This window comes from Solanum dulcamara, chromosome 4 (genome assembly GCF_947179165.1).
Source record: "Solanum dulcamara chromosome 4, daSolDulc1.2, whole genome shotgun sequence".
Taxonomy (NCBI): Eukaryota; Viridiplantae; Streptophyta; class Magnoliopsida; order Solanales; family Solanaceae; genus Solanum; species Solanum dulcamara.
In genome coordinates, this window is record NC_077240.1 from 23,783,323 (window position 1) to 23,845,000 (window position 61,678).

At 34.0% G+C, this 61,678-nt stretch overlaps 4 protein-coding genes and 2 pseudogenes across 4 annotated transcripts; 3 read left to right on the top strand and 3 right to left on the bottom strand.

Moving 5' to 3' along the window:
• Window positions 1–12,402: 12,402 nt before the first annotated feature.
• On the top strand, window positions 12,403–33,688 carry LOC129887027 (abscisic-aldehyde oxidase-like). The gene is made up of 10 exons (XM_055961966.1): window positions 12,403–12,553; window positions 25,163–26,827; window positions 29,136–29,395; window positions 29,499–29,708; window positions 30,104–30,322; window positions 30,461–31,423; window positions 31,935–32,030; window positions 32,435–32,533; window positions 32,653–32,842; window positions 33,204–33,688. Exons 1-10 carry the CDS (start codon window positions 12,403–12,405, stop codon window positions 33,425–33,427), a joined length of 4,077 nt encoding a protein of 1,358 aa, XP_055817941.1. The 3' UTR covers window positions 33,428–33,688.
• A 2,755-nt stretch (window positions 33,689–36,443) lies between these two features.
• LOC129887028 (F-box protein FBW2-like) lies at window positions 36,444–41,468 on the top strand. The gene is made up of 2 exons (XM_055961967.1): window positions 36,444–37,036; window positions 40,673–41,468. Exons 1-2 carry the CDS (start codon window positions 36,666–36,668, stop codon window positions 41,226–41,228), a joined length of 927 nt encoding a protein of 308 aa, XP_055817942.1. The 5' UTR covers window positions 36,444–36,665; the 3' UTR covers window positions 41,229–41,468.
• A 3,936-nt stretch (window positions 41,469–45,404) lies between these two features.
• Window positions 45,405–47,842, top strand: LOC129887029 (protein IQ-DOMAIN 11). The gene is made up of 5 exons (XM_055961968.1): window positions 45,405–45,766; window positions 45,887–46,249; window positions 46,330–46,548; window positions 46,933–47,064; window positions 47,152–47,842. Exons 1-5 carry the CDS (start codon window positions 45,692–45,694, stop codon window positions 47,752–47,754), a joined length of 1,392 nt encoding a protein of 463 aa, XP_055817943.1. The 5' UTR covers window positions 45,405–45,691; the 3' UTR covers window positions 47,755–47,842.
• A 613-nt stretch (window positions 47,843–48,455) lies between these two features.
• LOC129884871 (germin-like protein subfamily 1 member 17) lies at window positions 48,456–49,225 on the bottom strand. The gene is made up of 2 exons (XM_055959144.1): window positions 49,099–49,225; window positions 48,456–49,006 (listed from the first exon to the last, which is right to left on the bottom strand). The coding sequence occupies exons 1-2, from the start codon at window positions 49,223–49,225 to the stop codon at window positions 48,456–48,458; spliced, it is 678 nt and encodes a 225-aa protein (XP_055815119.1).
• A 5,896-nt stretch (window positions 49,226–55,121) lies between these two features.
• On the bottom strand, window positions 55,122–55,989 carry LOC129884872 (germin-like protein subfamily 1 member 7; annotated as a pseudogene).
• Window positions 55,990–57,873: 1,884 nt separating this feature from the next.
• LOC129884120 (putative germin-like protein 2-1) lies at window positions 57,874–58,783 on the bottom strand (annotated as a pseudogene).
• Window positions 58,784–61,678: the final 2,895 nt, after the last annotated feature.

The following is a 61,678-nucleotide window of genomic DNA, read 5'->3' on the forward strand; positions in this document are numbered from 1 at the left end:
TTTGGCGCTGCTGTCATTGAGGTAAGCTTAGTTTCTGGAGAATAATTGGATTGGGGGACACCTTTAAAACTTAATTTAGGAAATAGCCACTAATTTTTTTTGATTTATTTTTTAGAGTTAGGGTTAGAAAAGGTAAAAAAAATGGAGTTGGCTTGTGGGGTCATGGACCTATTTAATATTTTACAAACTTAGGTTGTGGGGTCATGGGCTCTTTAATATTTTAAAAACTTTGGTTGTGGGGTCATGAACTTCTTTAACATTACAAAAAATTAGGGAGAAAATACAAGTTTATAAAAATACAACAAAATCCTTTTTTATATTTATTAAATATTCCACCCTATTTTAAAATTCATTTAATAATTCAACAACTTTCCCTTCTCTCCTCAACCTCCCTTCTTCCCCATTTTCTTGAGTGTCTCAAGAAGTTGAAACGTACCTTTTTTCTCCAATCTTCTTCCCCAAGTTGAAACTTCATCTTCTTGTGCTCAGGTACGTTTATTCTTCTTCCTCGAACAGTTTTAGCTCCATTTTATTATTTTTTTTGTTGCGTAATAGCATTGTGAATTTTGGGTTTTTGTGAAAAATTTGATTGATCTTGATTAAATTCTTCAAAACCTGATATATTTTTAGTTTATGTTTTTTATTCCGCATCTTTAATTGCGTTTTGCTTTGGATAATGGCTAGAATTTTTTTAATTTTTATAATTATATTGCCTATTGATTTTGATTTTTTTTCTACATTGTGGTAGACTTTAATGGTGTTCTTGTTGTTGTCTTTTGCATTCTCCACTTTGTAGAATCACTGCTATTTGTTTTGCATATTTGTTTAGAGTACTTCTCTATTTCTGTTAATAGACTAGTGATCGATAGAATAATAACAAATTTATTTTTGCTAGTGGATTGTAAAGTATGGCTAAAGATAGAAAAATCATTAAAGGATCTGCTTCTATTGCTTGTAGCAGTAAGAAATGTAAAAAGCTGTCAAGAATAATAAAAAGTTGCATGAGATTTCATTCTGTGTGAACGATAAGCCATCTTGTTTTGACTTAAACAAATTTACTTTGATTATGCGGCTGAATTGTTCAGCATACCCCAATGAATAAAAAATGAGCAAAGTACTTCAAAATGGTGAAAGTTTTTATTTCAACGTGATCAAGAACAAGAACATCACTATTGAAAGGTTGATAAGCTTGATCAATGTAATCGATTGAGAAAGGAGCAAAAGTTGAAATGTCCTTTAGTTTGGTTCCTGCGCTTGATGTTGTTGGCAAATGAATCATAGAAAAAGGTGGATTCAAACCACATCAAGATGGCGGATGATTTAGATTTAAGCTATTTGAAAAAGAAGATTGATTTGAGCAAGAAGAAAAAACTTTTAATAATAAAAATAATGCATCGTACAACTTTTCCTGAAAATTTCCGGTACTTATTATCTACCATCTTATCGATTTATTATAGATTCTTATCTATTTTTGCAGTAATACATAAACTCTATAAATTTATTTATTCTTCTATTGATTGCAGATTTGGATATATGAGGTTTTTCCTCATCATGGAAAGTACACCGAAAAGTCACTGAATTTTACTTTGCGCTTTCCTCATTTACTTAGATGGCACACATTGAAGAGTGACAACATAACGAAAAGCGTCTTATTTAAGTATAGAGGGAACAATACAATGGTAAAAACTGTTTATTATTATATAATAATATTTTATAACTAGATTGTGTACCCATACCTTACCCCTACTGTTCGTGAGATAAAACAGTCCTACATGAAAACATTTAAGTCATACACAAACGAAGTTAAGAACACGTTCAGTGATGCATTGAAGGTGGAGTTCAAAGGCGTGGACATCCTCTTCATCAGTAGAGATCATTGATGACAATGAAGATTTGGATGGTCACAATCATGTGTAAAGTCCAGCACATGCTTGTGCATGCTGATTTTAGTGGATAGATGGAATTGTGTTGTGTTACTGCATTTTCTTATTGTTTATGACTTGTATTAGAGAAGGCCTTCTTAATTATTTATAGACTGCTATCATTGAGAACTATCAATTGAAGTTGATGTTTACTATTATAGGTTGCATTGTGTTCTAATTTATTTATTGTCGTAGTTTATACAGATCGATGGTAAATATTATAGAAGTAATTCTCTATTATTCATGGACTGCACCCATGACTGATTTAAGAAATCATACATCTATTTATTCAGTCCTACTATCTTTCTGTTACACCTTTTCAAAATCAACCTTTGTTTTAGTTGATCCTTCTTGATTTCGATTTTTTTAATCAATTTTTTCAAGTGATTTCTTAGCTCTTCGGCTTCTTTGAACAATGTCATGAGCAAATTTCTATTTTTTTTATAAAAATGTTTTTTGAAACCTTTGTAGTATTTAAAATTTGGCAATGATTTAAAAATTTGATGTCGATGGACTGCTTGTCGGTGATTCATCATCTACAAGCCACTTAAAAAAAGAGCATCCGTCATTATTCTAGACCAAAATAAAATAAAATAATTAGATAAATTTGCTTAGATAAATATTATATTGAGGATCAATGATTGAATCTACTGTAAATCTTAGACTACACGCTTTGTCAATAATATATTGTATGAGTTTATAGCCCTTACTAGCATATTGTCAGAAAAGAAAATAATTAATTAATAAAAAATAAATTAATGAAATTACACAACTAAATGAGCTTAAACAAGTCATATGATCAAATAAAAGTACACATAAATTGAAGACAACGATCAGAGATGTGTGACGATGAGTAGTAGTTGTATAATCAACATTCTCAGAGTAATGTTTATCGAAGTACAAGTATGTTTTGTGAGGATTTCATTTGTTCAACCACAACTTATCCTCATACATTTTTGATCACTTTTTTCAATTTACATGCACTCTTATATGATCATATGACTTGTTTAAACTCATTTAATTGTGTAATTTTTAATAATTTTTTTTATTAATTAATTATTCTCTTTTTAAATTTTACTAGTTATGGTCTATGCATATGTATCTTAATCTAGTAAGTTTATTATGAATGAAGGTCCTAGTATAGGCTAGACTATAACAAGTCGAGGACCAAACTAAGCATAGTCTAAGACCTTCATCCATAATTATTAAAATTTACACAACTAAATGAGGTTAAATAAGTCATACGATCATATAAGAGTCCATGTAAATTGAGATAGTGGTAAACGATGTATGAGGATGAATTGTGGTTGAATAAATGAAATTCTCACAAAATATATTTGTGTTTTGGTAAAAATTACTCTAAAGATGTTGATTGGTTAACCACTACTCATCCTCACACATCTCTGATCACCGTCCTTAATTTACGTGGACTCTTATATAATCATATGACTTGTTTAAGATCATTTACTTTTTTAAATTTCAATAATTTATTTATTTATCAATTAATTGTTATTATTATTGATAATATGCTAGTAAGGGATATAAACTCATACCGTAGATTATTGATAAAGCATGTAGTCTAGAATTTATCGTGAATTTAATCGATGGTCCTCAATATAATATAATTTATTTAAATTTTTTTTGTTATTGAAATTGACACAACTAAATGAGCTTAAACAAGTCATATGATAATCTACGTAAATTGGAGACAACGATCAAAGAGGTGTCAGGATGAGTAGTAGTTATACAATCTATATCCTCAGAGTAATGTCTACCAAAACACAAGTATGTTTTGTGAGGATTTCATTTGTTCAACCACAACTCATTCTCATACATCATTGATTACTATCCCAATTTACGTGGACTCTTATATGATCATATGACTTGTTTACCTCATTTAGTTGTGTAAATTTTAATAATTTATTTTTTAAAATTCTACTAATTATGGTTCATACATATGTATCCTAATCTAGTAAGTTTATTATGGATGAAGGTCTTACCATAGGCTAGACTATAGCAAGTCGAAGACCAAACTAAGCATAGTCTAGCCTAGGCTAAGATCTTCATCCATAATAAACTTACTAGATTAGAATACATATGTATAGACCATAACTATTAGAGTTTGAAAAAAAGAACAGTTAATTAATAAGAAAATAAATTATTGAAATTTACCCAATTAAATGAGCTTTAAAAAGTCATATAATTATATAGGAGTCCACGTAAATTGAAAACAGTGATTAAAAAATGTATGAGGAGGAATTGTGGTTGAACAAAGGAAATCAAAGATGTATGAGGATGAATTGTGGTTGAACAAGTGAAATCCTCAAAGTATATTTGTGTTTTGGTCAACATACTTTGAGGATGTTGATTGTATAACCATTGCACCAATCCGTACAATGAAATCCATAGATTATATAGACTATCTAGCATGGATAATGGGCTCACTCAAGCGTATACCCTATAAATCATTTGATTTGTTTAGTATAAATTCATCTAATCGATGTTAGACCAGATTCATTAGCTATGACAATATATGAATTGCCAACAAAACTGCAAAATTCAAAAACAATAAAATGACAACAATACGTAGGAAACTGAAATGGATTCTATTCATTTGTTCATTACTATATATTTAACATAATATCGACATCGGAGAAGGTGGGGTTGGGTAGTTGTAACACCCCTCAAAATTTTTCGCTAAGATTTGAACATTTCTTCACGTGTGGGTAGACTCGAACTGGAGGACTTGTAATTCTACACATGAGTTAGGATTAATTCCTAAGTATTTGAAGTGTGTTAGATGTGTTTAGGGGTCATAAGGGATCTCTAACACCAAGTCGAGTCCAAAGAACTCCAATTGATTAAGTTTTCGGACGAGTTAGTTTAAGGGTCAACTTCAAACGACCATATCTCCTATTATATAAAGAACTGGGTGGACCACAACCTACCAAATTAAAGGTCTTTGAGTCTTCTTTCCAACGCCACCAATATTTCAATTTTTGGAGTTCGGAGTCAAAAGTTATGGCCATTTTACTACGAACTAGCAGTGCAGGAATATTCAGGCCTGGGCGAAATATAGGCTTGGCGCCCCAGTGGCGCGACGCGCCACTATAGCGCCAGAAAACAGCCTCAGTAGTTTGATCCTTGGCGCGACGCGCCACTATTAGATGTGCAGGGTTTTAGGCCTATTTTGGCTTGGCGCTGCAGTGGCGCGACGCGCCACTATAGCGCCAGCAAGACTTTTGCCCAATTTTTTCAGATTTTTGAAGAGGGGCAACTTGGACTTTTTCCCTAATTATATATACCTATCCTTGGATGTTTTGGGACCATATTTTCAGCCCCACTCTCTCTCTAAAAGCCCTAGGAGCTTCTCTCTCTCTCTTCTTCTTCTTCCCCAAATCCATCTCCAACAAAGGGTGCCTTCAAGAGTTTCAAGGATTCAAGTCTTCCATTGAAGACCTAACATCAAGTTCATTCGAAGTCTTCAAACAAGGTATGTAAGGCTAACCTAAAATATGGATTGAGTTCTTCCATATGCCCATAGATGTGTTGGTTAGGAGTTGTGGAAAAATTGCACCTTCTAGAAAGGTTTTCTTGAAAGTTTTCCCTAAACTATGGAGTGTTTTTAGATACAAATGGTTGATTGATGATTTTAATGACTTGAGTTACTAAATAGTATTTTCCATATTATTAACTACAAATGTATCTTTGTAAATAGATTTATAGATATTGACGATATTCTTGAGTTGAAGTTTTGTTGAGAGTATGAGTTCATGTTTCATTCACATGTACCCAAGATGAGATTTCTTTGGTCATAATTTGTCTTGAGTTAAGGTGGATAGTTGTGTGTATATATATGTGTTGATTGGAATGAAAAGAATGAATTGATTAGTTAAGAATGTCCCTTTGCTTCTATAAAATGAACATAGGACAAAAATAAGGATTTTTGGGAGTAGATGTTTGATGATTGATGTGATGATGATACTTGACAATGATGTGATGATAATGTTTGATGATGATGTAAATGATAATATATGATGATGATGTTTTGGTGACGATGTGAGTGATGATGTGAATGGTGCTTATTTAATATATGTAGAATGGTTGACGAAGAGGTATATTGATGAGGATGTTATTTGATGAAGTGGATTAGAGTCTAATGTGATTTTGTGGTATGTGATGTGCATAATTTGAGTTGATTGGAGTCTTAGGAATATTTTGAAAATAAATGATCTTTTGAGGAGGAGCCTTAAATAAATTATTTATGAACCTTTTTGCATAAGCTATTTATACACTACTTTGAGTCTAAAGAACTATTAGTTTCATCTTTGATTTAGAAAGGAGTTTAAGTATGAGTTGAGTATGAAGAGCCTTTGAATGAGTTGAGTATCTTTACATTAAAGTATTTATTTTGAGTTTGAGTTGAGGAGTTGAAATTATATTTTGATGTACATAACATTTTCTACATTCATTGAGTCGAGATTGTATAAATTTTTAAAGGGAAGAGTTTGATGATTTGAAATGAGTCGATTTGAAAGAAGGTCCAATGAGACTTGTCATTATGAGTTAATTGAGTTGAAATGAGAACAGAGTTGATGAGGTGGCAATGTTCCACATGAAACTAGCCGTGAGGGCTTGTTTGAGATGATTGAAGGAGTTTTATGAGCATGGAGTCATGGGAGGAGTATCGAGCACCGAATTGAGCAAGAGTACAGTCCATACTCGAACCCAATACCTGTGTTGCCAAACATAGGGGGGATTGAACCGTTAAGTCGGATGCTTCCCCGAGAGATATGTCCTAACATTATAGGACTTGGTTGGATTGGATCCATGAGGTTCGTCGTTCATGCCCTGGCAAGGTATGAACGGGCGTGGCAACGACGTCGTTTCGTTGTACCTTCACTGGCTCATAAGTGTTGGTTGTCGGTTAAGAGAAACTCCCATTTAGGTCTTGATAGTACTCTGAGTCAGTTGAGTTGAGTGAGTCGCTATATGCTTATGAGTTAGTCCGGTCTACACTATTTCTTGTTAGACTTAGGACACTTGAGTGAGTTGTTGCATATTTACCGAGTTGAGTCCTTTGAGCTGCTTGTATTAGTTGAATGTTGAGTAGATTGTATACGGTTGGATTGGAGTAGATGAATATGTGATTGGAATGAATGGAATGGTATGTGACTAGATTGGATTTGATTATTGAGTTAATTGTTGAGTTGAGTGTATATAATCGGATTGTACATGATTGAAAGGGATCGAATTGTAAATGAGTTGATTGAACGGTATTGTGTATGATTGGATTGGACTATATGGTATATGATTGATCTTTGTCTAAAAATGTATTATTACTTTAGACTTATGACGCCTTGTTGAGTCTCTCTTATCTTTTCAATTTGAGATATTTGGACCGCTGCTATTCTTCCTTGAGGTATGTTCCATTCTGCCATTTTACATACCAGTACATTCCATGTACTGACGTCATTTGGCCTGCATCGTTTCATGATGCAGAGACAGGTTTAAGAGACCGTCAATAGGAGCATCATTGGGGATCTATTCGCACTCAGCGTAGTGGTGAGTCCTCCCCTACATTCGGAGGACACCGTCTGTGTATTCTTGCATTGAGTTAGCCCTTTTCATTTTGATTTGAGGTAGCCATGAACATGTCATTGGCACCAATTAGATAGTAGTGATAGAGGCTTCATAGACTAGATAGTGATGAGTCGACTGAGTTATTCTTGTCAAACTATTTTTAAATGACAAATATTTTAGTTGATCTGTCGGCCCATGGCCTTTATTCTTTGAATTGAATGGATGATTTGAGTTGCCCGCTAAATTATTCTTTACTTTTAAACTTTCCGCTGAATGAATGAATGAACGGATGTGTGATTAGGCTATGTGGTTCGCTTGGGAGCCAGAAATGGTTTCTGAGTGCCGGTTACGTCTAGGGTACCCTCCCGGGGCGTGACAGTAGTGATTCCGATCCACACACCTGTTGCTCTTCTTGAAACAATTCAGGATCTTCCACTTCCATTGGATGATCTTTCATATCCATTGGATGATCATTCAAATTCATGGAATGATCACTCAAACTATCATCCTCAACTGAATCATTGTTATTGATTATCGGGTGTGGTGATTGGGGTATCAGAGGCCCTACGACGATATTTATCCTCAATATAGGCCTAGAGCTATCGGCAACGGCATTCAATATGTACAGAGACATTTGTCTGTCATTCTTTATGAATGTGGGATATATTTTTTCCCTCATTCATTAGATAGCTAATTACAACGTTGCTTGACAAGCTAATTCTCCGCTCTCAATTACACTTCAAACCATGTCGTCGTATGAAACATTGCGATGCAACGGAAGGAGCGTTGTCACCTTACTAGATGATTTCCAATTCCAACATTTGGGAGTCTCCTCCCACACACTCATATAATCACCACCAACAATAATTACTTCAGCTACTGCAATTATAGACCATAATGATCGATCCTAAATTACAGTGTTAGTCTATAATAGATCGATGACTGGTAAACTCCGTACAAAAATATTAATAAATAAAATTTGGTGTAATCGATGCTCTGCTAGTTCTAGAATGAAGACATTTATTTGTAGGGATTTTAAACTACGAAAATCTATCCATTAATGAGGTATTGAGTTGATTTTTCAAGCTATTCAAGCTAGTAAAAATAGTGGAAATATTTTTTGTAAAATTTTTATAAAATGAAATAAAAATGGAGGCAATGAGCAAGAATGGAGATTTTCAATTGTGAGGAGGGAGATTTCGTCGGAAAAGTCGTCGGAATCGAGAAAAATAGGTAAAAAATGACTGAAAACGGGAGCTTTTTTGGGTGGGTTCTTGGACAATTTTTTTTTTGGTTATTTCATAAATCTGAAAATAAATGAGGGAAAAAATTAAAAATTTGTTGGATGAGAAGGAAGGGACCAAAAGTGTACTATTAAAGACTTGAGAGTTGATCTTGTATATTTTGAAAATTAAATGGCTGATGTCATAATTCGTGTCTATAGAGCAAATTTTTTAAGACTTATGTCTAAATGTCCAATTAAGTTTTGAGAGTGACTATTCCTAGTTTCTGTCGCTTTTTCTGGTTTTCTCATCTATGTTAACGTTCCCTGCTTCAGTCTGCTATTTCAAAGTGGACTCCCCATTTAGTAGATAGAGAAGATCATCAAAATTTCGCGAGCCGCTGGCAAATGTATTCCAATTTCAAAAGCTCAGATCTTATTGAGAATGCTCAGCCTTGATGAGGACTTCAACCTCCATTCTCTTTAGCAAAATATTTTGGTTCTCATATATTTCACCATGAAGACACATTGAAAGTGAATCGTATTGAATGATTATCAATTTTCAAGATATACGAGTGCACAGCACTTGGTCAGGAACTCTGATTATGGACAATTTTGCAGTCAATATCTTCATATGGCTTAGTAACCAATAAAGCTCTTTTTGCAGGATTGCAGGTGGAGATTGATATGGGACAGGTTTATTCCCTTCATCATGGATTTTAGATTTCGTAATTAGAATTCGTTATATGATTGAGAGGTGCATCATGCGTTCGAGCTGTTATTCGAACTTCACAACTATTTAATTCTTGATCACAAGATTGTTCTAAATAGTGGGAATCATTTTTTTCAATTCGTTGCAGATTGAAAGGGCTTTCGTTCAAGGAATCCGATTTTTCATGAACGAAGAACATCTTACAAAGGAAGACGGGTTACAAGATTTACAAATCTCTTTTATTTTTCAAAAAATTGTCCTGTTAATTCCCCCCTCTCCCCCCATATTTTGAACAATAGGTATTATTCTCTTTTATCATAAATAACTTTTTTAGATACTTATTTTATCTTTGCATTATCAACTGTTTTTTTGAACTTCTTCAAAATCATGATATATATATATTTTTAAATCGATGTTACAAATTTTCTATAGAAAAAGATAAGGAAAATGGTTAAAAATATCTCTCTACTTTCATTTATTAGCTACTTTGTCCCTAGTTATACTATATATAAGATCAAATATGCCCCTGTCATGACCGAAGTATGCAATAATGCCCCTATTTTGGATGAAATCCCCCAAATTAAATGCATTTCACCTCTTTAAAATTTGATATGAATTATATAATTCAGTGAATCAGATCGAATCGGGTTAAAAGATGAGATTGGATTATTTAGAAAAAATCAAGTTAAAATATGGGATTGGGTTATCATCCCAAAATCTAAAATGATAAGTCTTTACCAAATATAAATTTATTGGTCACATTTTACATTAAAAACAAATGAAATCATGATTTGGGATCCCAAAATCATATTTTTTTTTGGAGAATTTGAGATATGAGATTATGATCTTAAATCGCATGTTCAAACATTAGTAATTTGAAATTTCGATTATGATATGAAATTGCATGTCAATGCATGCTTAGAATTAAAGAGTTGCCAAGAAGAGAGACATTTGTTTTGAAATATACTAAAAAGAAAATTATAATTGGACAAACAAATTGAACCATATGAAGTATTTACTTAGAGTTCGTATTTACTTAGAGTTGTGGACCCTTTTGGTGTTTGGATTTAATCAGAAGGTTATTTTGCCATTATTTTATGTGATGGTGTTTATTTACGGGATATAAAAAAGTTTAAGAAAGAAAGACTTACTTTGAAAAATTGTGTCTTAAACAACATGTCATGATGTTTTTGTAGCTATCAAATCACGTTATTAAAAATAAAGTAAAAAAAAATAAAGATTATATTTCTTCTTGAAATTAACTAAAAAGAAAAAAGTGTACCCCAAATAATCATAAAATGGAATGGAGAGAATAGTATTTTCGTAGTTTAGAGTATTTAGTGTATCAAGATTTCCGAGAAATTAAAGCAAATCTCAAGTTTCTTTTTCTCTGTGATGTTGCTTGGACATTCTAATAAATTTTTCGAGAAATTAAAGCCAACTATAAGTTTCTTTCTCTATGTCATGTTGTTTGAATATTCTAAAAATAATTTGATAATATTTTTAGCCATGATAATCACACCAAAATATCTTTAGTTGAGATATATTAGTAGAAAATTCAAAATTCTCTTTTTAAAAGCATACAAACAAATTGTAATTGAAACGTATGGTGTTGTTATTTTCCTCAAACACATGCCTTACGTGGCAGTTGCTTAATGCTACTACGTCCTCAATATATAATTTTTTGGGAAAAAGTCTTTTAAGTAGTAAAATTATTTCTCCATTCCCCTTCAAAGAATGGACTCCATGATGAAACCTCACGAGTATTTACAATTTAATCAATTATTAATATACTACCTTCCATTAAAAAGAATGATTTAATTTGACTTGACACGAAATTTAAGAAAGTTAAAAAGACGTTTAAATTTTGTAGTTCTAAATTTAAGTTATATCAAATATATCAAAATGTCCTTTAATATTGTGACCTTAAACATGTCATGTGGAAAACAAAAATTAAAGTATTGTCAAAAAAGAAAAAGAATCAATTCTTTTTAAAACAGACTAAGAGCCCGTTTGGATTGACTTATAAGTTGCTTATAAACTGTTTTCAATTTTTTTGAGTGTTTAACTGATCAATTTAAAGTCATTTTGTGCTTAAGATAAACATCAATAAATAATTGGATTTGTTTGGATAGATTTATTTTAAGCAGTTTATAAGTTGAAAATAGTTTATAAGTCAAAAAAAATAAGTTGGACTGCACCTACTTTTTTTTTTAACTTATAAACAATTTTCAACTTATAAGTTATTTAAAATAAGTCCATCCAAACCGACTCTAAAAAGAAAAATATATCATTCTAATTGAAATGAATGAAGTATTACGTACTTTGTTTGTTGACTATATTGTGCATGTAGCACACACTTTTGTGTAAAAGCAAGTATTTTTGGACACCCAATTCAATTCAAGATTCTTGCTTTTTCAGCTCTCAAATTTTTCAGCTGACAAATTAGAAAGAAAAAAAAGTAGAAAAGGACAAGATTTTGATAAAGGGTCTGTGTCAACTTAACTGCTTTGAGTGTTTCAGCTAGCCAAAGAGTCTTGATTTAACAAGCTTTTGTGTTAAAAAAGCAAGTATTTGGATAACCAATTCAATTCAAGATTCTTGCTTTTTCTTCGAGTCCTCAAATTTTTCAGCTCAGAAATTATATACATATATTTGTGTGTAAAAGCAAGCATATTAGTCACCCAAATCAATTCAAGATTCTTGCTTTTTCTTCCAGCTATGATATTATTCAGCTGACAAATTAGCAAAAAAGAGTAGAAAAAGACAAGATTTTGATCAAGTGTCTGTGTCAATTTAACTGCTTGAGTGTTTCAGTTAGCCAAGAGTCTTGATTTAAAAAGCTTTTAAATTATTTTGTTAAAAAGTAAGTATTTGGACACCCAATTCAATTCAATTCAAGATTCTTGCTTTTTCTTTCTGTCCTGTTATTTTTCAGCTCAGAAAGTAGATATGTTATATTGATGGAGGAAAGACAGAAAAAAGGGAGTTCATTGATTTTTGCAGTTAATGGACAGAGGTTTGAGTTGCCATGTATCGATCCTTCTATAACTTTGCTTCATTTCTTGCGCTCTCAGACTTGTTTCAAGAGTCCTAAACTTGGTTGTGGTGAAGGTAATTCTTCTTTTCTTATACCACTGTTACATGTATAAGTACTATACTATGTGTTTCTTTAATAACTCGAGAGTCGGGGCGGGTACTTCACCTTAATTTCATGGTATAATACATAAATATAATCCTTAACTTTGCCCGGTAATTATGATCTCTAACTTTACTAATGCACAAGTAGGTACTTTAACTATCTAAAACTTGAACAAATAGACACATTTGTCCTATGTGGCATCCTACATGATAATTTTATTTCCTACGTGGCATCCTATGTGTATTGTGTCACATAGGGCACGTATGTCTACTTATTCAATTTTATACAAGTTTAAGTGTCTATTTGTGTACACCCAAAGTTGAAGGGTATAAATGTGAAATGAGGCTAAGTTAACGGACAAATTTATGTATTATGCATAATTTCATTGGTACCAGCTACTCCTGATTGATGATTTTGACGGATCGCCTAATATTTTTGCCTTTGATGGATTAGAATTTGAGATCTCATGATCCTCAATCGACGACTCGGAGTATGTTGGAAATAAACCAAGAGTAGGAATCCTAAGTCTTTTAGGATTAGTTATTTGATATTTATTTAATTCATGTCTAGTTATAATTTATTTGTCCTAGTTCATATAGGAATATGTTTTCTACTTCTAGTTTAATTTGGTTTGTTGGTATTATAAATATGGGTGCCTTATTACATATTTTCAATATAGTGAGATATAAAAGTTTTGAGTTATTAAGTAAAGTCTCCTATCTCTTCTTTCTAGCTTAATAAATTTCTTCTATATAACCTTTGTTGGGTCTTTTACTTGCACATCTATTATTCCACTATGTGGTTTTATTTCCTTCAAATTGGTGTCAGAGCTTGTGTAAGATCCTATTAAAGTCTCGTGTGAGATTCGACATATACAAAGAATATGGATATTCCATATTTAATCGATTGTCCCGATTTTATATTTGATGGCAAAAATAATTTTGAGAATTGGTATCAATAGATGAAGAATTTTTTCAATATTGTTGGACTATGGTCCATTATTGATAATGGGTCCGAGGAAGCCCCCGAAGAAATAACATTGACTGGTGAGGCAGTTATACAATTAGAGAACAATAGACAATTGGATTATAAGACCCGCTTCTACCTTTACATCCAGTTAGAATTGCATGTATATAATAAATATTTGCATGAAAGATCAACAAAGGCGGCTTGGACAATTTTAGTAAAAGCACATCGACGTGCTACAAACGTGAAGAGAGAAAAACTTCAAGAGCTTTGGAGACAGTTTGAGTTGGCTCAAATGAAACCAACAGAATCAATCAAAGATTTTTTTACGAGAATTAAAGAAATTGTCGATGGTCTAAGGATCAATGGAGAAGTATTAAAAAAAGTTAAAGTTATTAAAAAGATATTAAATTCTCTAAGTTTAGAGTTTCAAACTAAAAAGACAGATAACGAGTCTACTCATAATCTGAATACCTTGAGACTTGGTGATCTAGAAGATGAATTAGTGATATATGAGATGTATCTTAATCAACAGATAGAGTGATAGTGGATGAGGTATTGCAAAGAAAGGATGATCAATCAAAAGAAAGAGAAGAGTCATCAAATTTGTCAGAAATAAATAAAGAATCATCGAATCTGACTTATGAAGAAGATCAGAATTTGAAAATTGTGGAGAAAAGAAGTGAGGTTAATTTTTTTTTACTATGGTATAAATATTCTTGGTTGCAAAAAAGACTCCAACAATGATCAATCTAATAAGCCAATAATTTTTGGAATAACTAAAAGGATAATTTGGTTGAAACTGGTGCTATTTTGATAGAGGCTAATGATTTAAGCCATGAGATATGTAATAGACATGATTGATCTATAAGAGGTGAATCTATTGAAGAAGAAATAGAAATACTCACTATTATCTCACAAGAAAAATTATTTGACGCTTTTGAAGATAAAACTAGCAATAAAAGAAGCAAAAGTATTCACCAAGAGCAAGGTTTTAATGATCTATCCAAAATTGAAGTAGAAACAATTAGAGCTCTAGATCCGCAATTGAATTGCATGATTATGGATATTAAGGATACAATCAACTTTGAGTCATCATTCAAAATTGTAGATTATGAAAAGTATGAAAAATTATGTTTTGACGATATTATTGTACTACATATAAAAAGGCAAATTGAAGATGAAAAGGCACGCAAGATCAAGTACAACTCAAGTGGAGAAGTAGATGATTTTAAGGCAAGAATGTTCATTCAAGAATACAAGAAAAGAAAAAAATATGATGATGATATTTCAAAAAAGTTTGATATGAAAAAAGCCAAATTGACTTTAGGTCCTGTTGAAGAGAAATTGAAGTTTACTAAAGATGACACACATGATTTTGTTGATGCTAAATATTTAAAAAAATTGGTAGGGAGTCTAAGATACTTGACTTCTACAAGGCATGCTATTACTTATGGAGTTGGATTAATTAGCAGATTTATGAAATCTCCGCGTCAATCTCACTTGCAAGCAGCTAAGAGAATTTTGAGATATATCAAGGTACACACTGTAATGGCTTATTTTATTCAAAGACTAATGATAATAGTCTTGTCGAATTCACTTATAGTGATTGGGCTGGTTATGATGACGAAAAAGTACTTCTGGCTATACATTTTATTTAGGATATGGCGTATTTTCTTGGTCTTCAATGAAGCAACAAGTTGTTGCTTTGTCAACTGCTGAAGCAGAGTATATGGTTGCAACAAATAGTGCTATTCAAGCATTATGGTTGAGAAAGATGCTTGAATTTCTTCAACACAAGCAAGATAGTTCTACAAAGATATTTTGTGATAGTAAATTTGCAATTGAGTTAACAAAACTTCAGTTTTTCATGGCCGTAGCAAACACATTGACATCAAATGGCACTTCATTCGTTATTTGGTTCAAGATAAAGAGATAGTAGTTGAATATTGCAAGACTGAAGAACAAGTTGCTGATATTTTCACAAAGCCATTAAAATTGGAGTTGTTCATAAAGTTGAAGAAGATGCTAGGCATGGTCTCATTTGAAGATCTTGGTTTAAGGGAGGGTATGTTGGAAATAAACCAAGAGTAGGAATCCTAAGTTGTTTAGGATTAGTCATTTGATATTTTTTTAATTCATGTCTAGTTAGAATTTATTTATCCTAGTTCATATAGAAATAGATTCTCTAGTTCTAGTTTAATTTGATTTGTTGGTATTATAAATAGGGGTGCCTCATTACATATTTTCAATATAGTGAGATACAAGAGTGTTGAGTTATTAAGTAAAGTCTCCTATCTCTTCTCTCTAGCTTAATAAATTTCTTCTATATAACCTTTGTTAGATTTTTTACTTGCACATATATTGTTCTGTTGTTGTGCCTGGGCTCATACATTAGGGTGATCAAGGAAATGTACGAGGGAGCCAAAACCAGGGTAAGGACAGTAGGAGGGGACTCAGAGCACTTCCTAGTGGTGATGGGGTTGCATCAAGGATCAGCTCTTAGTCCTTTTTTATTTGCCTTGGTGATAGATGGATTGACGCGACAAATTCAAGGTGCGGTGCCATGGTGTATGCTTTTCACGGATGACATAGTCCTGATCGATGAGACTCGCCGCGGAGTTAACGCTAAGCTGGAGGATTGGAGACATACCTTGGAGTCTAAAGGGTTTAAGTTGAGTAGGACAAAGACAGAGTACTTAGAGTGCAAGTTCAGTGAGACACCTCAGGAGGTTGGCGTTGAAGTTAGGCTTGGTGCTCAGGCCATCCAAAAGAGAAGTAGTTGCAAGTATCTTGGGTCTATCATGCAAGGCAGCGGGGAGATTGACGATGATGTCACACATCGTATTGGGGTAGGGTGGATGAAATGGAGGCTCGCTTCCGGAGTGCTATGTGACAAGAATGTGCCACCAAAACTTAAGGGCAAGTTCTACAAAGTGGTGGTTAGACCGGCTATGCTGTATGGGGCGGAGTGTTGGCCAGTTAAGACTTCTCACATTCAAAAGATGAAAGTTGCTGAGATGAGAATGCTGAGATGGATGTGTGGGCACACCAGGAGCGACAGGATTAGAAATGAGGCTATTCGGGACAAGGTAGGAGTGGCCTCGGTGGAAGACAAGATGCGGGAAATGCGACTGAGATGGTATGGACATGTGAAGAGGAGAGACACAGATGCCCCAGTGCGGAGGTGTGAGAGGCTAGCCATGGATGGTTACAGAAGAGGTAGGGGTAGGCCGAAGAAGTATTGGGGAGAGGTGATTATACAGGACATGGCGCAGTTACAGCTTACGGAGGACATGACCTTAGATAGGAGGGTGTGGAGGACCCACATTAGGGTAGAAGGCTAGTTCATAGTCTCGTTATTTTTCTCTATTTATAGGTGTAGTAGTGCATTACGATCTCTTGCGCTTTGACTTCTGATTTCTGTTATTTCTGTTATTATTTATTACTTTCTATTCTTTAATTACTCAATTGTACCTGTGACGTTTTCATTATTTATTTAATCGTTATTTGTTATTAGTATTTAGTTATTTGTATTTATTTGTTAGCTATTCGTTATTTGCTTGTTGTTTTTCTCATAAAGCTTTTAATTTTCTATTCTTATCTAACATTTTTTTTTATGCATTTATGCTTTTACTGAGCCGAGGGTCTCCAGGAAACAGCCGTCCTACCTTGGTAGGAGTAAGGTCTGCGTACATTCTACCCTCCCCAGACCCCATGTTGTGGGATTTCACTGGGTTGTTGTTGTTGTTGTTGTTGTTGTTGTTATTGTTGTTGTTGTGCCTGGGCTGAGAGCAGTAGAGCACTAATAAGAAAAGAAAAATCTGCATATTAAGAAATTGATTTAGGTAACATATAAAGAGTGCAACTTAAAGTAAAGCTCAGTTTTTAAAAAAAAAATAGGAAAAAGGCATTGATTATCCCTCTAAACTTGTCCCGAAAAATTGAATATATATTGAATACATGATTAAATTAGCATGATAATTTATTACACACCTTTATTAAATGAATGCAAGATAGTCAAAAACGCGTTTTGAACGCGTAGTCAACAAAACGCGTTTTGAACGCGTAGTCAAAAAGGGAACAAAACGCGTTTTGAACGCGTAGTCAAAAAGGGAGGTGCAATACGCGGATTTTACACATGTCTAGTTTCTTATAAATAGAGGACCTCTTGCCCTCATTTATCCCATCCCAGAAAGAGAGAGTAAGAATACAAAGAGAGTTATACACCAAGATAAATATTATAGTCCTGAGTGTCCTCTTTAGTAGTTGTTCCTTTTACAAGAGAGAAGTGTTAATTGTTGTTTTCTCCTTGTATTTGAGAGCAGTGTACTCCATATTTTAATAATAAAATCCTTCTACCCCGTGGTTTTTCCCCTCTATCAGTTAGAGGGGTTTCCACATAAAATTCTCGTGTCCAATTTATTTTCATATTTATTGTCATATCAAACTTTAGTTGTGGTGCTTCCTCCCCCAACAATTCTTCCTGCCACATTAGCACTACATTAACTCTATGTCAGAAATTATTTTTATATCTTTTTTGTTTTCTTTTTTTTATTAATTAACTTTTCTTTTGTTAACTATATTTTACACTAATTAATCTCTAATTAATTATTAAAATTTTGTAATAATTATATCTTCTTCATCATTAAATCTTACCCACTCCATCTCCCATCTCACCGAAAAAATCATGTTCGGTCACCTCCATTATCATTTTTTGTTCTTCACCACCACCATATCACCTTCAATTCTTCTTCTTCTCCACCTATCACCAAATATCACCACCACTATTATCAATATCATTTTTTTCTTGTTCACCACCTTTAATTTTCTCTTTTTTGTCACCGGCCACCCAAACATCACCAAACTCATAAAGTTGCCATCACCATCAAACTCAAAAATTGATTTACAACCAAAATTTCTTTAATAAAGCCAAAAAATAAAAAAAGATAGAAACAATCAACCGAAATCACCTAATTATAACTTAAGAATTTATTTATGATATCAAAAATGTTTTTTCAGCTTATTCCTTTAGTAAAAATTTTCATATTTGATGTTATCGTTCAATTATAATTTCAAAAGATTACTATTTTCTAATAATTAAACTTAATATTTTCTAATAATTAAACTTTTCTAGATAAAATTTAATTATTCACTAACAAATCTATGAAATTAACCTAAATGCGAATAGAAAAAAAGTTGCACGAAATGAAGAATAGTACTTGCTTGTATTGAACTAATGGTGTAAGTTAGAAACATGTGGCTGATGTCAACCTTTATGATGATAGCCTGAGGCAACTAATCGAAAATTTGAGTTGTAAATAATTTTGATGAAAAATAAAGAATGAAAAAGAAGTGGGTGGGATGCGAAGAAGAGGAGGTGTGGAGATGGGGGTGGGGTTGGAAAGAGGATTCTAATTTATTTTTTTATTTTTAATTTTTTATCTACGAGCTTATTTTTTATTTTTATTTTATTTGTTTGCCACATTAGTTTTAAAGAGAAATAAATTTACTTTTAAATAATAATGATGTATAATAAATTGTTATGATAATTTAAACATGTATATATCTTTTCGGGATAAGTTTAACGGGAACATATATTTTTGTCTTTCAAAAATAGATTTTTTAATTATCCTCCCCTCTTTAGCTATCCATCATCATACCCCAACTCCACCCCTCTTCAGTTCCCCATCGAAATAACATCCATTATCTTCAGTTCCGCTTTAGTTCTCCATTTCCAAATTTTGGGTAGTTTCTTCAATGAAAATTTTGGATCAAGTTTTATGAGATTTATTTTATTTAAGAGAATTGTTCTATCAATTCTCTTCTCTTCTAATGTATTTTACAAATGCCTTAGAATATGAGAAAACAAGTGAGAGATGTAATGTGAGGTGTGTTACAAATGAATCAAGAGCTACCTATTTATAGGAATCAATTCTTGCTCTTGATGTCATCCATCACATCACAATCTTGTTCTTAATATCATCCATGACATCACATTGTGTCAAGATATCAAAGTTTATCAAACTTTCACCTACCAAGTTGCTACATTAATTTATCTAGAATCTTGTCAATTTTAACAAATCTGCACCTTGGCAAGATTCTCCATTTTCAACTTTCTCTTAACAACTTTTGATTTTGTCTTCAACCTCAACTCTTTCAATCTCCACCATGGTTTGCATTCTAAGCATGTGTATGAACAACTCCGACCAAATCTTCTAAGATTACTAGGCAATCCTGTTGTAAGAAACAAGAAGAATTAAGCCTTTGTTGAACACACTAGCTCCACCTAGCAGTTGTTCTCCCAGAGTTGCATCAGTTGATGCATACTCCCGTCAAGTCCTTGCACTGTGCAAACTTAGCAAGCGGGATTATCTTGGTCAACATGTCTACAACATTATCGTCTGTGATAACCTTCTCGACCTTGATAGCTCCCTCTTCAATGACATCTAGAATGAAATGGAATCTGACATCAATATATTTGGTGCACTCATGAAATCTCTGATTTTAATAAAATGAATAGCACTTTGACTATCACATCATAAAGTTGATTCCAGTTGAACCAAACTCAATTTTGCCACCAAACCTTTCAACCAGATAGCTTCTTTTACTGCCTCTGTTGCTACTATATATTCTGCCTCTATTGTAGACAGAGCAACAATTGCTGTAAAGTCGATTTCCAACTGACGGCACTGCCAACGAGAGTAAAGATGTATCTGGTTGTGGATCTTCTTCTATCAAGATCCCCTACATAGTCAGAATCCACAGAATCAAAAACTGAAATACCTTCACTTTTCCAAAAGGTTAGGCCAACATCAGAAGCTCCTTTGAGATATCTCAATATCCATTTAATAGCTTCCCAATGCTGTTTTCCTGGATTGGCCATGTACCTTCTTATCACACTTAAAGATTGAGCAATATCTGGACGTGTGCACACCATAGCATACATAATGCTACCAACTTCGCTAGCATAAGGAACCTTTGACATATGCTCTACCTCATCCATAGACTGAGGCATTTGGAACCCTAAAAGCTTAAAATGAGAAGCTAACAGTGTACTTACAGACTTGCTCATATGAATATTGAATCTCTTAAGAAACTTTTCGATGTACCTATTATGAGAAAGATGTACTACACCATCTTCTCTTGAAATCTCCATTCCAAGAATTTTCTTTGCAGCTTCCAAATCCTTTATGTCAAATTCCTTGCTCAATAGTTTCTTCAAAATATTCATCTCTATGATGTTGTTAGCAACAATAAGCATATCATCAACATACAATAATAGATAAATCATAGAGTTGCCAGACATCTTCTTGTGATACACACAACTATCAAATGCACTCCTCGAGAATCCATGTATAGTCATGTATGCATCAAACCTCTTGTACCATTGTCTAGGGGATTGTTTCAAACCATACAAAGACTTCTTCAGTTGGCATACATGATCTTCTTTTCTCTCAGCTAGGAAACCTTCAGGCTGATCCATATAGATTGTCTCTTCTAGATCACCATGTAAGAAAGCAACTTTGACATCAAGTTGTTGAAGCTCCAAATCATATTGTTCAACCAATTTTAGTAGCACTAGAATTGAGCTATGTTTCAAGATTGGAGAAAAGATTTCATTATAGTCAATTCCCTCATTCTGACTGAAACCTTTTGCAACCAATCTCGCCTTGAACCTTGCATCTTCCACTTCTGGAATACCTTTTTTCTTTCTGTAGACCCATTTGCATCTAACTGTTCTCTTCCTATTTGGCCTTTTAACTAAGACCCATGTCTCATTTTTTGTGAAGAGACTCCATCTCTTCCATCATAGCTAACCACCATTGTGCAGCATCCTTGCAAGAGGTTGCTTCAACATACGAGGAGGGATCGAGATCTTTAATCTCTTCTTCTGCAACTATGAACGCATATGCAATTAGATTTTCTTTCTCTATAAGACGTATCGGTTTTCATATCTGACTTTTGTCCCTTCCCTTCTCAATTGGTAACCTTGACATCATGTTCTTCAAGATCTGCATCTTTTGACTCATCAACTTGAGTCACTTGATCCTTTTCCTTGGTAAGCTCTATTGGTAGCTCCACCTCCTCGTTGTTCTTGTTTCTTGATAATTCTACAGAAACTTTATGAAGATCAAGTATAGAGGATTCATCAAAGATAACATCTCTACTAACTACAAATTTGAGTAAAGACAAACACCAAAGTTTGTACCCTTTTACTCCATCTACATACACTACGAATATGGCCTTTTAGCCCTAGGTTCAAGCTTTCCTTCATTAACATGATAATAAGCTAGAAACCCATATATTCGCAGGTATGAATAATTAGAGGGTTCACCTGACCATACCTCATTCGGAGTCTTAAAGTCAATCATTGATGCTGGAGATTAATTGACAATATGAGAAGCAGTGTGAACTACTTTAGCCCAAAACACTTTGGACATTTTGGCTTGTAAGAGCATACAGTGAGCCTTCTCAACAAGAGCTTTGTTAATCCTCTCAGCAACTCCATTCTGCTGTGGTGTGTGCCTAAACATTTTATGTGTTGCGATCCCATGAACCTTGCAGAAATTATTGAACTCTTCACTGAAAAACTCCAAGCTATTGTATGTGCGAAGATACTTGATTTTTCTCTCCATTTGATTCTCAACTAAAATCTTTCATTCTTTAAATGCTTAAAAATCTCAACTAAAATCTTTCATTCTTTAAATGCTTCAAAAGAATCATTTTTTTCCTTCAAGAAACCCACCCAAACCTTTCGTAAAAAATCATCAATGAATGCGAGAAGATACCTCTTTCATCCCTTCGATGGAAGCTGGGAGGGACCCCATAAATCTGAAATAGATGTAGTCTAGTACTCCTCCCGTCTTGTGCTTGCCGGTGCTGAAACTGACTTCTTCTGCTTCCCTAGGACCCATTTCTCACAAAATTCAAGTGTGCTGATCTTCTCACTATTCAAAGGTTTCATTTGCTTAACATCTCCAGTCCTCATGCACTTATATGGCCCAACATCATGTGCCATAATCTTGTTTTGTCATCATAAGATAATTGCTGCACTGTAGATGCATTAACAAAGCCAACAACGGTGCTTTCTGCTAATGTGTAGAGGCCATCCTCCAGCTTGGCCTTCAACATGACTAAAGAATCTTTAGCCACCTTCATTGTACCTTCTTCGCTCATGTACTTGTAGCCTTGTTTATCTATAGTATCCAGGGAGATCAAATTCTTCTTTAGATTAGGAACATGACAGACTTTTGTAATAGTCTTCACGATTCCAACATGGTAGCGAACCCGAATTGAACCAATGCCAACTATTTTACAAGTTGCATTATTTCCCATTACTACAGTTCCTCCACTTGTCTCATAGCTGCTGAACCAATCTCTTCGGAATGATATATGCAGAGTACAACCTGAGTCTAACACCCATTTGTTGTCATAGACTCCACTATTGCATGGTGTTGCTAGTACATATTTATCATCAGAATTATGTACCTACTCAATAATGGATGCACTCGTTTTTTTTTTAGATTTTGACATAGGACAATCTCGTTCAAAGTGTCCTTTCTTGTGACATCTCCAACACTCCGCATTCTTCTTAATCACATGAGTCTCTGATCTATGCTTTGATTTTCTCTTTCCCTGTTGGCTAGTACGACCTCTCACAAAGAGCCCACCAGTTTCATCATCTTTGTCTCCTTCAAAATGCCTCCGCACATCACAAGAGTTAAGTTTTTACCGCACTTGCTCAAGAGTGATAGGCGCCTTTCTATACATCATTGAATTATCAATATCACGATATTTTGAAGTCAATGAAAATAGCAAAGAACATGCAAGCATCTCCTCATCGTTCTTAATTCTGGCAATCTATAAGTCCATCAAAAGTTTATTGAATGCATATAGATGGTTTTGCAACAAAGTACCTGACTCCATCTTAAATATGTGAAGACGTCGTTGTAACAACATCCCCGCTGTAATCGACCAGTCTTGGTAAAGCCCTTCCAGCCTTTCCCATAATTGTTTGGCCGTCTCCTCGGTACTTGTACTTACTTCACAAAGTACGTTAGGTGCAAGGGATAGTTGAATTACACTTAATGCATCTCCTTTAATTTTTTCCTTGTCGAAAATCGATGTAGTATCGGAGTACTTTCCGTTAATAATATGGATTGAACCTTCCCTCCGCAGTAACGCCATTATTTGGATTTTCTAGATATTAAAGTTGTTGCACCCACTAAATCTATCAATTTTAAATTTCATGGAACTCATTGTTTTTACTTGTTCTTCCTCTTCTACTACAAAGTATTTGAAAATACAGAAAACCAAAGTAATCCTTTTCTGATGTGTTAGTTTAGACTGTGTTGCAAACACAGAGCATACTCAGATAGAACCTTAGCTCTGATATCAATTGTTAGCGTAATCGTGAAAATATAAAGAATAAGGAAGAACAACAATATTTAATGTGGTTCGGATCAGAATGATCCTACGTCCACCAAAGAACAACTGTCTTTATATTAACAAAGAAAGGGGAGAGATCTCAAATACATCTAAGAGAATTGTTCTATCAATTCTCTTCTCTTCTAATGTATTTTATAAATACCTTAGAATATGAGAAGACAAGTGAGAGATGTGATGAGAGGTGTGTTACAAATGAATCAAGAGCTACCTATTTATAGGAATAAATTCTCGCTCTTGAAGATGACGTCAAATTCTTGTTCTTGATGTCATCCATGACATCACATTGTGTCAAGATGTCAAAGTGTAGCAAACTTTCACCTACCAAGTTGCTATATTAATTTATCTAGAATCTTGTCAATTTTAACAGTTATAATTTTCACGGTGATTGCTATAAGTTTTAATGGTTGAAATAGTGGGTTTAGTGGTTATGTGGTTGTGTAGTGATGGTAATGAAGGAGAAAGAATCAAATTACATTTGATGTTTATTGACATGGCGCTGACATGATGTGGAGGTGAGTGTAAAACATCTCTTATCCATCATGTGAGTGGTTATATAAGTCTTAGAGTGTGTTAAAGGTAAGTTATGTCATTGTGATTTCACCTATTTCAAGTGGTACTTTGCCTTCTCCTTTTTCTTATTCAGTTTTGATGACTTATCAGGAATTCTTTTTAGTTTTTTGGCTCCTGTGCATAACTAAATTCTACTCCCAAGTGTTTTGTGACCACCGAAGGATATGATGGGACAGTAAGGGTTTTAAAATCTTCAAATAGAGGTCTCGGGTTCAAGTCTTAAATGTAGGGTCATCTTTAGTACAGAGCGCTGTAATGGATTGGTCAGGCCATTGGATTCTGGTTTCTTGAAGGTTTCAGGCAATGAAATCTTTCAAATAAAAAATGAATGGTTTCTCTTAATTTGCGGTTGCAAGCTTTTTATTTTCTTTTTTAATATGAAGTAAATGGCTTTTTTTGTTTCATAGTGAACTACTTTATGAAATTCATTTTCTTATTTCTTCTGGTTAATTGGGAGTTGAAACAATTAGTTCTCAATACTCGAACCTGAGATGTAATAATCATTTTCCTTGTTTGCTGTGTTTAGACTAATGTATTTATGTAGCAAATTCTCAATTTAGGTTCAGAAAGAAAACTTATTTGTATGGTTACAGGTGGTTGTGGGGCTTGTGTCGTTCTGGTATCGAAGTATGATCCTGAGCTCAAAAAGGTTGAAGATTTTAGCGTGAGTTCGTGCCTTACACTTATTTGCAGTTTACATGGTTGTTCAATTACTACAAGTGAAGGCCTTGGGAACACCAGAGATGGATTCCACTCTATTCATGAAAGATTTGCCGGTTTCCATGCTTCTCAATGTGGCTTTTGCACTCCTGGAATGTGTATGTCATTTTTCTCTGCTCTTGTCAACGCCGATAAAGGAAACAAGCCAGATCCTCCACCGGGATTCTCTAGGATTAGTTCATCCGAAGCTGAAAAGTCCATTGCAGGGAACCTTTGTCGGTGCACTGGATACCGGCCCATTGCTGATGCCTGCAAGACTTTTGCTGCTGATATTGACATAGAGGATTTGGGGTTCAATTCTTTTTGGAAAAAGGGAGATTCCAAGGAAATGAAAGTAAGTAAATTACCTCCCTATGATCCAACCAAGAATGTTAGTACATATCCCAAGTTCTTGAAAAGTGAATCCACCATGATTTTGGACTCCTCAAGGTACCCTTGGTACAGTCCTGTTTCCATTGAGGAGCTACGGAGCTTGTTAAACTCCAATGTGACGGAAAATGGTGCAAGCTTTAAACTTGTCGTTGGTAATACCGGCACTGGTTATTATAAGGAAACTCAACGATATGATCATTACGTTGATCTCAGGCATGTCCCTGAACTCTCAATCATCAAAAGAGATCAGACGGGCATTGAAGTTGGAGCAACGGTGACTATCTCTACATTCATTTCATTCTTGAAAGAGGAAAGTAAAATCAATTTTGGTTCATATGGGAAGTTAGTGTCCGATAAACTGGCTTACCACTTGGAGAAGATTGCTTCGCCATTTGTTAGAAACTCTGCTAGTGTGGGAGGAAATTTGGTTATGGCACAGAAGAATGGTTTTCCTTCAGATATTGCTACATTATTTCTCGGGCTTTGTGCTACTGTTACCTTGATAACTTGTCATGGACTTGAAAAGCTCACATGGGAGGACTTATTATCGAGACCACCACTAGACTCGAGGATTGTGCTTCTAAGTATTTCGATCCCATTTAAGAAAGATCAAAATTCTAAATTTTTGTTTGAAACCTATCGTGCTGCTCCACGACCTCATGGAAATGCATTGGCATATGTAAATGCTGCTTTCCAGGCTGATGTTTCTCTCTGCCAGAACGGCTTCCTGATAAACAATATTCAGTTGGCATTTGGTGCTTATGGCACAAAATATGCAACAAGGGCTAAAAAGGTAGAGGAATATCTAACCGGGAAAATGTTAAACGTACATGTTTTATATGAAGCACTTAAATTAGTCAAACTATCAGTGATACCAGAAGATGGCACTTTGCACCCTGAGTACAGATCAAGCTTGGCTGTCAGTTATGTTTTTGAGTTTCTTTATCCCTTCACTGATGCTCATTCTGCTATTTCTGGTTGTTTACTCAATGGAATTAATGACATCTCGGTCAAGGAAGTTTTCAAAAGTAGTAAAGATGGTTGCATCAGTCAGGGGCGAAAACAAACACTACTATCTTCTGCTAAGCAGGTTGTTGAATCAAGTACTGAGTACTATCCAGTAGGTGAACCAATGAAGAAGGTCGGAGCTTCCATGCAAGCTTCTGGTTTGTTTCTCCTTTTAATATTTTATATCATTTTGTGCTCTGTACCCTTTTTTCCGGCTTTGACACTGATGACTTTTCTGAGATACAAGTAGTTATGGACAAAGTATACTTATTAAAATGACTACGAGTGTTACAATGATTAAATTTATAGTTAATTCAGTTTTAAATAGGGAAGTCCGGTGCACAAAGCATCCCGTTTCACGCAAAGATGCTTGTGATCGGTACACATATGGAAACTTGTCCCTTCCCAAGTCTTTTTGTTTCTTCAGGGATCCTCTGGACATTCCATTTTTATGATATGTGATTTATATTACTACGTTGCTCGGATTGTTCAAAGTATCATTGGATGTGTGTAGGATCCTCCAAAATCTATGCATTTTTTGAGGATCCAACACGCATGTGACAATATTTTTGGGGGGTTCAAGAAACATAGTATATTTTGTGAAATTGATAGCTGACTTTTCTGATGTATCTTGGGTTTTGATGATTTAACAAACAATTGTACAATGAATGATGCAAAGAGAGACATGGGAGAAAAGAGGTGCATACTGATAGGGGGAATATACGAGAAGTGACAATAATCGAAAAGAGGGAACAAACTTGATATAGTTTTTCATCATCAAAAAGGGAAAAAATGTTATACTTGTGTTTTGATGATTTAACAAACTATGAGATCTGGTAGAGGGACCTGGTTCCATGAGTAACGTCGGCCCAAGACAGGAAGTGGAAGTCAGCTGTAAAGCTCCAAAAGCTGCAGAGGTAAGTGGGCTCATCAGCAGAGGTGCACATGTGTGTTTGATGAGTGAACACATTATGGGACCTGGTTCTATGAGTAACGTTTGTCCGGAATAAGAAAGTGGACTACAATTATAAAACTGCAAAAGCTGCAGAGGTAAGTGGGCACAGCAGTAGAGGTGCACATTGGGTTTGATGAGTGAACAAACTACGGGACCTGGTCCTATGAGTTATATCTGTCCAAAACAAAAAGGTGGACTATAGCTGTAAAGCTGCAAAAAGTTGTAGTGGGTATGGACACGGCAGCAGAGGAGCAGAAAGGTCAGCAGACCTCAGGCCATGCGTAGCTCCCATGTTTTTTTGTCTCTCTTATTAAGAGAACATTATGAAAAAAAAAACATTAGTTTTTGCACATCAAGAATATACAAGCAATTATTTTCTCTCAAGGAAGAACAACTTCCTCAAAGCAGCAAGGGACTTGATCGAGCTTCTTTTGAAGAATAATTTTTAGGTTGTTGCTTTGTTGTAATGTTGTGTCTTATGTGCTAAATATTGTAAGATCAGTTCCTATGCTATAAAGGAACATTGATCATTTCATATTACACTTCTTGTCATCGAGTTCATAGCTAGAGTTAGCTTTGAAGGGTGTGTTTAAAGTCTATGTCAATTAGAATTAGTTGGGGTAGTGGGCAATAGAGGTATTGCTTAGTTGGTGGCTAAAGTTAGCCGTGGTGTATTGTTGAAGTCTGCACTAACTAGAGTTAGTTTGTGCAGTGGGCAATAGAAGTATTGCTTAGGCTCAAAGTCTTCTAATAGCGGTATTGCAAGCCAAGGGGTGGAGAGGGTTAGTGTCTAGTTACAATAAGTTGTAATAGACTACTTTGTTCTTGCATCTTAGTGACATTGGTAGTGAAACCCTGTGGGACAGGTCCTAGTTTTTCCTCCCTTGAGCAAGGGGGTTTTCCACGTAAACATTGTGTATCATTTTACCTTTTGTACCTAACTTGAGCATTCTGACTGTGTCAAGGGACCTGGTCCCCTAACTCGTGTGGTGGACGTTTATTTCATCAATTTGAATTGAAAATACACAAGTAAAGAAACAAGAAGGAAGGAAGGAAAATCTATCTAGGAGATATGAGATAGAAGTTTACTGTGTTGCAGAAGAATAGTGTTATAGTAGGCTGATTGTTACCATTCTACTGTAGTTAAATAGAGTTACGGTAGGCTGATGGTTACCATTCTTTGAATTTAATACATTTTCAGCTGAACTTGTATTTTGGTTGTAAATTTCCTCATCAGTCTTTTTTCCTCCCTTGTCATTTATTTTCCATTTGAGACGATTCTTGCGCTTTTGTTTAGAAGTTCTTTTTTCTCTGAAAATGGTTCAGTATTTTTCTAGACTAGTTTTTTTGGTCATTTCTTCTCCTTTGTTGCCATCGTTACCATGTATTCCTTCCACCATGCTTTTATTTTACCAACACAAAATAGTTAATCTTCATATTATTTTAAATGATAAATTTGTGTCTGCGACATTCTGAACTTCAAATGCACTGCTTTATATACTATTGTCCAGGTGAAGCTGTTTATATAGATGACATTCCTTCACCGCCAAACTGCCTGCATGGAGCATTTATATACAGTACGAAACCATTAGCAGGTGTAAAGGGAATCCAGCTTGAGTCTAATCAATTAACAGATGGAGTCACTGCTGTTATTACTTCTAAAGATATCCCAAGTGGAGGGGCAAATGTAGGAGTCATTACAATGTTTGATCCTGAGCCCTTATTTGCAGATGATCTTGTCCGATGTGCTGGTGACAGAATTGCAGTTGTGGTGAGCACTTAAAGTTTCCTTCTGCTGGAACTGTGTTCTATGACATATTAATTTCTCATGCACTTCAATACAGAGGAATTTTGAACTATTTCTAATGACACAGGTTGCTGACAGTCAGAGGTCTGCTGATGTGGCTGCAAGAACGGCCCTAGTTGAATACGACACTGCAAATATAGATTCTCCCATTTTAACCGTTGAGGATGCTGTTGAAAAATCTAGCTTTATCGAAATCCCGCCATTTCTATATCCAAAACAGGTTGGTGATTTCGCGAAAGGAATGGCTGAAGCTGATCACAAGATTCTCTCCACTGAGGTACTTTCTATTTCTCTACTGTTCACGTTTGTTTCAATGGTTTCCCTTGTTGTAGAATCTCTCTCTTAATAACTTAGGATTTAAGATGAGACGATCACACACCTAAACATGGTATCAGAACGCATGTCCTAGGTTCTAATCTCACCGCCACCCATTATTAAAAAGAATTTCCACATGCTTGGCTCATAAAATTAAAAAAATCAAGTCAGAGCATGAGGGGGCATGTCGAAGATATAATTAAGTAAATAAAAGTGTTCTCAAGCTGTTAGATGAGATGGTCACACACTTCAACATCCCAAATTTTGATTCCTCGATGGTGATCTAGCATGTCTAACTTAATGTATGTTAAAGGTTCAATTTTTTTACTTATTGAATTTCTTAGCAATAATTTCCAGGTAAGACTCGGTTCCGAGTACTATTTTTATATGGAGACACAGACTGCCCTTGCAATTCCAGATGAAGACAACTGCATGGTTGTTTATACTTCAAGTCAGTGCCCTGAGAGCGCACATACTGTGATCGCCACTTGTCTTGGTATTCCTGAACACAATATCCGTGTAATTACAAGAAGGGTCGGAGGTGGATTTGGGGGCAAGGCAATCAGAGCAATGCCTGTGAGTATATAGAACAAGATAATAATAAAAAATTTACAATCTACATAATTATGTTTGGAACATTATTAGTTTATCTTCTATAGTGTTAATTTGTAAAATTTTCTTGACTCTGATGTCAAAGTTTATGTATGATTTTAGGTCTCCACAGCCTGTGCACTTGCAGCATACAAGTTAAGGCGACCTGTCAGGATATATGTCAACCGGAACAGTGACATGATAATGACAGGAGGAAGACACCCAATGAAAGTAACATATAGTGTAGGATTCAAGTCAAGCGGAAAGATCACAGCATTACATCTTGATCTATTGATAAATTCTGGGATCTCAGAAGATATAAGCTCCATGCTACCATTAAATTTGATTAAAGCACTAAAGAAATATGATTGGGGTGCCTTATCTTTCAATGTAAAACTATGCAAGACAAATCTTACCAGCAAATCGGCTATGCGGGCCCCTGGGGAGGTGCAAGGATCTTATATTGCCGAAGCTATAATAGAGCATGTATCGAGTTCACTGTCAATGGAGGTGGACTCAGTCAGAAATAAAAATGTTCATACATTTGAAAGCCTTAATTTGTTCTATGATAACATTGTATCAGTAGGAGAATATACATTGCCTAGTATCATGGATAAGCTGGCTGTGTCCTCAAGCTTTTTTCAACGAAGTAAGATGAACGAACAATTCAACCAGAAAAACACATGGAAGAAAAGGGGTATCTCTCGAATGCCAATCGTGTATGAAGCTATACAACGACCGAAACCAGGGAAAGTCAGTATTCTGCAAGACGGATCAATCGTTGTAGAGGTTGGAGGGATTGAGATTGGCCAAGGGCTATGGACAAAGGTTAAGCAGATGACTTCCTATGCTCTTGGTTTAATCGAAAGTAGTTGGGCCGATGACCTTGTGGAAAAAGTACGAGTCATACAAGCAGACACCTTAAGCATAGTGCAAGGCGGGTATACAGCCGGGAGCACTACATCTGAATCAAGCTGTGAAGCTATTAGACTTTGCTGTAATGTCTTGGTTGAAAGGCTGACTCCTCTTAAGAAACAGTTGCAGGAACAAAATGTCTCTGTTGATTGGCCAACGCTAATTCGCCAGGTTTGTTTCCCACTATATTACCCCCTTTTCACATTGTCACAGTCAGTAACTTCTGCTTTTCCGTGCTGGTTTTTGCTGTCGCAGTTAATTTGTATTCTTTGAGATTTCCTCTTTGCAGGCAATGTGTTATCATCAATGATTACCTTGTTCTTAACATGTCGTCGTGTCCAAACAGAACTCATGATACCAACGATGTTAAATTTAATTAGTCACAGGATAAAATACTGCAAAGTATTAGTTGAAATCTGCTCCACAGGTGAATATGAATTTCTTAGTGTTGAATTCAATTTGAAGACCATAACAAATTGATTCACATAAAGGGAATGGAGGAAGATGTAACGACCCATTCAGTCATTAATTGCACGACTGTAGCTTTGTAACCATATTGAACTAATTGCCTGTGTAGCTTGGAAATAATTTGTTAATTTAAATCCATTAGCCACTCTTGCTCGTCTTTTAAGTATCTGAGTCTGCAGTTCTTTCTCTCCGACTCACCCCCTTCTTTTTGCAGGCACAAATGAAATCAGTAAACTTAGCAGCAAATTCTTATTATGTACCAGAATCTGGTTCCATGAGTTATTTAAACTTCGGCGCTGCTGTCAGTGAGGTAAACTTGTTATTTCTGTCACTTTTCTGGTTCCGTCATCCATGTCTTGGTAACATTCCCTGCTTCAGTCTGCTATTTTAAAGCGGACATAGAGAAGATCACCAAGAGTTCGCAATCCACTGCCAAATTTATTCCAATTCCAAAAGCTAGGATCGAATCGGTATACTATTACTGATTTGATCCGACCTCTCTTATTGAAAATGTTCAACCTTGAAGAGGACTTGAACCTCCATGCTCTTTAGCAAAAGATTTTGAGTCTTATGTGTCTACCGCCTACCATTTCACCACCAAGACATCTTGAATATCTATGAGTGCACAACTCTTGGCCGGAACTCTGATTGTGGACCATTTTGCAGCCAATATTTTCATATGGCTAAGTAACCAATAATTATTATTTTTTGCAGGTGGAGATTGATATTCTGACCGGAGAGACTACCATTTTGCAGTCGGATATTATTTATGACTGCGGGCAGAGCTTGAATCCAGCTGTTGATATGGGACAGGTTCTTCCCTACGTCGTAGATCATGCATTCGAGCTTGTTATTCAAACTTCAGAACTATTTAATCCTTGATCACAAGATAGTTCAAAATAGTGGCAATTGTTTTTTTCTATTCCTTGCAGATTGAAGGGGCTTTCGTTCAAGGAATCGGATTTTTCATGCACGAAGAGTATCTTACAAACGAAGACGGGTTAATGGTCTCAAATTGCACATGGACATACAAGATCCCAACGATTGACACCATACCTCGAAATTTCAATGTTCATGTGTTAAACAGTGGACATCATGAAAAACGTGTTCTCTCGTCCAAAGGTATACTTCTTTCTTCTTTTCCTTTCCTGTCCCTTCAGTCGAACAGGTTTCTCGAGTTCTATGCTTGTTCGTTTATAACTGCGGATGCCATGAATAGTGTTATGGAATGGAATCAAGAAAATAAACAAAACTCATTATATTGATTCATTACATTGTTTTTTGCATTGAAAATAAAAGACTACGTCACTATTTATAAAGAACTAAATTAAAGGAAATAAAACAAAACAGTTGATTGTGAATCTAGTTATTATTGTATATACTAACTTGAGGTTGTTATATGAATACATAATTAAACTTCAAATCCTGGAACCGTCTTTCTACATACAAACCTTTGAATCTTAATATGAATACTTATTTGCAGCATCTGGTGAGCCACCATTACTTCTGGCAGCTAGCGTCCATTGTGCAACACGAGCAGCCATTAAAGCAGCACGTGAACAACTCACACTATGGGACAAGCTTGACGGATCTGTTTCAGAGTTCTACCTGGACATCCCCGCCATATTACCCGTTGTGAAGACACAGTGTGGCCTGGATTATGTGGAGAAATACTTGAAAATGTTGCTGGATCAGAAATCTAACTAAAGGTGCATAACATGTCTCAAATGATACTGAACTATGTTGCTCGGACTCTTCAAAATGTTGTTACACCCGTGGCGGTTTCTCCAAAAATACACTATTTTTGGACGACTCAACATGCACCCGGGGACATTTTTAAAGGGTCTGATATTGAATACTTATTTTGCTTTAAATTTTCTTAGAAGAACAAGTTTCTTTGTTATTCTGTCTGTACCAACCTCAATGTAAAAATTTGATTGTTTAGCAATAAGAATGATGTTGTAAAGAGTAAATTACGTGAAACTTCGCTGTATTATAATTCGGGTACATAGGTATCCTCTGTATTGTAAAATCAACCACCAGATATTCTTGTGTAATAAAATCGAGCTTTTGGCCAAAATTATTCTTAAACTATACTCCAATCTTAGATTATATCCTTAAAATATTATTCTTAATAGAAAACATCCTTCAAGTATATAAAAGTTAACAACTTTCATTCTTCTGCTAGAATTTGTTAAAAAATTAACAGATTCCACAAAAATCAAGTCACTTCTTCGTATTTATTATTCTGAGATACTCAAAAAATAATATCGTGAACTTTTTGGGCAATTGAGTTTAGGATTATGCAAAATCTTTTAATTAACAGTTTTTTTCATTATTTTTCATGTGATTTAATATTAAAAAATTATTAGTTGAAATATGTTTCTTCTCAACTAAATCTGCTAGAAGTGGTTTTTGTAGGAGACTTCCACTTTTAATAATGAAGAATGAAACTTGAATGAGAGACATAATTAGAATTTTGATTAAAAACTTGAATGCGAGACGTAATCAGAATTTTGATCACATCAATTAGATTGCACCCAAAAAAATTATTGATATAACTATAATTTGACTTTGAAGAAGGTAAAGATAATTAAACTTCAACTTATTTTCGTTGGCAAAAGAAAAGAAGAGCAAATCATATATCTTCGCTCCTTTCTAATATTTTTTGTTTCAGCAAGCAATGATGTTCAAGAATTTTAATATTCTTTTTTTTCAAGAGCTTTTATTAGTAGGTAATGAATTATGTAGGAAAACTTTTTGTTCACGTGAATTGCACATATTTTTGTAGGATTCCTTTATTTTTTGACAATATCTAACAAAAGAATAAAACTTGTTAACTTTCAAATAGTTGGAGGATGTTTTATGCCAAAAAGGATACTTTAAGCATGTAATTTAAGTTTGGGATATAGTTTAAGGATGTTTTTGGCCAAAAACTCAATAAAATCATGATAATATGAGTGTACATATGAAGTGTGATATGACAATTTTTTTTAAATGAAAGAAAAAGTGTAGTACTCATACCATGATGAGAGTGAAATAAAAGAGAGAGATGTGTTTCTCAAACTAATAAATGATAGTTTAGGTATGAAACTCACACTTTCAATAGTTTAGGTATGAAACTCAAAAAAGGGAATAGTTTAGGTGTGTTTTTGACACTTATCTCTATTAAATATAAACATTCAATCGTTTTGTCAATAAAAATTGCAAAAGATAAATAACCCGAATCATAACCTATAATTCCGATCCTTTTGAAAACATGGTACTCTAGACCTCTAAATTATGAATCCGGCTTTAAATTAGGTGTCGTTTGGCCCCAAGTTTCCAAATAATCTTGGCAAGTTATTCTTGCGAGAAACTTTGGTAAAGTTTCAACATGCGTTTGGTCACAAATTTTCTCAAGGTTTGGTGAAATTTTAAAAAAATATTTTTTTGTACTTGTAAGTTCTAAATATTATTAAAAATACCCATAAGTTTGTGTTATCATTTTATAATGAACATGTTCCGTAAAGAAAAAAAAATTATAACATACTCCTTCCATTCCATATTAAGTGAGTTTTTGAGGGATTTTTTATTGCTCAAAATAATTGAATTGTTCAAGGTTTAAGATAGATGTTTGAAGCTTTTTCCATATTTACCCTTTTATTTATTGAAATTTTATGTTTTTTAGTAGATAAATCACACTACTTGCAAGTTATATTTTGATTTTACAAAGGGCAATAGTGAAAAGTATGGTTCAAATTATGTCCTTAAATATTTTTCTTAATATGTGTGTATTGCCTCACAAATTCACTTAATATGGAGGGAGTAATTGATAGCAATCAATAACAACAAAATAACCATATAAGCAAGAACAATATATTAATCGGATTAAAAATAAATTATTCTTTTTTCTAATCTTGTCACTCAGACTATTTTTTTTCGGAGAAGATAATAACAAACTATTCTTCTATAAAATCTTCCCACATTCTATGAATAATCTCTTCCCAACAAGATTTCATTTCTAGAACAAATGATCGAGAAGACGAGCAATATTGTTACTTTGAGTCGATTGTTCATCATTTTTATTAATGATTATATTAGCACTTTCATATTCAGCGAATATTCCATCACTGCTTTGATTTTCACGCAAAAAATTATGTAATACGACACAAACAATTACTATTTTCACCTGTATGTCTAAGTCATAGTTGTTCATGCCTTATCGTAGTATTCTGAATCTACTTTTCCACGCACCAAATATTTTTTCAATTACATTATGCAGAGAGTCATTACTATAGTTAAATAACTCTTTGTTAATCTTAGGCTCTCTTTTACTTCCCCTGTTGTCTTGCAAATGATATCGCATTTCTTTAATAGAAATATGGTTGTTGGCTCATTGAGAGAAGTTTCATTAAAGAGGGTCGGTGGACATTTTTATAAATAAGTTTTATTTAAGATGGATTAATGATATTGGTTGGTCATATTAATGAAGTAAGTTGGTAAATAAATATTTAGTTGAAATTAATAAATGATTGTTGTTTTTATAAATTATAAAAATTTGAGGTTATGATTAAATTTGTAAAACTTCCAAGTTCTAATTTTTTTAAAACTTAAAAACTTGGGAACTTAAGAATTTTATCAAATATATTTGTCAAGTAATAAAAAATTATATAAACAAACACAATTTTTCAAATATTTTGCAAAATTGGGGCGAAACACTCAATGTGTAGTAAAATTGCTGATGAATAAGGAATACAAAATTACACACACGTATCTGACATTGATAACCCTGAACATTCAGATGTTACATTTGTCAGCCGTAAGATGAGTTACTATGAAAGAAGGTCTTGACACGTGGCACTCATCTAAACACTCTCCGAGCAAAACCAAAAACCCCCAAGAACGGAAAACTCGAAGAGCTACTACTTACTTTTCTTAACTTCACACACCCCTTTGTCCAGAAATGGAATTTACGGATGGTGCGAGCAAAAGGGTATGTGTTAAAGTCGAAAACGGCGCCGTTTGCACTACGGGAGGTAAGTGGGATGAGTTAAGCCCGGAGATATTAGCTTCAATTTTCGTAAGGATTGTTCCGCCGGAGTTGATGGTGAGGTCGGTGGCGTTAGTTTGCCGGAATTGGATGGAGACGGTATCCGGTCCGTACTGCTGGACGGAGATTGATCTGGAAGAGTGGTGCCGGAGATGCTGCATTGCTAACCGTTCCCACCTAATTGATCCTGTCGTCCGTAAAATTGTTCGCCGGAGCAGGTCCACATTCCGGCGACTCTCTACTTACCGTCTAGGCGATGTCGGATTCTCCTTCGCTGCTAGCCGGTATTCTTCTTCTTGCTGTTTTTTCTACCCAGTTTGTCCCAAATTCATACTCTTTCCGTCCCAATTTATGTGGCACTGTTTGGATTTCGAGAGTCAGACCTTGAATTTGGGCATTAAAATCTTTAAGTTTTTTGAAATAAAATTTATATAGTTGAAAATTGAAAACTACTTCTATAAGTCACAATAATTGACAATTGAAAATTGAAAATAATTAAAAGACATATGGAAACGTTACACTCAAAAGATAAACTTATTTGAATCTCAAAATTCGAAAGGTGCCACGTAAATTGGTGCGACAGAGGGAGTACTATTTACTTTGGATTATTTGACAATATGGGTTGTTCGGATGGTAAGTATACTCCGAGTCATTTAGTTCTACAGAGGGGTAAAAAAGGAAAAAAGAAAAAACTTTGCATTATTTTCGAGCAATCTGTTATATAAACATATTTTTATATATACGTGTGTTTGTTGGGTGAATTTATTTGCCGAACTTGTAGTGGTGGAAACACCACCTTTGTTGTATCAGACTGAATCTTGGCCAGTAGAGAAATCCCATGTCTAGAAGATGCATGTTGCGGAGATCAGGATGTTGAGGTGGATGTGTGGGAATACTAGAAGTGATAGGATTAGAAATGAGGATATTCGGGATAAGGTGGATGTGGCTTCTGTGGTTGACAAGATGAGAGAAGCGAGACTGAGATGGTTTGGACATGTGAAGTGGAGATGCATAGATACACCAATGAGAAGGTGTGAGGTTGGTTATAGAGGGTACAAGGATAGGCAGAGGTAGACCGAATAAGTATTGGGGAGAGGTCATAAGACAGGATATGACGCAACTCCATGTTTCTGGGGACATGACCCTAGATAGGAGGGTGTAGAGGACTCGTATTAGGGTAGAAGGGTAATAGGTAGTGTAGTGTTGTCTAGTTTAGTATGTTATTTATGGCTGTTTGATTATCACATGATTTTATTGTTGTTTTGGCTACTTTTACACTGGTTCTTGTTTCGATTTCTCTTCATTGTCTTCTTCTTTATATTGGGATTTATTGCACTTGAGTCGAGGGTTTTTCGGAAACGGCTTCTCTACCTCCATGAGGTAGTGGTAAGATTTGCATACATTTTCCCCTCACCAGACCTCACTTGTGGGATTTCAATGAGTATGTTGTTGTTGTTCTTGTTGATTCAAAATATAAAAAAGTAAAACACACTAAACCAATTGGATTTTATATCTACTCCATATATATAAAAAATTAACTTTGATGTTGGCCCCTTTTGGCCCCTGCTCTGCCCCTACAAAAGCATAGGATGACACCCCCTTATTGTGGTTTAAAGAGGGCATGTTTGATTGAAATAGTGATCTTGGAGTATTGGTGTATGGAGAAATTTGTTTGATGGATTAATACAATTAGGAGGAACCTGTTTGTGTCTCATATGGAGTAATGCAGAGGCCCAACAGATGAGATTGATGGAAGTTTTTAGTTGTTGGCTCTGGCTAAGAACCGGTTAATCACTGGAAAAGAATCCCAAAATCTTAACAAAAGTATTGAGAACTTCTGAAATAAAAAATACATGATGATAAAGCCCCTATAAATGATTCATTCAATATATGATGTGTAACTTATACAAAATCTATAAATAAATAAAAATAAAGAGAAAGAAACAGTTTGAAACAAGAAGGTAGAAAGGGGCAAATAATTTCCCCAGGCCAAATACATAAGGGGCCCCTTATACTCAACTCCAATTTTCATTTAAACACCTCAACTAAGACCGGTACGTATTGAACACTTGAACTTAATTGAAAGTGTACCTGTTAAACACAAAAATTTACGTGGCACAAAAAGTGGTTTTCACTGGTGATTAGCTCATGAATCACTTAAATATAACCTTTTTCTTTTTCAAATTTCTTTTCTTTCTTCCTCTTTCCCCTTCACCTTCTATGCCACCAGCCCCGACCACCTCTCCACCATCATTTAGGTCCAGAGCAGCAAAAACACAATCTATTTCACTCCTAATCCTATTTGATAATACAATATCAGTTTCTTGATAACCTTTTAACCTCTGAAAATGGCATGTTAAAACCTCATTCAATCCCTTTTTCCTTCTAAGCTCTAAACCATATTTTCTATCAAAAGTTCCTCATTCAATTAAACATGACAGAATGTGGAGTCCAAAAAGCTGTAACAATATATCTTTACGAACAGAATTTGTTAATTGCCACAGTTATTCTATTAAGCTTGGAATTAGATAAGACATTCTATGATTTTTTCCCTTTAAGTTTAAACTTTTCTGTATTCCCCTTTTCTGGAGACCAAAATTGAGTTGTTGTTTTCTTCATTTTTATTTTAGTTGATCGGCATTTTCAGTTTTAGGAATTATTAAATCGTTTGTGATTGTGATTTTTCTCTGAGTGCGGACATTTTGGCAGTAGAGAGGTTATTTATGGTGGTAAATGGCTGTAAAAGAAGATGATAGGGAAGTCGATGGGGTGTGGAGCCGTCAAGTTTTGGAATAAGTTTGAGGTCTTGGAATAGGTTTTATTCTTTTTGTTTAGAAGATCTTTTCTTTAATTAGTTGGACAGCCACATGCTTATTTTATTTGTCAGATTTTCCATGTCGCCGTGTGTGTAGTTTACTCTCTGTATATTTTTGAGTGGTTAGTTATGAGGGGTTTAATAGGTACGCTTTAAATTAAGTTGGAGGGTTCAATAGGTACCAGCCCTATTTGAGGTGCTAAAATGAAAAGTTGAGCCAAGTTTGAGGGGCGTTTGGCCATAATGTGAAAGCTAAAAGAAAACAACCAATGATGATTAGTCATGCAGAGTTTTTATCAAAAGACCCTCATTTTCGAATTGCACTCTTTTTTTTTTATTCAATTACCCAGATTAAAATCTGGGTCGTGTTGTATTCAACAAAAAGGGGCAGAGGGGGCCTGAGCCTAACCTCAATACGAATTGCACTCTTTTAGTTGATGCCTTGGCAATTTAAATCCTGATTCATACTAAAAGACTTAACAGATAGGCTACTCTTTTCAATTTAAATGAAATTCCATGGTGATGAATTAGCTCGGTTGGCCGTGCCGTTATTATTCCACTAATATATGTCTTCTATATGTACCAAGGTGCTTTTATTTTCCAGTTTCATTTTTAAGGAGAAAGGCAACAAACACGGAAATGACACATAATAGCTCAGAACTGTCTAAACTATGATTCAGTTATCAGTTTCAACAAAACTATGATTCAGTTATGCTAATGAATTCTCTTGTGATGTTTGCCATAGGTTAGAATAACCTATGTTGCTTGGACTCTTCAAAAATGTCGATAGGTGCGTGTTGGATACTCCAAAAGTAGTGCATTTTAGAGAATCCGACATGGGTGCGGCAACAATTTTGGAGAGTCTGGACAACATAGAGAATAACTATAAGCCATCCAATTGTATGTTATTTAGTCAATTATGGGCTCGCGAGAAGTTCTACCCAACATTACATGCACTTCACTTAGTCATGTTAATTGGATAGCATAATCCCTACCCATAACCTTGTTTATGTGAGACTGATGGTGTTTTATCTTAGATTGAATCAAGGGGGTCATTCTAATGATTTTAACTTATGAGAGTATGTATACCAATATTTTTTTGCAGTGGAAGATGTCTCAAGATACTACAAATCCCTATGAGTGAAATCACTGACCAGGTGGTTGAAAAGCATGCAGGGTCCTTGGTTAATATAACCTTCTTAGACATCAGCTACTGTTTAAAGATCACAGAGAAAGGTCTGAAAGCTTTTGGAAAACAGTGCAAGTCCTTGACTCATCTCAGAAGAAACATGCCTCTTTGGGAGCTGCCCACCAGTGTTGAAGCTTCTGATATCAACGATCAGGAGGCGCTGATTATAGCGGAAACTATGAAAGGTCTTCAGCGCCTTGACCTTGCTTTCAACCGGTTGAGTGATACTGGCATTGATGCTATTCTCACCCAGTGTAAGGCACTAACGCACCTTGAAATCCAAGGGTGTTGGAATGTGGAGCTGAAGGGTGATCTTGAGGTAAGATGTGAAAAGCTTGTAGACTTTCGGAGCCCTTGGATCCATGAACGTGAGGATAACCTTGCTGAATCCTCGGATATTGATAGTAATGAAGATGAATATGATGAAGAATCAATCTACTCAGAATCTCCCTCTTCATCAGATTTGGATTAGATGGCTGCATTGCACCACCTTCTAAGTGTCTTTGTGCTGGTTTTTCGGGAGCTTTTGGATGTGTATTTATGCAGATCATCTTGCGTAGTCATTTCAATGATGGGTTTTGGTTTCTCTTTGAGACATGTTATCAGTAAGAGTTGTAACCTAGATGCTTAGAACTTGAATCCGTAAATGCTGCAATTAACATGTTACTTGTGTATTATTTTTGGCCTCTTTATAATCTTGTTTTGCAGTCTTCTTGGTTGATAAGCATCCTACTTTTGATACATTTTGATTCCTACTTTTGATACATTTTGAATCAATTTCTAGATTTAGTGCACAACCTTTATGAACTACATTGGATAAGGTCATACTTGTTACCTCTATATCAACAAGTAGCAATTAGCATGGTGCAGATTTACTTTGTTCGTGCAAAATTATTTACTTAGGTCCCAAAGCAAGTTACAGTTTTTTTTTTTTTTTTACAATCATCCAGTATTCAGTACTAAATGACTCGATTAGTTTGAATTCCCATTGTGTAGGGTCCATTAAGAAAATAGCGCTCCAATTTTTTTTTTTTTATCAATGAGGCTTAAATTCGAAACTTTTGATTTATTAATCGTAGATAATTCCCTCACACAGCTAGACGATAGTAAATCAATCTATTTAATCCTTCGACCCAGTACAACAAACTAATGTTTAACAGTGAACTTTTGAGAAAAGTTTATTGTTAATTCTCAAATGTTAGTACTAAGCATTAGTTTTAAAAAAGAAATATTTAATCAGTATAGTAGCATTTTAGCCACTTTATAGCCGACATGGATAAAACAAGAAAAGAAGAGTAACAGCATTAACAAAAGAGAGAAGGGTTTTAGATATTTTATAATTTTTTTTTGTTTTTAAAAAAGGTTTAGGACTCAGTGAGGGTAATATTGGTTGTTTTTTTTGTTGCTCTAGCTGTCAAACCAGGTAAAGTCTAATAATTTTAAATTAAAGATGTGTACAATATATTAAAATAATTCTTTGAATTTTATAAATTTAAGCGTCATATTATTTTTATTAGAAAGTGCCGTTAAAGGTAAATTGAGATGTTTGAATTAAAGAGTTACTAAATATAAAAATAATATATATTTTTAAATTGATTAAAAAGAAAAATAAAATAATTAAAAAAATAAATTTCGTAAAGTAAGGTTGGGTGGGGATTAGGAACATAAATATCTGAGTTAACTTACGCATACAAAGTTATACAAAAAAATTACATATCTAAGCAAACATAAATAATATATTTACTCAATCTAACTAAATTTACATAATCTAATAACATTTTCAACCTCCTCTATCGCCTCTCTCTCCCCCTCTTTTGCAGTCTCTCAACCCAAATCACACCTTCAGTTTCCTCTGTGATCTCTTCTTCTTTATATATATATTGTGTATACAAACATTGAATGTTTATAAAATGGTGTATATGCATTAAATTACATTATAGATATACTTTTCATGCAATATATATACACACATTATATACATCGTTATTAGCACATGTCATCAACTAAAATAGAAACCTTAGTGACTTCATTTATTCATGAGTAGTTTTTATTTGACAAGTCATTTATTTAATAAGTTGATTAAGTAAAAGTTGTCATATGGTGGGCTAGACAAGAAGGGCCAACAACAGGCTGTCTATTCCTTATTACCACTCAAGCCTGCTCTGTTTTCTTCTTCACATTCTCTATCTCCTTGGCACATTACCACTACCCTACCACCTTCAATAATTTAATTCCTCCCAAGAAAAAGGTGTAGTAATAATGGTTAAGTTGAATAAAGAAACATTGCTATTGCTGTTTTGCATATTCATCACCATATCATTGCTTACAAGTACTATAGTGGATGGTGACAGTTTTAGAGCCTAAATAGGAGAATTCTCTAGCTTTTGCTCAAATTATATGTAAATATGTATATTAAGAATGTTATTATCTATCGGAAACAACACATCATTTTCTGATCCTATTTGTAGAATTACTTTTTGTATGTTATTGTTGTTGTATTAAGAATATTATTGAATATTTGATTATAGTCGAAAGTCTATTGGAAATAGTTACCTAGCTAAGGTTGCATATTAAACATTCTCCCGAAATTCTACTTTTGGAATTATATATTATTATTGTTGTTGTAAATATATGAACTATATAAGCAATTAATTATTGTTGTACATTAATTTGATATTTTTATACGAACTCATAAATTTTAAATTTTGAATTCTGTTATAGATCGATCATATCTACGTGCCAAACTTATGCAAGAGGGAACTAGACTAGCTAGTCGTAGTCTCCAATCCAACCTTTTTTCTTCCTTTGGTTTTTTATATCCTAGGAATAATCTTCATTCAATTAAAACTAGTGTGCATTACAAAGTGGTGTATCATGTCATCAATTTATATGTTAAGCTAGCACATCAAAACTACTTTTTGTAGTATGGATAGGCAGACATCAGTGTCACTTTTCAGAATCATACATTATTAATGATTTCGTCTCAATTCCAATCCTTTTCAAAATCACATTATAACGATTCTTGTCATGAAAAAAAAAGTTATTACTAAGACACCAAGCAGTCATTTATAATATTAGTAAAATAAAAAAAAATTAAACTCACATGCTCTCCCTTTTTATTGAAATTTTTTCACAATCATATTAATAATTATTGTATTAATTAGTTGTACAAGAATCCAGATATCTGAAATTAAGAACATGGTCCCACAGCCCATACCACATACTTTTTATGACTCCAATACTATCCCCCACCCCACCCCCACCCCCACCCCCCAAAAAAAAAGGTCTTCAAATCTCTTAACTACCCCCATCCTATATTTATTTTTGCTTCAAAAGATTATATTACAACTATAATTCAAGATAAAGATTTCCATATGAAAACGACAGAAATGATAGCATCAGTTTGACAGAATATCCAGACCTTCCATTATTAATATGGATTAACGGTAAAAACACACTTAAATCGGTCAAAAACACACTTAATTCATTCCTTTATTTATGAATTTCACTTTCATCTATCAGTTATTCCATTTTTCTACCTGAACTATCATCATCGTTTAGATAAAAAAAAAGAAAAATAATTAATAATTAATAATTGAAATTTAAAATTTGCGAAAAAACGATAATTCAAATATATTTTTGATTATTACGTCAGTTAATATTGTAAACATATGATCATGTTTTGGTATCTGTTGTGTATACCCCACTTGAGCTAAGTGGTAGTGTCAGTAATGTCTATCAAACATTCGAACATGTCAATTGTAGCTGAAGAAAACAAAATAGCAGCTGTAAAAACCCCAGTACCTCATAAAGATATCATAATTCATACTCCATCAGGTTTCCCTCCATGAATGTGAAAGGCCTCTCCCTCCACACTTCTATCACTTGCAAGGCCCATATGTTTTTTTTCCCTAAGTACTAATGATTAGGTTCTAGATTTAAAATAGGTATAATACATACACCAATATTTCAACTTGGCATTTGAAGATGCACATCTACACATCTTAATTAGTCTCAGTTGTACTGTCAATTAAACACTTCAGCTTACAAAATGATCATCTATACAATCCCTAAATTTATGTGTCATGTCAGCTCAGATGTCCACGAATTACACAATGACGAATTGCGATGTGTAGATGTGTAGTCTCAAAATTGAAATGTTTAATTGTCAATTAAGGCCAAGTTAATATGCTTATCTATGTGTTATGACTTTAAATAACATACGTGTTTAATGAATTTTTTTAAATACAAGTATATTGTTCAAATAAAAGTTATTGGGTTTAATCGAACCGTACGTGAACTTCTACTTCCACCCCATAATAGAATCTACCAAAATGAGTGTTAATTACTCGGATTTTTTTCATTTTCAAAACTTGAACGAGAAACCTTGGAGATTTTTAGATTAAGGGATCTGATCCATCACACTACCTCCCTCGGGTGAAAAGCCCACATGTTGAAACAGGAGAAACTCATCATAAAGAAGATAGAGAAAAGAAATGTGAATTATTATTGAATAAAAGAAAAGCATACACCTTATTCTAATGTCTTGTATTTCCACTGTTTCCATTATGAAGAGGGCTTCATTTATTTATTTATTTATTTTATTTTTCTTTGGTGGGCCTTTTAAAGCTAGTGTCCTAGTTCAGTAGAGTTGCTTACTTCAGAAGATTTTGGTTACTTTTTAGAAATGAATGAGAAAATCTATGATATCTTTTTTGGTGTGAACTGCCTGCTAATCTTAGTAAATTCTCCTGAAAATATGTTTCAATTCCCAAAGGCTCTGTTACCAATAGATCTTCTATTTTAACAGGGCAACTTACTGAAACTTCCTTTTTTGTATTCTTATATTTAAATTACTCCCAAAAAAGATTATCTTGCTTCTTCCAAGTGTCCATTCTCTGTTTTAAATTACTCACATGAGGTAGTTGTAAATTCATGGCAAAGAAGAAAAGCTGGTTCAACTTGCTGAAGAAAATTTTCGTTTCGGATTCAGAATCAAGATTAGAAAAGGTAAAATGACTTTACTTGTAACATTAAAAATGATAAAATCAATTTCTAGTAGATTCCATAATAACATAGGCACTTGTATATCCAACTTTCGTTGACATTGCACAGCTATTGTATCAATAGGGAAAAAGGAAAGGATGGGTATTTACAAGGCTAAAGATTAGAAGATTGGTGGCGACCTTGGCGTTGTCACCACCAAGGGAAAGGAAACTCCGGAAAGCAGAAGAGAAGCAGAGCAAGCATGCTATAAATGTTGATGTTGAAACAATTAATGAATCTAATGCAGATGCTGAAACTCCAAAGGTTCAAGCTGAAATCGCATCCTTTAAAGACGGTGCTGAGTCTATCCACGAGCCTAAAAATGAAACTCTTGTATTGTCAAAATTGAATCTTCATGGACAAGAAACAGACTACTTCTACCTCTATGTGAGAAGAATTGAAAATCTTGCTGCCATCAAAATTCAGACAGCATTTCGCGGTTATCTTGTATGTTTGAAATCTTCAGTTATCGTCAATTCTCTACAATCACAAGGAAATATTTTTTCATCAATGAGTTCAATTTTCAGGCAAGGAAAGCTTTGAGAGCACTAAAGGGACTAGTGAGGCTTCAAGCTATTGTTCGGGGTAGGGCTGTTCGACGTCAGGCTATTGCTACACTCAAGTCATTGCAGTCAATTGTAAACATTCAATCCGAAGTCTGTGCAAAGAGATGTGACAGTCAGGTGAAAACTACACTACATTGTCAAGAAAATACGTCGCTGGATCTAGGAGAGAAAGATATCAAGGTAAGAAGTTGTGCAATGCTCTAGACAAATCTAACATGATATATGGATGATGTACATCAATTAGTTTGCAATGAAAAGCTAGCAAGACTCTTTATCTGTTTACCTTCAAAAGTTCTGTTGTTTCTTTCTGTCCAAACAGAACACCAAATTGCAAGGGGTAACTTTTTAGGGATTTTTCGTGTAGTCCGCCTCTAGAGTGGAGAAAGGTATAGTTCAACTCATGCCTAGGATAGCTAAAAATAAACTCCACAACTGAGATGTGATCTTCCAATGGAGCTAGATGGAAATTCTTATGATGATGAGAGCAGTTTTCACAAGATAATCATCTCCCACTTTAAGATATAATAAACTATTCCAGCTTATTCGATTCATATAATTCTGCAGATTGATCTAAACAGCCAGAAAAGGTGGGACAATCGATATTTATCTAAGGATGAAGCAAACAAGATGTTCTCAAGCAAAAGGGAGGCTGCGATCAAGAGAGAACGTATAAGAGAATACTGGTTAAGCCATCGAGTAAGTATCTTATCAATTTCTCAAAACCTTGATCATATTTATTAAACATACTATGAATTATTTCATAAGGGGTATTTTCATTTGCAGAGGTCAACAGAATCAGACGTAAATGGAAGAAGGCGATACTGGTTAGAACAATGGGTAGATGCTCAGCTGGCTAAAAGAGATGACCTTAAAAACGTGGACACGCTTTTCTCAGCAAGAAACAGAGAAGAATTCGAGAGAAAAGAAATGAAATCAAAGCCTTCTCTAAGACAATACCATACAGATCAAGAATTGGTTTCTCCAGTATATGTTCCAAGAAGATCATTTCACCACAGAAGACAGAAATCAAGTGGGGATCACGACAATACTTTTATGGGCTCTCCTTCGATTCCAACCTACATGGCAGCTACTGAATCTGCAAAAGCAAAAGCAAGATCAATGAGTTCACCTAGGCTAAGACCTATCAATACTGATGTCTACTCTGAGATTAATTCTCCCTACAAGTACAAACTATCTCCCATATCTTCTATCAACAGCGATGCCACGGTCACAAGTAGGATTGGCAGTATGACAGGGTTCTCACAAAGATCGCCATGCTTAAAAGGCACACCTGGTCCCATTAAATCAACCAGGATTGGTAAGGACCTTAGCTTTGGGTCAGATGGGGCATTTGCAAATTGGGATCGCATCGGTGCCTGCAGTTGATCGATTGACTAAAATGAAAAATATAGATTGTAATGTAATAGTTGGAATGGTTTGATAATAATATATCTACTCTAATGGTTCGTGTGAATTTCAGTTCCATCTGAACATTTTCTCGTTGACAATGGAAAGGATCATTTCAATGCTAAGCAAATAGCAAGTATCTGTCACAGTTTTAGGACATGAAGCATTAGGTATAACTTCTTCTACTTCTAACGCGCAAGAGAAGAACGACGAAACAAATTAAAAGTTTTTCTAAATAAAAGTTTATGTTTTCCCAATATATAAAACTTTACTGATTTACTGTTTTTGAAGACAGTTTACTAACAAGTCTTTTTGTTTTGTACCCTTACTCAAACATATAAAAAAGGGCAATTGCCCGTCTATTTATTAACACAGTCAATTATAATTCAGTTCAACCAACTGAATTAAAACATATATTTAGAGGGGCCGGGTACCAATTTGGCTCCATTAGGTATGTCAATTCCACTTTCAGATTACACAAGGTGCATGGCTAATATAATGCGTATTCATTAGTATATTATTGCAATGAGAGATTATAGTTACACAGATTTACCACTTGTTTTAGGAGTTACAGAGTGACAGTGTTATCCCAACGTATTCATAAAACGCTGGTGAGCAGTGCGCTGCAAACAACTTTCAGAAAACACACGAGTCATATTTTTAATGACATATAATGTAGCCTAAGAGAATTTCTTTCGAATTTCTGCAATTTGTGTTGTACTAAGCTGGAAACCTTTGGCAAGAATATCGTCAGGAACAGGTGGTTCTGAAGCAAAGATTGATCTAGGAATCATGACAATTCCAGGATTTTGACTGTTAAAAAAAAAGAGATAAGTAGCTTTTTTGTTTCCTACATTATACTGGAAGTGAATTAGACCTTGTGGGAGCACAAACGCATCGCCAGGATTCAAGATTTTGGAGAAGAGGCGACTTTTAAAGAAGTTTGTAGGATCAAGGGCGAGAAATCCTGCATAGAGTGTACCCTCCAGGACAGTTATCAGAGCAGACGCTCGAGGGTGCAGGTGAAGTGGAGCAATACTCTGTGGTTCCAAGTCAAAACGAGCAATAGACATACCAAGAGTGTTAAGTCCAGGCATCTTGTTTACATCCACAAAAGTGACAGTAATACCAACCAACGGCACTGCATTTCCACTAACATTAAGACCTGAAGCAAAGAAATCATCTGCTGTTGCAAGCTTTGGGTCTTTGCAAATCTTTCCATTCACAAAAACTGCACACGTGAAATAAAATGAAGTTGAGCATAAATATACAAAAACTAAGCCTCATTCCGAAACAAATAAGTATCATAGAAGGACGATTAACCTGAGGCCTGAGAGTCCTTAACTGCAACACATATGTCCTGTAGAGGGTTGTTATCATAAGCATAAGCAGGGAAATTAGAAAAGAAAGAAGTAATGACTAAAGTTGTTATTAACCACCACATCCTCATTGTTATGCTTTGGGTTTATTATAATTTTTCCCAACAACTAGAAAGGTGTGACTACTTATACGAGAAAAAAACAATGGGTACTGAAAATTTTGCACGAGTCTATTTGGTAGGACTATTGTATAGAACCAATTATAGATTGGGTTTTGAGGAACCAATAGATAGAGATAAAAGTAAAACATAAACAGGTTATGTACAATTTTGACGATTCTTCGTAAAATAAACCAAAGTTTAGTATTTTTGCACTATCTAATTAGCATATTTAGCATTTAGTTATATATAATCTGATTATAACTTCCCGCATCATCGACATGTCACCCAGATGAATATGATTTCTCTGCCAAATCTCAATGTCGATTTCGGAAAAACCCTTAAACCCCATGAGACTTATCCTGGTATACCTAACAAAAATTTATGATATTTTATCACTAATTCATCACTAAATAGGATTAGCAATAATTTCTTTTATTTCTTTAGCTAAAAGATTTATCCGTGCTAAATCAATCAAATAGGCGGATTGAGCTAAATTTGAGCAGATCAAATTGGACTGAGTTAATCAATGAGCGGGTTATTGACTCATTCAAAAACTACTTGGGATGAAATGAGTTGGGTTCAAAAATGGACTAAAATGTGGGTCATAACTTAACCCACCCAATATTTACTAAGGTTTAACTTGCTTTATTTGTTCTTTTATTAATTCTTAGCACCTAATAAATTTTTTTGTTATTATGACTATATATAATATATCAAATAAAAATTTATTTTTAATAAATATTTTGACAAAATTTCTCATGAATCAATTTGGGCTACATGATATCAACCCAATTCTTATTAGACTAAAATGAGTTTGGTTGAAATGGATTGACATTGACCCACCTAAACTTAAACGAATTGGACGAATTAGATGAATTGGGCTTGATTTTGACACCCCTAAATAAATGAGAAACTTACATAAATATACTATATTAAGAAAATATTTATCATTTATAGCAATGATATTTTTTTCACTAGACACTTATTATTCATTTATAATACAGTTTTAATACATATTAGCGAGAATAATTTATAAAACACATATAATCTAGTTTTATTCATGGATAATACATTTATGTTGTTGTTGATATGTTTGGGTGATTTATATGTTGTTGTGATTGGTTTACAATTTCCAAGACCGTGAAATCTATAATCTTGAACTTGCTCTATTAAAAGTGATGTTTTGAATAAAAAAGGATTGACGAAATATTGTTAAAGAAGGGAAAGATGTAATGAAACTTAATGAAATAACTACTGTGATTAGTTACATGCAATGAACTTGTTACTTGATTGTGCAAGTATGTGAACTATTTGTTCTAGATTGTGATTGTGATTGTCATATATTGGATCGGGTGTCACGTTCCGACATATATACATATTAGATCGGGTGTCACATTCTGACACATATATACTTATTGGATCGAGTGTCATGTTTCGACATCTATATACTTATTGGATTGAGTGTCACGTTCCAACACATACACGCGCGTGCGCGCGCGCGCACACTCTCTCTCTCTCTCTCTCTATATATATATATATATATATATATATATATATATATTAGATCGAATGTCATGTTTCGACACAAACTAACAGTTTGGGTATGAGTTCCATGAGAGAACCGTTGCGTGACTGTCATCTGTGAATTGATCTTGACTATATGTGTGAAGATAGAGAAACTAACCCGATTATAATTGAGCATGCCCACCCTGTATAATAATTGATATGAAAGGACCGAAGGTCCAAGTATTACTATGTGAACTGTTGTATTTGAGATTGACACTGTGAGACTGCATATTTCTCTTGAAATGATAAATTGGTAATGTGTTTTTGTATATGCATGATCTAATTATGTTATGATTGTTAGATACGTCTGTATAGTAGGAATGAGGTCGTGAATAAGAAAGTGGAGAGCAATTGATGTGTTGTTGAGTGAGATTAGTGACTTAAAGTCAGGTATTGATGGTCTCGTGTTGTTACATGTGTTAAGGGGGGATTGGGAGAGAGTTTGGAGGTTCTACCTTAGGGCAGGCCGTCCTAGCGGGAGAAATCCCTTTATGGCGAGTCCTCCATAGCAGGTTAGGTCCCTCACATGATGGGCCGGTACAGTTAAAAGATGAGCCTTAGTCCACCTAAATGTCACTCTCTTGCAAGTGAGATGCTAAATATTTTAGGGTCAGGTGTTGGTGTGAAAGCTTAAGGAAAGTAGACTGGTTAGACTGAGGTGACCCGTAGTTCAGAAACTCCTCTATGTGTTAAAAGGGCTAGGCCTTGATCTGTATTAGAGTTGGCAGCGGATCAACTAGAAGGGATAAATGTTAGGCTTGAAGAATATTTAGAGGTTAATGGGAATGATAAGAGATTGTGCATAAAGGTTTGGCGGTGTATTCCTCAAGAGCATGTTTTCTTCTTGTTGATTTCTTTATATTATGCGGTAGGTTTCACGTTTACCAATGATGCCTATCAGTATGTGTTGTTTGTAATGATACTACTCTTGCTATGTCACTTGACATAGTCTGGTTGCAGGGTTAGTGATGTTTCTTAGATGAAGACAAAGATGATTTTCCAATAGCTTCTATTCTTCCTTCCTTATGGTAGGACCTGTGTCATTATTATATATATACTCTGTTTCTTTATAAGCTCTTATACTTGTTTAGGCTAGTATCCATGGGGGTGTTAGAATATTTCTTGTAATAAACCTTAGAGTTTTGATAATTCAATTATGGCGTATTCCTGACTCTTAGGGTTGTTATAGGTATTTTATTAAACTTCGCATGTTATTTTCGTTTAAGGGATTGATGGTTCTCCTATTTATGTGTTAGGTAGGAGCCCGCACGGCCTGATGGGTTGGGTCGTGACAACTCCACATCCACCTTCCATAGTGTTTGTCTATATTATATATAAATATTTTTAAAAATTATATTTTTTTGCTTATATACAAACACAAAAAAATTAAATAAGAAATCCACTTATTTTTCTAAAAAATACATTTTCCAATCTTTAATCTATGAATTTTTTTTTATCATTTAAATTAAGTATGAAAAAACAATTTCCTACGTACCGAACACATCCAAGCTCTTGAAATCTGCAGAGGTGGCATGACAAAAACACATGCCAAGGAATTCGATATTTCATTTGAATATCAAGCTATTAGTCCTTGAAATCTTCTTTAGTTTTGAAAAAAAAAAAGGAAGATCAGAGGCTTATGTTTAAAAACCTAGAATTAACAAAAGGTGACAATGGGAGTAATTTTGGAATATTATAAATATTTCATTTGAATATCAAGCTATTATAGTCCTTGAAATCTTCTTTAGTTTTGAAAAAAAAGAAGGGAAGAGGTTTATGTTTAAAAGCCTAGAATTAATAAAAGGTGACAATAAGGTGACAATAGGAGTAATTTTGGAATATTATAAATAATTTATTATTTAAATTAGCTTCGTTATAAAAACATAAAAATAAGAATGGTGAATGTAATATCTCAAACCACTAAGAAGGTTAGTATTACGAAGTCAAATCTGGAAGGTTGTCTCTAAAATTAACCCTAGAAAATATAATATAGTCGTTGCTAAAAGCTAAGCTAAGAATAAAATAATGTCACTAATTACAAGCACTTGATGATGTACGTTTAAATTAACAGTGATACTATTTACAATTTGTATTTAACTAGATTGTTGTTAATTTGAAAATTTGTAATTCTTTACAATTATTCAATAGTACATAAACAGCTTAAACTTGATAGCTTGGAGCAGTTTTTTTTTTTTACAAAAAAGAATTTTGAAAATAACATACTAAAAGAAGAAAGATAATAACAAAAAATTTCACACACTATCATATAGTAAAAAGAGCAGCTAAAATGATATCGAGATGATATCTCATTACATACTCCTTAAAGAAAAACTAATATTAATATACAATTTGATAGTCTTTTGTTTGGACATGTGATATGAAATTAATGATTTAAAATCATATTGATAGGAAGTTGAAGATTTGTTTGGATGCAATTTGAGTTTCTTAATTTGTATTTTTTTTAATTAACATGAATACTATATAAGTTGTGAAAACTATCAAAAATTTCTCAATTCTTATACAATCTTACAAAATGAGCAAATCATAATTCATAAATAAAAATTTTGAAATATGCTACCGCATTGACAAATTGCATATCTCCATGTTTCTTTTCTAACTAAATGCTTGTGATTACAAACTTCCAAATACAATAATTTTATAAAGATCCACTAGTCACTCATAGTAGTATCTGGTTATTTTTTTATATAATCCTTTGACTGGTACAAACAATCTATTCACGTTGAACATGAGTCTCATTTTGTAAAATTTAAAATGGTGGGTCTTTTTTTTTTGACAAAATTGTATAAATTTATGGGTCGAATTTTACATTTTAAAAAGTTGAAATCACGAATTGAAATTCTAAATCATGCTTTTTGAAGAATTTGAGATTTAAAATTATGATCCCAAATTACATGTTAAAAATGCTGATTTAAACTCATGACTTCAAATTTCATGTCCAAATTTAAACTAAAATTTTTAAAAAAAGTATTGAAAATTTTGCACTAGTCTATTTGATAGGGTTAGTATAGGGTTAAGAGTTTCACATGCACCAATTAAAGATTGGGTTTTTAAGAACCAATAAATAGATAGACGAAGCGTAAATAGTGACAATTTTCATTACTCTTCAAAACCTATTAATTGGTCTAATATATTTTTTCATCCGGTGTTAAATGATTTAGAGTCTATTTGGATTGACTTATTGCTTAATCCAAAAGTCATAAGTTAGGATTTCTAACTTATGACTTTTGAATTATTTTTGTTGTTTTGACTTAAAAATAAATACTTAAAAATACTTTTTAATTTTACTCAAACACTAAACTTAAAAGCACCTAAAATAAGTGAATCCAAACAGGCTCTTAATATCCTTCTTTCTTGGGCAGCAATAAAATTAATATTGCTTGATCAGAGTCCTGAAATATTCTTTTGACTATCTATTTATGGTTAATAAAACACTTATTTATAATGTTTTGTTTATTTATATAGGATATTTGATTCATCACTCAGAAATATTGTAGAGACTATGCTATATATTATTATTCTTTTCCATTGTTAGTAGATTTTATTTAAATTTTATTGTATTTAAATTTTTAATGTGTATGATTGTGTTTTTACTTACTTTTTAAAATAATAAAAAAATACCAAGTGAAATTCACCAGCTACTTTACTATATATATTTGAAGAAGTAATCTAGCATCCTAAAATATTATCCATACCAAATTGAATATCTTATTTTCACCTCTGATTTGTCTTAATTACATGAACCTTCTTTATGTATTATATATTGTAATTTAAAATGTGTATTAAGAAAAATTAATCATTTATCTCTTAATTTTAATTCTTTAAGGTTTATGTAGGATTGTTATTCAAAATATAGAAAAAGTAATATTGGATTCTACAAGTTTAATTTTTTTAACAACTTATTCGATTAATCGGAGTACTTCCTTGAAATACCGATCAACAAAAAAATAGAGATGCCATCAAGCTAAATATTAACATAATAAGCTTCATATTGTATATATTCATTCTTCATGGAATAAATATATTACTCAAGAAAGATTATATATAGTTAATAGATTGCAACTTGATTTAGGAGTTATTGAGTAAAGTATTATTCCAACCCTTTCATAAGACGCGCTGGGGAGCAGCTAACATATAGCTTCTTTGGATTAAATTATTTTTAAGCAGCTTATAAGTTGAAAACTATTTATAAGTTAAAAAAAAAAGTAGGTCATCCAAATAAACCAAACTATTTATTGAGGCTTATTTTAAGCACAAAATGACATTAAGTTGGTCAGCCAAACACTCAAAAAAAAGCTGAAAACAGCTTATAAGCCAATTCAAACGGTCTCATAATCATATTTTTAATGACATATAATATATAAATATCCTAAGAGAATTTCTTTCAAAGTTCTGCAATCTGTGTCTTATTAAGCTGGAAGCCTTTAGCAAGAATGTCGTCCATAATAGGCGGTTCTGAAGCAAAGATTGAACTAGGAATCGTGATAAGTCCAGGATTTTGACTGTTGTAAGAGCCAAATAGAGTAGCTTTTTTGTGTCCCACATTATACAGGAAGTGAATAAGACCTATTGGGAACACAAACACATCACCAGGATTCAATATTTTGGATAAGAGACGACTCTTAAAGAAGTTTGCAGCATCAGGGAGAATAATTCCTACATACAGAGTACCCTCCAAGACAGTCACCAGCTCAGTAGCTCGAGGGTGCGTATGAAATGGAAAAAAGACTTTGTGGTTCAATGTCAGCACGAGAAGTAGAAATACCAAGAGTGTTAAATCCGGGCATGTCCTTTACACCCACAATAGTTACACCAAACCCGGGGTACGCATCTCTACTAACATTAAGACCTGAAAAATAAAAATCATTTGGTGTTGCAAGCTTTGAGTCTTTGCAAATCTTTCCGTTCACGAAAACTGCACAGGTGAAATATTAATATGAAGCTAAGCATATTATTCAGATTATACAACATATTTATGAAAATTATGCCTCATTCCGAAACAAATAAGTATTATAGAAGGAAGATTTACCTGCAGCCTTAACAGGAGCAACACATATGTCCTGTAGAGGTCTATTATCATAAGCATAAGCAGGGGAATTAGAAATGAAAGCAATAATAGCTAATGTTGTTATGAACCATCACATGCTCATTGTTATTCTTCGGTTTTGTTATGATTTTTTTTCAATCAACCAAAAAGATGTGACTACTTATACTCTCATCTAGTTGAAAAATATAAGAGAAAAAATAATATGTATTGAAAATTCTGCATCTACACTATTTGGTAGGGCTAGTATAGGGTTAAAGTTCCACATGAACCAATTATATGGTGTCACAAAATTACATAGAGATTCACAGATTATTCCATTAGGAAGAAGGGTAATTTTAGGCGAGAAATAATAGGTTGGATTTTGAGGGACTAATAGATAGACAAAACGTAAAGTAAAACATATTGCAATAGGTTAGGTACAATTTTGACCATTCACCGTAGAACAAACCAAAATTCAGTACCCACCTCATCAATCGTCGTGTCACCCAAATTTTAACTATTTAAATCAATGATTGAGATTTAATAAATTAAAGATAAGTCTTAACCATAAAATATTTATTATCTTAATCATGATTAAGTTTTATCTTTAATTTAGTAGATTTCAATCATTGATTTAAATTTATGACATGTGTCTCTCATCCAAATAAGAACTTGGAAAAAATAGAGAGGAGCCAAATCTCATGACCCATATCCTTTCATCTAAATCTGAATGTACATCTAATTGATTGAGACTATTTGTTTTACTATCTAAATCTAAATGAACATAATTTTATTTATCTCCATTTATTAATAAACATAATAAAAAAAAGAGCTTTGAAATGTCTTCAACATCCATGATGTTGAAACTTTGTGATCATCGTAATCCTCGAGTATCCACCAGCAAATTTGAACCTTCAGATTTCACTAAAATCTTTCGTTACAAACTCAAATTTCAAAGAAGAAGAATTAGATTCAATTTTGAATTTGTTTTCCTTCAAATGAATGCAATATTTTTACATTGTTATGCACTAAAATCAGTATCAAAAAGCGTTTTCCTGTACTAATTGAACTACTTAAATCTTTTAGAGCCTATAGTCTTGAATGGTAGCTAGTAGCAAGGGTGCATGCTCAGATCTGGACAGCCAGTAGTGATAAGAAATACTATGTTAAACGTTGCAACAATTTTCTTCAAAAACAAACTACTTAATGGGAGAATTCATGGCCTTGGAAGATGCTTTGGAAGGCCAAAGCACCAATAAAAGTTGCTAGTTTTGGATGAATTGCTTCCTGGAATAAATGTCTTAGTATGGATAAATTGGATAGACAACTCCTAGATCCCTTGTAAGTTCGAATACAGGTCTATTGAAGTCTCTTAACTCCTATATATTGACACTAATAAGTAGATACGATTTGTTGGAACAAGTGTTGTCTCTCCATATAATCGACAAGGTGAAGACTTGTTTGAGGATGGTGAAGAGGAAGAAATGCTGGATAGATATTTTGCAAATGCGGCTAGGGACGCAGACATTTCTACTAGGCAACAATGCAATAAAACTCACGGAAGAAGGAAGAGCTGGGACAACAAGATGGGTGAAGAGTTTGTTCTAAGGCAGCTACCAAGGAGCTATATATAGGAGGCTACATGACAAGGGTGAGTTAATAGTTAGAAAATGAAAGAGCAAAGAAATTGAGGAGACAGACCCAAAGATGGAAATTCTGTTAAAATTCTCCCTGGCTCAAACATATAAAAAGGGGTACCGATTTGGCTCCAGGAGAATGATATTTTTGAAGGACTTATATAGCCATTAAGCATATCAATTACACTCTCAGATTACACAAGGTGCATGGCCGACATAGTGCATATTCATTATATTGCAATGAAATATTATAGTTACATACATTGCCACTTGATTTATTAGGAGTTATTGAGTAAAGTATTATTCCAATGCTTTCATAAGACGCCGGTGACCAGCTATTGCGCTGCAACCAACTTTCGGAAATCACAGAATCATATTTTTAATGACATATAATATAGCCTAAGAGAATTTTTTTGAGATACTGCAATCTCTGTCTTATTAAGCTGGAAGCCTTTGGCAAGAGCGTCATCCGAAATAGGTGGATGTGAAGCAAAGATTGAATTAGGAATAATGACAAATCCAGGATTTTGACTATTGAAAATAGAGAGATAAGTAGCTTTTTTGTTTCCCACATTATACTGAAAGTGAATAAGACCTTTCGGGAACACAAACACATCACCAGGATTCAAGATTTTGGAGAAGAGACAACTCTTAAAGAAGTTTGCAGCATCAGGGACAAGAAATCCTGTATAGAGAATACCCTCCAGGACAGTTATCAGCTCAGTAGCTCGAGGGTGCGTGTGAAGTAGACCAAGACGTTGAGTGTTGAGGTTCCAAGTCAGTACGACCAAGAAACATACCAAGAGTGTTAAGTCCAGGCATGCTGTTTAGATCCACATACTTTGCAGCAAAACGAAACCCAGGCACTGCATTTCCACTAACATTAAGTCCTGAAAAATAGAAATCATTCGATGTTGCAAGCTGTGGGTCTTTGCGAATCCTTCCATTCACAAAAACTGCACACGTGAAATAAAATGAAGCTAAGCATACTATTCAGATAATAAAAACTATGCCTCATTCCGAAACAAATAATATAGAATGGTGATTTACCTGAAGCCTTAGAGTCCTCAACTGCAACACATATGTCCTGTAGAGGGCTGTTATCATAAGCATAAGCAGGGGAATAAAAGAAAGTATTAATGGTGAATGCTGTTATAAACCACCACATGCTCATTGTTATGCTTTGGATTTGTGATGGGTTTTTTTTCCAAACAACCAGAAAGGAAAGTGTGACTACTTATACTCTCATTAGAAAAATAATATGTATTGTGTAAAGATATAGCACTTGAACCTAACTCAACCTCAAAAGTTAGCTCATGAGGGGAGGATTACCTAAAACTACCGGTCCATTCCGCAACCAATGTGGAATTCTAACCCACTCTAACATATTGAAAAGCTTCCTTCCACATTGTTTGATAGTGCTAGTATTATAGTTAAAGTTCCACATGAACCAATTATATGGTGTCTACGAAATTATGTAGAGATTCACAAAATTTTAGGCTAGAAAACAACAGGTTGGGTTTTGAGGGACCACTAGATAGATGAAGTGTATAAGTAAAGCATACTTAATAGGTTAGATACAATTTTGACTAGCTTCCGTTAAATTAGGCATAATACATAAATGTGTCTTTTAACTTGGCTTCAGCTGACATCTATGCCCTCCAATTATGAGTGTGCACAAGTAAACACTTAAATTTGTATAAAGTTGAATAAATAGGCATACTCTTCTTATGTGGCATATTACATATAGGACGTCATGTAGGATGCAAATTGCCAAATAGGACGTCATATAGGAAGCATGTGTCTGCTTGTTTAATTTTATACAAATTTAAGTGTCTACTTGTGCACATCCATAGTTGGAGGGCATAGATGTCAACTGAAGTCAAGTTTAAATCAAATTTCAGTACTCTGCACTAATCTTAGCATATTTACCTTTTAGTTATATATAAGCTCATTATAAGGCAGTACGACCTACAAGCATTGCCAAACCTGAAACCATTTATCTCTACAACGATTTCTATCAGAAATGGCCGCCCAAACATTCTTAGATCTTCACCTTCTTCAATGTCTTCCACTTCCACTCAAAAACCACAATCACCAGGAGAATTTTAGACTTTTTTATTTTTATAAAAATTTTGAAATCCTTTTTAATAATTCGTTAGCTAAGAATTGGAAAATAAGGACAAATGTGTGCTCCTGTTATATCAACAGGGGCACAATGAACCTAAGCTTTAACGGAGGACATAATCAAACCTTTTTACAAACCACAAGGACAATTTTGGACCACGCCGCTAGATTGAGACTGTTATCTTCCTATCTGAGTAAGGAATGAATATCAGATCCTATTGATGTTCAACCAGCAATCGAGACTAGTAATGCTTGAGGCTTTTCCTATTCCGACTTGGATTGAAAATAATGGACAGGAAAGGAAAAGATTCATTCAGATCGACATGAGAGTCTAACTACATTGCTAGATCTTATGTTGTATATTTGAAAGAGGTTGACGTCCTTGCTTCTCTTATGGTGCACTTCTCTTCTCGCCAATCCCCTTTTCTCCTCTTTCCACGAAGAAAAAATGTAGGACTAGTGTCAACAATTCATCACTATACAATTAAAACTCCAGGAGAGCATCTGAATCGAACAATAAAATGTATGTCCTTTCCAGGAAAACCATTTCAGCTTTAATTTATACCGATAAAATAAAACATAATACATAAATATGCCCTTTAACTTGATTTTAGCTGACATCTATACCATCTAATTTTGGGTGTGCACAAGTAGACACTTAAACTTGTATAAAATTGAACAAGTAGACACGCATGACATACTACACGTAGGATGCCACGTAGGATACAAAATTGCCATGTAGGATAAATGTGTCATTATCCGTTTCTCTTGCTCCCTCATGACAGCAAACTCATTTTAACAGCTTTTCCATTCCTCCATCTTGCACTAGTTGAACCCCGTACTAGTACAAAAGCTACATCCGCATCTAGCTCTAAGAAATAACCACAACAAGTGTTTATAGAAGTATGTATTTGTGAGTCATTAATGAAAAACTCCTCATCCACCATCAAGAATGGCACAGTTCACTATGCCCCATGACTACATAGAAGTATGCATTTGTAGACTTATTGCTTATTTTTGTTGGGTTTTAGTGATAGATTGAATGATAAAAGGAAAAATAAGTTGTTCCCTCTTGCTTTACGAAATAAGCATTTGTCCCACATAAGTGGTGGAAAGAAAAGTGTCCTATTTAAAAGAAGAAACACTCCTTCATGTTGTTAAAGGGTCAAGAAAAGGGTCTCACCTCGCGCCGTCGTCGTTGTCACTCGGCTTGAATTTGGATTTGGATTTGGATTTGAATTTGAATTTGGATTTGGATTTGGATTTGGTCAAATGATCTGATTGATTGATAATCCTTTTGGACCAAATTTCCTTTAATTGTAATTAATTAATATTTAATTAATTAATTAATTAAAAATCCTAACCCGTGACCCGACCCGTTTCTTTCTTTTCCGAATTAATTTAAAACATTTCTTTCCGAAAAGTTGCAACCTTTTTTGAAAAGTTGCAAACCTTTTCCCAACAGGCAGAATTTTCCGAAAGGTTGAAACCTTTTCTGAAAAGTTGCAAACAGGCTATATATTTCTATTGATTCTCAGAATTGTTCCTTACGAAAAATTTCTGACAACCATCTTCTTTTTCTTTTCTGCACTTCTTAAAAAACCCGTGTGATATACTGCCTTCAAGTGGTTCGCAGTCACCTTAATTTGTTGTACCGCTATTTTTTGGTGAGTAAATTATTCTATTCTGGGAGAAAAGATTCCAAAACCTCGGGTACATTTAGGAGGATAATTTCCTTAAGGACACATTGTGCATTCAGTGGGCTTGATTTTTGTTCTTACCTAATTTTTTAGCTACTAACAATCTTAAGGAAATTATTATTATTTTGTTTTCTTTCATATTAAACTGTATTTTATTTTGGAGACTAAAACTTGTGTGATTTTCTACTCCGTATAAAATGAATATTCTGACTTGAAGAGTATAAAAACTTCGTTGGAATATTAAAGTTCATACTTGTACAACGATTTGAAGAATATAAAAACGTCATCGTTGTTGTTGTAAAAAGTTTGATATTCTGAAGTATTAAGACAGTTTGTATATTTTGACAAT

What these genes read in the sequence shown, in the direction of transcription:
- LOC129887028 (XM_055961967.1), top strand. Translation starts at nt 36,666, where the DNA reads ATGGAATTTACGGATGGTGCGAGCAAAAGGGTATGTGTTAAAGTCGAA. An exon ending in TTCTCCTTCGCTGCTAGCCG is followed by an intron (nt 37,037 to 40,672) that starts GTATTCTTCTTC and finishes ATTTTTTTGCAG; the next exon opens with TGGAAGATGTCTCAAGATAC.
- LOC129887027 (XM_055961966.1), top strand. Translation starts at nt 12,403, where the DNA reads ATGGAGGAAAGACAGAAAAAAGGGAGTTCATTGATTTTTGCAGTTAAT. An exon ending in TAAACTTGGTTGTGGTGAAG is followed by an intron (nt 12,554 to 25,162) that starts GTAATTCTTCTT and finishes GTATGGTTACAG; the next exon opens with GTGGTTGTGGGGCTTGTGTC. An exon ending in TCGGCGCTGCTGTCAGTGAG is followed by an intron (nt 32,031 to 32,434) that starts GTAAACTTGTTA and finishes TATTTTTTGCAG; the next exon opens with GTGGAGATTGATATTCTGAC.
- LOC129884871 (XM_055959144.1), bottom strand. Translation starts at nt 49,225, where the DNA reads ATGAGGATGTGGTGGTTAATAACAACTTTAGTCATTACTTCTTTCTTT. An exon ending in TAAGGACTCTCAGGCCTCAG is followed by an intron (nt 49,007 to 49,098) that starts GTTAATCGTCCT and finishes TCACGTGTGCAG; the next exon opens with TTTTTGTGAATGGAAAGATT.
- LOC129887029 (XM_055961968.1), top strand. Translation starts at nt 45,692, where the DNA reads ATGGCAAAGAAGAAAAGCTGGTTCAACTTGCTGAAGAAAATTTTCGTT. An exon ending in CAGCATTTCGCGGTTATCTT is followed by an intron (nt 46,250 to 46,329) that starts GTATGTTTGAAA and finishes TTCAATTTTCAG; the next exon opens with GCAAGGAAAGCTTTGAGAGC. An exon ending in TAGGAGAGAAAGATATCAAG is followed by an intron (nt 46,549 to 46,932) that starts GTAAGAAGTTGT and finishes ATAATTCTGCAG; the next exon opens with ATTGATCTAAACAGCCAGAA.